Raw genomic sequence first — 72089 nt, 5'->3', positions numbered from 1 at the left:
AAGCCGACAAACGACCTTGAGAAGATTTGGCACACCCTGGACGTGCGCAGGGCCATTAGGGTCTACCTCAAAAGGACAGCAATTTTTAGGAAATCCGAGTCTCTCTTTGTTTCCTTCCAGCCAAGATCCAAAGGCAAGAAGGTCTCAGTATCGACACTCTCCAGGTGGATCAAGCAATGTATCATCACAAGCTACAGGATCCTGGACCTATCCCCTCCTAAGGACATCACGGCCCATTCCACCAGAAGCTCTGCCACCTCGGCGGCTTTTTCCACTAATGCTCCCCTCGCCGAGATTTGCAGGGCGGCTACATGGAAGACTCCGTCCACGTTCATTAGACACTACAAGCTGGACGTCTTTCAATCAGCAGAGGCAGCCTTTGGTCGTAGAGTCCTTCAACAAATAGTTCCACTGTCACCCCAGGCGTCAGCAGGCCCACCCTAGGGAGGGATCAGCGCTTTTTTAAATCCCAACATCAGGATGACCGGCCCCCTTCTCTGCTGGTAAATGGAACGTTAGTCCTTACCTGAGATACGTCCCTTTACAGCAGAGAAGGTCCGGTCATCCTCCCCACCCTTCTACCTGCAGACACCTGAAAACCAATGACCGAAGGGGTGAACCTGAGGACTTGGACTGTTACTTTTTCTCTAAATCTCCTAAGCCAGCCCAGTCTGGTTGCCTATTCGTCTAGAGGCCACTAGATGTTCAAGGAGGCTGATCATTGACTGAGGATAGCTAGGGGTCGCTCCGCCCACGATGGTGGGGTCAGGCCCCTGGCCTTTGTTTTGATTTATTTGTCCTGCCTACAGGAGCCTTTGCAGGCGGAGCTACCCAACATCAGGATGACCGGACCTTCTCTGCTGTAAAGGGACGTATCTCAGGTAAGGACTAACGTTCCATTCAGTAACACGTTAATAATTTATTGCTTTCATATTTGTTTAAAGACACACTTCCGAAATGGTCAACAATCCCACAAAATAATCCCCCAAAGCATTTTAAAGGAATAATGATTAAATTTTATTTTGTTTAAAATAAAAATTAACTGTAAACTCAAATCTACCAAGGCTTATGCTTCCAGCGTTTTTCTTTCCGTCTCAACGGTACCTCAGTAATACATTAATAATTTTATTACTTTCATATTTGTTTACAGACACACTTCAGAAATGGTCACAAAATCCTACAAAATAACTCCCTAAACCTAAAGCATTTTAAAGGAATAATGATTAAATGTTATTTCGTTTAAAAAAAAGTAATGGAGTTACTTTTGCTAATCTTTGGAACCTGCCTTGATCTGAATGAGAGAGGCGGGCTAAAATTATTATTATTATTATTATTATTATTATTATTATTATTTAATTTAACAAAAATGAAATTGTTATGCTCCGTCTCCCCAAATATTGGTAACATTCTTATTTGTAACACACAGTATCAAATGTGTGACAAGTATACATCTTTCTTAGTCATTCAGTGACCTTAGGAAGTCAACTGGGAAAGTATGCTACAAAAGTGGATTGTTGTCTCTTCTCTGGAATGGTCTTCAGATACTCATTTCCTCTCTAAGGTCCCATACAGGCAGGCCAAAATAAAGCTGCTTTGGGTCACTTTGGAGGTATGTTGTTTAAATGATGCATGCATCCAAAGAGTCCGGAAGCTGCACTAAAGCCATGCTCCAGTCCTTAGGACTGTAGCGTGGCTTTGGCATGGCTTCCGGCCTCTTAGGATGCATGCATCATTTAAACAACATACCTCCAAAGTGACCCGAAGCAGCTTTATTTTGGCCTGTCTGTATGGGGCCTAAGTTGATTGTTTCTCTTCCTTTTTCCCAGAGGCATACTGATTCCTTAAGGCTAAATCTAAGATGGACTTCATGTGGTCCAGCTGACCAAGTCACACACACTGGTTTCTTTCTTTCGCTGACTGGTTAAAGCTAGTTAATATAAACTTTTAAAGAAATCTGGCTGGCATTCTGTTTCTTAGTCCCAACATGAATAGACTCATCCAAGCATTTGAGTCAACACATGACTTGAGCTAATGGATTTAATGCGTCTACTCTAGTCAGGACTTAAAAAAGAGAATTTAGGCTGCTGACTTTTAACCACATTTGAACTTCTTCAGAAAAATGCTGCTGTCCCACCCAAGTAAAGAGATTTTGGGCACTGTTCTAGTAACTGCCAGATTAGACTGCTGAAATGCAATGCACAGTGAAGATAGAGAGTTCAACTACACTGTAGAAACAATGCAGTTTGACAACACTTTGAAGTATCTCCATCCTATGGAATCCTGGGATTTGCAGTTTTGCAAGGCCATTGTCCTTGCCTTCTCTGCCAAAGGCTGCTGGTGCCTCACAAAACTACAAATGCCGGGATTCGGTAGCATGGAGCCATGGCAGCTAAAATAGTGTCAAACTATATTATTTCTACAGTGTAACAGCATCCATAGACTATTTTACAGTCTCATTGAGTATTGGATTGTCTACAGTTTTAACACTATAACCCAAAATAATAATTTGCAAAAATCTTAATAAAAATATACAAATTCTTCTGTGTCTAAAGGATAGACAAACCCAGTTCAGAAACTGGTAATATTGATTGCTCATGCCTTTCAGTCCCACAAAACAAACACCCCATACTAGTTAGATGTTTAAAGACTAGTAAAGAAAGCCTAGACAAGCAAATATTCTAACCTCCCCCCCCAACAATTACCAAAATTGTGTGTGTGTTTTTGACAGGGTTGATTTATTTTTATGAAAGGCTAGTAAATAACAAAAGTAAAAGCTTTGGAGAAGGCAAAAACTAGCGAGAGGAACATTTTAGCTGATTATTTTCATTCTTTTACAATCTCTTCACAGCGGGTGGCTGTTGTGACTGGTTATATTTTTGTCCATTCTTTCTTTAGTCACATATGAAATGGCTGTTTGGAACAACAAAATGCTTTCTGCAGTTGCACAACAGGTACTTTATAGAATTGAACATTGTTCTAAAAAAGTAGTGCAGCAGTCAGGAGGACTTTCTGTTTGTGTTGTTTACTATGCAGTTTACCATCAAACCTTGGACAACTCTTGCTAAGAGTTTCACATCAACCTGTTTTCCCTCTAGCACCACACTCAGACATTTTTAAATATACATGGCAGCTCATTTCTCAATTGAATTGTTGGGAAGGAGAAAACAAAGACTTGGGTTGTTCCTCTTGCACCTTCTGCCTTGAAGATGTGTTGAACTATAGTTCCCATAATCTCACAGCCAGCTATATCGTGCTGTCTGGCGGATCATGAGAGTTGTGGATCAACACACCTAATGGGCATCAAGGGACGGCTGTTCTGTCATTGTATTTATTTTGCATTGTTAACATCTGATAAACAATCAGCTTCAGTATACACTCATCCTTCCATATGTGTGGCTTTGATATTTTCAGATTTGATTATTCACGAATTTGATTAATATGTTCTTTCTAGGAATATCTAGGTCCTCCAGCGCAACTCTATGGTCAGCTCTAACTAAAAGTTGCACTGAAAGACCTAGACATTCCTAGAGAGAATACTCTACTAGGCATTTGTAGCTCCTCCAGTGCAATTCTATGATCAGTGTCTGTCGGACATTGGCCACAGAGTTGCACTGGAGGACCTAGAGAGGTGTCATCTCAGGTAAAAACATGGTATTTTTGTTATTTGTGGTTTTTCCATATTCACAGGGCCTTGTGCCCCTAACCTTAGCGAATATAGAGGGACAAGTGTGCTTGTTTGCCAGATCATGGTTAGTTATAAACAGCTGAAGCTTCCACGGTGACTGCTAACTAATGGTCATTTGGTTCTCTAGGTGAAGTGTTCCTTGAAGTGACTGTTCTACAACGGCAGCTAGTGGATCCCTCTAGCTATAAAGCAGAGGTGGGTATAACACAGGCTGTGGTTCCTGAAACCTCCATGAGCTCTGCAAAGCCCTTATCTCCCTCCCTTCTCTATATAAATATATATAAAGCATTTTTCTGAAAATTTCTTCCCCTCAAATCATTTTGAAAGCCTCCAAACCCATTAAAATATGTTATGCTTTTGCTCTCACTCCACCTCACATACACCATAGAACCCTGTACTGTATCCAAATACATCCATTTTCCTCTGTTCTCTCAAAGTGATGTGTGATGCCATGTCACATTCTGTCACTGTTTTGAAGAGGCTGCAGAGGAAAACATGGGTATTTGGACCTGCTGTGAGATCTGTGCCCCATGGGGGTAAGTGTAGACCTAATGCAGTCATACATATCTGCTACAAGTAGTTCTAGCATCTGTATGTGAGAGCATCTGTCTAATACTAGTAACAGCATCCATGCTATTTACTTGCAGACTATATCTACAGGAAGTGCATACATATGAACACCACTGTTTAGCTTTCTTTAGTAATTTTCCTTTACGTGTTCAGTGAAAACATGGAATGGGAATGTGGAGTGGTGCTTCAAAACTCTGTGACTATTCCTCTGAACTTTGCACACTTGATCAACAATCAGTCTGAAGAGGATCTTTCCCACATGTAGCTGTATGTGTGCAGAGTGTTCCACATGTTCAGGACTTTTGATCATGAATGATTTTCTGTTAATCGGAAGTTAGTTGTTGGTTCTATGTTTTTCTACAGTTCTTTTGACAACTACCACCCACATGCCCACACTTCCAGAAGAGTGTCTTCAAAGACATACCATAGGATTGCATCTGGTCAAATGCTTGGAATTAGCATAAGACACTGTCAAGGGTGTATACTCATACAATAATAAGCAAAATGTGCATAGATTAATATGCAGTTGAGGGTATGAAACCAGCTAAGAGATGGGTCACCTCAATAATACACTCACATATTCAGGGGATGATCCTCTGCAAGATGACATAGAATTGCATCTGGCCCAGTGCTTCACTTTGGTGCAAGGTATTGCTGGCCATGGCAGCGTATCAGTATCTCCTGTATGTGTAGAAATAAAGAGGGCATTTAAATGTGTAATTTATTACTAATTGTGTTATCATTTTGAAGACAAAAGTTACCTGCCCAAAAGCAAAGGAGCAGCCACTTACATCAGCCATTGACTTGTTCTTTAATTTATTGAAAAGTTGAAATTAACTGAGGTTCATCATTCTTCTGGAAGTCTGGGTCCAGTAATGACAGTACAACTCTGCCAGATGGAGATTTAAAAAAAGGCCTACATTTGGATATGTTTTGGATCGTGCCAAATCATGCACCCACACACCTCCAGGACAGTAGCCTTTATGAAAGGGCATACATTCCTTTGTGTAGGCAGAAGACACTATCATCTTAGCACAAATACACCCACAACCTGAGGATTGTTTTCTGTATGAGGAGTGCCTGTGACTCATAGTTTCTCCAACACATTGTTCTGCTTTTCTTTTCTTTAATTTGAAAATTAGGAAACTGTGGATGTTTGACTAGAGGGGGCATAAAATTCAATTTATGAAGCAAACTACCAGTTCTTTATTCAGTCATCTATACATTGGCAATTATTAATAGGGGTGGACATCCTTGTTAGTGTGTCTTGTGCCAAAATTAAGACAGAATTCTAAAACTTGGAAAGTTTATCTTTTTTTAAGAAGTAGAAATAGCCATACCTGTTACTTACCACAGAATTTAAAAAGTAATTTCTTGCTTTTATTTATTACACTTTTTAAACTTCATGATGCTACTCATTGCAACGTTTGTTTCTATTTGTTGTTGTTATTCCTTTTAATCGCTTTAAAGATGCCCCTAGGGATTGCTAAAACATGCAAAATTCCTGACAAAATATTTCCAAATATGCCTTTAAATGCTATTAAAGAGTAATTTTTGAAAACAGTACACATCACACACTGTTTCAGAAATTGTGTTCCCACTCATTTTGAAATATAAATTAGTTACAACCTCATTACAAAAAAAGGGCAAGGTTATTGTTTTTCCCCCAAAGCTCCTGGCATTTCATAGATATTACAAGGAACTAAATGTAAACGTGGAGCACTAACTCTGTGCAAGCCTTACTACAGCTGATCTCAAAATAGCTGCTTCTTTAGGTTTAAATTCCTTACTAAGCCCAGGTCAAGCAGTCACTCATTCCCCTCCATATGTATGGTAAAGGGACTGTGGGGAGAGGGAATCAACCACCCACACAAGAAAATTTGAAGATACAGTCAGCCCTCAATACCCATGGATTCCTTATCCACGGATTCAACCAACCATCCACAGTTTGAATATATATATATATATATATATATATATATATATATATATTCCAGAAAGCATAACTTCATTTTGCCAGATTTTATAAAAAGGCATGACATATTACTTTGTTGTTGTTGTTGTGTGCCTTCAAGTTGTTTCCGAATTATGGTGACGCTAGAGCAAACCAATCATGGGGTTTTCTTGGCAAGTTTCTTCTGGGGATTTTGCTGCTGTAATCCACTGAGTCTGAGAAAGTGTGATTTGGTTAAAGTTACCCAATGGGTTTTTACACCATTTTACTAAGCCATTGTACATAATGGGACTTGAGCCATCCACAGATTTCGGTATCCACAGGAGGTCCTGGAACCAAACCCCAGCAGATACCAAGGGCCCACTGTATAAGGCAATTTAAAGATCAGAGTACTATAGCATGTATTACTTATATATAAGACTCCAAATCTGAAGGATTTACATATGGGGAGCCTTTTTACACTGCACAGTTATTGCACTTGTAGCAGTTATGGCCTCATCCTAAGAAATACTGGAGCCTGTAGTTTGATGAAAGACTGAAGATCTCTGGTTGAGAATTCTGACTACTGCTCCCTAAACTGCTAATTTCATAGGATGTTCCCACAATAGTTACAAGTAGAATCACAGTGTTATAACTATATAGTATGAAAGTAATAAGGAATACAAGATTAAGCCATCAGAACAATAATCAAAATAGTTTAGAAAGGCATACTGAATGGGTTCCATGGCTGATCTGGGAATCGAATCCTGGACTCCAGAGTTGTAACCCAGCACTCAAACCACTACGCCACTCAGGGTCTCAACTCTAAATATCCCTTCTAAACCACAAATCCCAGATGTAGCTGTTAGAAAAGGAGGAGAACTGAGACATCAGCTGCAAATTAATGCGTACTGTGGGTCAAACCCTGAATCTGTGCAGAAAGATTGTCTTTGCCCAAAGAGTTCCCTATCTTTCCCAAACATATCAGCACTGCAGTTACAACTCTGTCTCAGGAGTAAACAAGAACAACTTTATTAGCATCAATCAAGAGTTTATAGACTCGCTGACTTCCGGTTTAGCCGCGGAGGCGCTCGGCGGCGTGAGACGGAGGCTCCGCGCCGCGTTTTTTCAACAGCAGCAAGCCTGTTAATTGTGGGGATACCCTGAGTTGGGGAAAGCCTGGGGTACGAGGCCTGTTGGAGACTCTAGACCCTGCTTCTTGGAGGAGGACCCGGAGGGGAAGCCCAAAGAGGAGTGTGGAGTGGAGTCAGAAGGCATTCGTTGCTGCTGTTTGTTTCCGTGAGGAACCAGCCAAAGCGGTAAACTTAAACTGACAGAGGGTGAAGAGGGAGGAAAATTTAATGGTGTTTTCATGCGGAGAGAAGCATCTGAGAGACTTCTTCATACTAAAGGAACATAAGAAAAGGGAACCTTGAAACTAAAAAAGTTATTTTCTCAGCTCTACTCTTGTTTTGAGACACCTGTTGCGGCGGCAGGTGACGCCAAAGGTTTGAAGCCTGAATGTTTGTAACTCTTAGGAAACAACAACATTGGAGACCTGTCTGTTGAAGACCCATTGTTGGGGGGTTACAAAACTTTTATTTCTTTTCCTTTACCCTCGAAGGAGCGGAGAAGCAAGCTGTGTGGATAGAAAACGCTCCTTGTTGCTTGTGTATGTTTACTGGTCTGTGAAAGAATATGGATGGGAAGTGAATTAAAAGGGACAAGGACGTGAAGGAAAAGTGTTGAATTTATTTAAAGGAGCTCAGGATAAATAAAATATTTTTCTGTTTTGGCCACAAGATTTGTAGCAAGACCTATTAAAGCTGCACTGTATTAAACTTTGGAACTGGAAACAGCTGAGGTCCATGAAAGCATTAAAAAGCATTTAAAAAGCAGCAGAAAACAGCTGTGTGAGATAACGACAGGAGTGGAGAAAGGATTACAGAGATTTAAGCAAGAAAGCTACAAGACTCTACTTCTCCTTTCTTTTGTACCTCAGATGGAGGGCTTCGGATTTTGAAAATACCCACAGCTGTGAAGAGGTGTTTTTTTGCTTGGAAAAGACTGGACTGGGGAAGATTGGACTGGGGAATTTGCTGTATACTAAAGGAAGAGATAAATTATTAACTAATGTATTACAAGTGAATAGGGGGATAGTAAAAATAGTAACCAAGCAAAGCGTGGGAAAGCAGTAAAACGGGTTGATAATTGAGAGCTATTAAAAGGTTATAAGTAATATACGGTGTAAATAGGAAAAGTTAGTCTGGTAGGTGGAAGTTGATGCAAACCAGAAGCATGACGGCGAGACGTGGTTCAGTAGGGCAAACTGATGTTAATTCTATAATCCTGCAGGAATTGAGGGAATTCAAAAAAAATTTCAAAAAAGAGGTCCGGGATGAACTAAAGGAGAATAGGAATGAATTAAGAGGGGACATGCAGAAAATAAGGGAGGATGTCCAAAAAGACTTGGATGGTCTAGGGAGAAAAATAGATAACTTAACTAAGGAGATTTCGGGAGTTAAGGTAGAAGTCGAGGAAGTGGCAGAGAGGACCGAAAACATAGAAAAACGAATGGAAGATTTGGAAAGGACCCAGTTAAGAGAACAGCAGAATGGGTTGTTACAGGAAATCCGTTACAGGGAAAGAGCCATTAAGATTAGGGGCTTAAAAGAAGAAGAGAATGAGAAACTATATGACAAAGTTATCACAATATTGGCAAGGTACATTGATATAGACGAAGATCTGTTGGAGGCGCAGGTGGATCGAATCTTTAGAGTTAGTTCAAAAGTGGCAAGAGAGAGAAAACTAGACAGAGATATTACTGTCTGTTTTACTAGTTCCAGAATAAGGGAACTGATCCTACAAAAAAACTATGAGAAAAAGTTAATTGTAGAAGACAAAATTATTGAATTATATAAGGATCTGCCCATACAGGTTATCCGGAAACGGCAAGAGTATAAGTTTTTAACAATACTATTACAGAGAAATAAAATACTGTATAGATGGGATAAAATAGAGGGGATAATTTTTAGTTATCGGCAGAAAAGATATAGGATAAATTCTGTAGAACATGCAAAAAAATTTTACGAAAAATTGAGTAGGGAAAGCAGGGAACAAGAGGGAAAAGAGAAAGAAGGACAAGAGAGAGAGGAAAAGGATAAAAGAGACGAGGAAAACACAGATAAGCAAAGTATAGAAAATTATCCGGAAAGAGCTAAGGAGAAGAAAGGTAATCCGGAGACAGGGTACGTAGGTGGTGACAGACAAGAGGAAGGGGCAACAGGAGGATTCGGATAGAAAAATAAGAAAATTTAACGGACTCTTTTTTGTTTTTTTGTGGTCACAAGATAAGGATATATAAGGAAAATGGGTTTCAAATTAATTTCATGGAATGTGAGGGGGATCAGTCAAGAAAAAAAGAGAAGGCAGGTAATGAAATATTTAGAGAAGAGAAATTTTGATGTTTTATGCTTACAGGAAATAAAAATGAAAGAAGGGGATGTAAAATATTTACGTAATAATAAAATTGGAAATCTTTTTTGTGCAACAATAAACAAAAGAAAGAGAGGTGTCGCTATTTTTGTTAGTAAAAAATATGAGTCGAAATTGATTGGGAAGGATAATGATGGCAGATGGGTTTGCGCAGAAATCACAGTGGATAATGTTAAGTATTTGATTTGCAATATCTATGGACCACTGGAAAGGAAAGAGGAATTCTATAAAAAACTAAATGAGAGTTTAAGAGAATTTGGTAATGACAATCTAATATTGATGGGAGATTTTAATGGGGTATTGAATCCGGTTAAGGATAGGAAATCCCAAAAGAAAAAAAGGCAAAGCTTTCAAGGGAAACTCCCAGTGAGTTTCTTTAATTTAGTAGATGAATTCGATTTGATAGATATGTGGACCCACCAAAATGGAGATAAGGAGGGTTACACCTTCTACTCGGAAGGTCATAAGTCTCACTCTAGAATAGACCTAATAATGATATCTAAGCAAATGATAAACAAGGGTAAAAACATGGAAATATGGCCAAGAGTGTTCTCTGACCATAACATGATTGAGTTGGAATTAAATATCTATAAAAAGTTAAACAAAGGATGGAGAATGAATGAGGATATATTAGAGGATGAGGCTTTTGTTAATAAGATAAGAAAGGAAATAGATCTTTTCTTTGAAGAAAACTCTGGAAAAGGTACCAAATGGAAGGTAGTATGGGATGCTAGCAAAGCATATATAAGAGGTTTATTTATACAAAGAACAGCGCAAATTAGAAGGGAAGAAAGACAAAGAGAAGAGTGGATAAGGTCAGAACTTAGGAGAAAGGAGCAAGAACAACAAGCAAAGGGAAGTAAAAAACTGGAAAATGAAATAAGGATATTAAAGGGGCAACTAGAGGCGAGGATAATGAGAGAGGTAGCTTCGAACCTTGAAAGAGTAAAACAGGACTATTTCGAAAATGCAAATAAAATTAGTAAATGGATGGCCATTAGGCTAAGGAAAGAAAAGGGGAAAAAGATTATAACAAAAATTAAACAAAATGAGAAGATTATAACGGAAGTTAACAAAATAAGGAACTCTTTTGTGACATATTTTCAAAATCTATTTGAGGAAAAAGGAAATCTAATTGAAGGAGAACAAATGACGAAATTACTAAACCGTAATGAACTAAAATTAAGCTTGGAACATAAAAAGAAACTGAATGAAGAAATATCTACAGAAGAGATTAAGGAAGCCATAGGCAAACTTAGAAATGGAAAAGCCCCAGGAGTGGATGGCTTAACAGCAAAATATTATAAAATTTTCGAGCCAGAACTGCGGGCGCCAATGAAAGAAGTATTTAATTGGGTCTCAGAAAAGGGAAAGCCTGACTCCTGGGGGAGGACATTGATTTCTTTAATACCAAAGGAAGGTAAGGATGAAACGTTATTAAACAACTATAGACCGATCTCGTTAATGAACAACGATTATAAAATATTTGCAGCTATTATGGCAAACAGACTTAAAGGAATCCTAGATGAAATAATTAAAAAAGATCAAAATGGCTTTTTACCAGGAAGGAAAATTAAAAATAATATAAGAAATTTAATAAATATCATAGACTATTATAATACCCATAACGAAAAAAAGGCTGCGTTGTTATTTGTGGATGCGGAAAAGGCATTTGACAGCGTTAGCTGGAAGTTTATGCTTAATTTGTTTAAAGTAATGAATATGGGGGATAAGTTTGTCAAAAATGTGGAAGAAATATATAAAAATCAAACGGCACAGCTGATAATTAATGGGGAACGGACAAGAGAATTCAATATAAAAAGAGGGACAAGGCAGGGGTGCCCTCTGTCCCCATTATTATTCATAACAATACTAGAATACTTATTAAATAATATAAGACGGAACCCAAAAATCAAAGGAATAAGAACAAAAGGTGAAGAGCTCAAAGTTCAAGCTTATGCAGACGATTTAGTTTTAATTTTGGAAAATCCAAAGGAAAGCATAGAAACCCTGATGGCAGAATTAAATCTATTTGGAAAACTCTCTGGATTTAAAGTAAATAAAGGAAAATCGATAATAATAACTAAGAACATGAATGGTGAGGAAAAGGAAATATTGAAGGGGAAAACAGGATGTGAGATACAGTATAAAGTAAAGTATTTGGGAATAAATATTTCAAATAATAATATGAATTTATTTGATAACAATTATAAGACTACCTGGATCAATATAAAAAAGGACTTGGAAAAATGGTCTAAGCTGAATCTATCTATACTGGGTAGGATAAATGTTATAAAGATGTCCATTTTACCCAAACTATTATTTCTCTTTTCAAATTTACCAATTAAAGTCAGCAATGACACAATAGAACAGTGGAATAAGGAATTTAAAAAATTTATCTGGAAAGGGGGAAAAGCAAGGATAAAATGGACCTATATAAAGGAGAAAAAAGAAAATGGTGGCTGTGCAATGCCGGATATCAAGCTTTACAAACAAGCATGCAATATGACATGGTTAGAGGATTGGGTTAGGTTAAAAGATAAAAACACCCTAAATTTGGAAGGTGCCAATCTGCGGTTTGGTTGGCACGGTTATATGTGGTACAATAAAGACAAAATACACCAGGATTTCTATAACAACCCGATACGGAGGGCATTAATCGATACGTGGAATAAAATTAAACAAAAATTTTACTTTAAAATCCCGGGATGGGTGTCAACTCAGGAGGCGTTTGCAAATAGATGGGATAAACAGGAAAGTTGGATAAGATATTCGGATTTAATAAAGAAAGAAAAAAGACAGGGGATAAGTATCAAATCGAGAGAAGAATTAACAAAAGAAGGTAAAGAATTAAATTGGTATAGTTATTTACAGATATCTAGAAGATTTAAGGAAGATGTAAAGACAGTTGGAATAGAGACAAATATAATGGAAATAGATAAATTATTGTTGGAAAATGAGGATAAGAAAATCACAAAGTATTATAATTTATTAAGAGAGAGAGAATTAGAGAGGGAACCAGTGAAGCAATTTATGATCGATTGGGCCAAAGATTTGGGAAGGGAAATTCCACTGGAAGCATGGGGAAATTCATGGAAAAAAACAAATGCCTTTACCAGATGCCTAGATTTGAAAGAAAATCTGATAAAGATTAGTACCAGATGGTACTATACACCAGCTAGATTGAAAAGAATGTTAAAACTCAAAAATGATGAATGCTGGAATTGTGAGAAGCAAAAAGGAACACTGATCCACATGTGGTGGAAATGTGAAAAGGTTAGACTATTTTGGAATGATGTGCATGACATAATACAGCAGGTTCTGGGTATAAAATATAAAAAAAAGACCAGAGATTTATTTATTGAATATGACATCCTTTTTGAAACCGGAAGATGAAAAAAGAATATGGAAAATTATGTTGTATATGATTACAATGGCCAGACTGATTATTGCCAAGTACTGGAAAGAGAGTCATAAACTACAAATTGAAGAATGGCTAAGTAAGCTATATGATATTAGACAATTGGATTTGCTATCGTGTAAGCTGGAGGGTAAGAGGAAAGAAAATTTGGAAAAAGAATAGGGTTAGTTAATGTTGTTTCTGAAAAATAGATGGGGTCTTGAAGATAACCTGGTGGAAAAAGTTAGTTAATCATACAAAAGAAATATAAAATGTATGTGTATAGGTATATAAATATTCATATATGGAAATTAAGAAAATAGGAATCCAGGAAATGTTGTTAACTTTAAGTAACACAAGGTTTTTTTTTGATAGGTAGGATATATGGAGAATACGGTGATTCTATGCAATCCAGAGGAAAAATAAATTAAATCCTCGTTGTGTTTCTTTTATTTGATGTAATGTATTGGTAAACTTTTGAGGGATTTTATTTTTATAGCCAATGGTTGGGGGGGTTGCATATGCTTATTATCAAGATTGCAGTTAGCTGTAAAATAATATAGCATGAAATACCAGGAAGACAGGAAGTAATAAAGACAAGAACATCAAACTGGTTACATAAATTGTTTATTGTAAGAAATGTAACAGAGTTGTTTCATTTGTACAAGCAGTATTGTATCAAAATGAATAAAGATTTAAATGTCAAAAGAGTTTATAGACTCACATAATGAGAACAGAGAAGGTGACATGCTCACGTGTATGGAATAGGAGTTATAGGGCATTCATTTCATCATCAATATTGACCCAGTTTGTCTCAAAGATGGTAGCTTTTTGTCTTGCTAAAGGAATTTAAAGTTTATTTCCTAGACTGAATGTCCCTGGGCCTCCATGGATACCTTTCCATACCATCTGAATTAAGGACCACAACCCCATGATAGGCTCGCCTCTTGGGTCGCCATAAATTGGGAACTACTTGATGCCACACAGGAAACAACAACATTGCCTATCATCCCCGGCCAACTTGAGTTGCCAAAGCATGGGTTAGAGTGAGGTCTGTGGGGATTTATTATGGCAAAAGGATAGGTGTTGGTTGTTGTGGGGCAAGTTTGCGAGGGAGGAAAACACAACTCCTCGCCCCTCCACATTCGCTGGGATTAGGGGCACAGGACCCCCATGAATGTGGAAAAACTGCAAATAACAAAAACATCTCGATTACAGCACGCACTACACTCTTATAGTGCTATTCACTTTTAGTGCCTCCCGTTGCATTCTGGGATTTGAAGTTTTAGGGGGAGCATTTGGAATTCTCAGCCAGAGAGCTCTTAGGCCTCACTGAACTACAAAGCCCAGAATGCAACAGGAGGCAGCCAGAGCAGTAGAAGTGCAATAGCAGCACTGTAAGAGGGTAGTGTGGTAGTGCATGTTTTTACCAGAGAGGACTCTCTAGGTCCTTCAGTGCAACTCTGTGGTCAATATCTGCCAGACATTGATCATAAAGTTGTACTGCAGGAGCTACAAATGCCTAATGTTCTCTCTAGGAATCTCTCTAGGACCTTCAGTATGACTCTTAGTTACAGTTAACCATAGAGTTGCGCTGGAGGAGCGACAAATGCCTAGAGGAGTGTTCCCTCTAGGAATCTCTAGGTCCTTCAGAGGGACTCTTGGTGTAAAGCTGACCATAGAGTTGCGCTGGAGGACCTAGAGATTCCTAGAGAGGGCGTATTAATCAAACCCGTGAATAATCAAACCCTCAGAAGTCAAAACCGCAGAGGCGGAGGGCCGAGTGTGTGAAATGTCACCTCACAAACTCTCTACGGACAACACTGTGTGTGTGTGTGTGTATCTTGACATAAGATGTGGGTCATTGGGAGCTTACACAAGGCGGTGGCATTTGGACTATCTATCTGGGTCAGTGGGTGAGGGAGGGAGGGGCGGGGCTTGGCTCGGCAGGGGTCGCGTGCCGCCTGCGCACGTGCAGAACGACGGCGACGACGGCGACGAAGGGGGTTGGCTGGCGCGCATAGGCGCCCAATCAGCGCACAAAGGCTGCACTCACTCTGGGGCGGTGGATGAGCTGGGAATAGAGCCTGCCTGGGCTTGTAGTGCCTTCTTTCCTTCTCTAGCTGGCCCCAAGTCTCACAGAAACAATGCAGCATTATATATACATATAGCAGCATTAAAATTGCAGCATTCTCTCTCTCTCTCTCTCTCTCTCTATATATATATATAATCAGCATTAAAATTGCAGCATTATATATATATAGCAGCATTAAAACTGCAGCATTTTATATATATATAACAGCATTAAAATTGCAGCATTATATATATATATATATAGCAGCATTAAAATTGCAGCATTATATATATATATAGCAGCATTAAAATTGCAGCATTATATATATATATAGCAGCATTAAAACTGCAGCATTTTATATATATATAACAGCATTAAAATTGCAGCATTATATATATATATATAGCAGCATTAAAATTGCAGCATTATATATATATATATAGCAGCATTAAAATTGCAGCATTATATATATATATAGCAGCATTAAAACTGCAGCATTTTATATATATATAACAGCATTAAAATTGCAGCATTATATATATATATATAGCAGCATTAAAATTGCAGCATTATATATATATATATATATCAGCATTAAAATTGCAGCATTATATATATATATAGCAGCATTAAAACTGCAGCATTTTATATATATATAGCAGCATTAAAATTGCAGCATTTTATATATATATATAGCAGCATTAAAATTGCAGCATTATATATATATATATAGCAGCATTAAAATTGCAGCATTATATATATATATATATATCAGCATTAAAATTGCAGCATTATATAAATATATAGCAGCATTAAAATTGCAGCATTATATATATATATATATCAGCATTAAAATTGCAGCATTATATATATATATATATATAATCAGCACTAAAATTGCAGCATTTTATATATATATATATAGCAGTATTAAAATTGCAGCATTTTATATATATAGCAGCATTAAAATTGCAGCATTATATATATATATATAGCAGCATTAAAATTGCAGCATTATATATATATATATATATATGTATATATCAGCATTAAAATTGCAGCATTATATATATATATATATATATATATATATGCATTAACACAATAAAAATAAACATAAAAAAGAAATAAAAACAAAACAAAATTTGGTTTGAACCGCCCCCCCCCCCCCGCAATTCCTACTTTGACTGCCATGGAATTCTGGGAACTGCAGTTTGTTGCTGGGCTGGGAGAAGGATTTGTGTGAAATGGTGTGTGTTGTTTCGTTTGCCTTCAAGTGGTTAACCCCCAAGGCGAGCCTATGATGACAGGGTTCTTCAGAGGGGGCTTGAGCCTTGCCTTCCTCTGAGGCTGAGAGAGTGTGACTCGCCCAAGATCATGAGGTTCTGGACTGATAGTGGTGGCCATGCTGGTCAGGGATGATGGGAGTTATAGTCCAGCGTCAGCAGCAGAAAGGAGGAGGCACCGCAAAATGGAGGACATGGCCAAAGAAAAGCTATAAGCACTCATGCTAAAAGAAAAAAATCAATGCTTATTAGTCCTGCTCAGAATGGAGGGCATGCTGGAATTCCCCTTGGGTTGAAATGGAGGACAGGTCCTGGGAAAGGAGGACAACCCTGCCTTCAAGTCTCGCTATCCTAAGGAAAAACTTATAAAACAGGGTTTATAACCCATAAAACCCAGTAAAAAAAACCCATACAGTATATCAGGGTTTTCTTGCTCATTTTCTTCAGAGAGGGTTCCTCTGAGGCTGAGAGAGTGTGGCAGGGTTGTCAAGGGTCCATAGTGTGTGTTTATATTTCTGTGTGTCATGTACAGTGCAAAGGGGATTTCTATGGGTCTTTTTGGAGAATGGGATAAAGAGGGGGGGGGGGGCGTTGTGATGGTGCCTTGTCCTCATATGGGGTCAACCTGGGCTGAGAGAGTGTGACTTGCACAAGGGTGTGTGTCATGTACATTAGAAAAGGGGTTTCTTTGGGTCTTTTTGGAGAATGGGATAAAGGGGGGGACATTGTGATGATGCCTTGTCCTCATATGGGGTCAGCCTGGGCTGAGAGAGTGTGACTTGCACAAGGGTGTGTGTTTGTGTGTGTGTGTCATGTACATTAGAAAAAGGGGTTTCTTTGGGTCTTTTTGGAGACTGAGATAAAGGGGAGGACATAGCAATGGTGCCTTGTCCTCATTATTGGCAACCCTGGGCTGAGAGAGTGTGACTTGCCCAAGGGTCCCCCACATAATGTATAATAATAATGATGATGATGATGATGATGATGATGAAGATGTCCCCCCCCCCCTTTCATCTTTCCCTCAGTGAAGCCATTCTTAAGCCCTCTCGCCTTAAGAGGAGGAGGAGGAGGAGGAGCAGAGCTGAGGCCCTTCCCTCCTTCCTTCCCTCCCTTGGGGCTGCTGGCCTTGCAGCCTCCCTTCTCCTCCTCCTCCTCCTCCTCCTCCTCCTGCTCCATGCCCCTGAAGGCGGCGGGAGGGCCTCTGCTGCTGGGCCATGGCGGCGGAGGAGGAAGAGGCAGCACCTCCAGCACCAGGCGGGGAAGAAGAGGAGGACGAGGGCGAGGGCGAGGAGGAGGAGGAGGAGGAAGAGGAGGAGGCCGGCCAGGGACCCAGCGACCCCCCCGCCGCCGCCACCGCCATTGCCCTTGCTGCCATTAAGACTGGTGAGAAGCAGCAGCAGCAGCAGCAGCAGGAGAAGTTCCAGCAGGAGGGAGGGAAATACATTGGGGACATGAATTGGGTCTCAAGGGATAGACATACTCTGGTCTCCTTGTTGCAGTAATATATATATATGTATGTGTGTGTGTGTGTGTATACTAGAGAGAGAGAGAGCAGCATAACTGCTATACAGCAGCATAAACAATAATATATATATATATATCTGCTATATAGCAGCATAAACAATAATATATATATATATATATATATAAAACTGCTATATAGCAGCATAAACAATAATATATATATATATAACTGCTATATAGCAGCATAAACAATAATATAGATATATATATAACTGCTATATAGCAGCATAAACAATAATATATATATATATATCTGCTATATAGCAGCATAAACAATAATATATATATATATAACTACTATATAGCAGCATAAACAATAAAATAGAATATATATATCAGTATAACTGCTATACAGCAGCATAAACAATAATATATATATATATAACTGCTATGCAGCAGCATAAACATATATATATATATAAAACTGCTCTACAGCATAAACAATAAAATACAATATATATATATATATATATATATCAGTATAACAGCTATACAGCAGCATAAACAATTATATATATACTGCTCTACAGCAGCATAAACAATAAAATAGAATATATATATATATATATATATATATATATATATATGTTGTGAGAGAGAAGCATAACTGGTGTACAGCAGCATAAATAATAAAATAGAAAGTATATATATATATATATGTAGAGAGAGAGAGTGCAGCATAACTGCTATACAGCAGCATATACAATAAAATAGAAATATATAAATATTATATATATATATATATATATATATTCTTTCTATGTTATTGTTTATGCTGCTGTGTGCCTTCAAGTCGTTTCTGACCTATGGCCACCCCTCTCGCTGGGTTTTCCTTGCCCTGGCCTCTGAGGCTGAGAGAGTGTGACTACTTGCCCAGTGAGTTCCACGCCTGACTCACTGCCCTCCAGAGTCCCAGTCCAGCGCTCAAAACACTGCCCCTGGCTGTTTTGCTATAGTGACCTTTATTTTGCTTGCCCTAGTTTTCCAAATGCCTTCCCTTTCCAGGGTGTGTTTAAGCTGTTTGGAGAGGAGTATGTTGTACCCTGAGTTATGTTGTTGTCTCCTCCTTTTAGCTTTTTCCCCCCTTGGTCGAGAGAGGGAGATAGACATTGAGTGTATCTACACTGTAGAAATAATGCTGTTTGACCACACTTTAACTACCATGGCTGCTTTCTTCAGAGTCCTGGGATTTGTGGTTTTCTGAGGCACCAGCCCTCTTTGCCCAAAGGCCTCGCAAAGCTACAAATCCCAGGAATTAATGGTATGTATTTTAACTGTATGTTGTGTTTTATACTGTGTTTATCTGATGCCTCGATCCTATGGGAGAGGCGGCACATAAGTAACATTTTATTATGATTATGATTATTATTATTCCATAGGCTAGAGCTACAGCACTTAAAGTGGAAGCGCACTGCGTTATTTCTGCACTATAGATGCACCCTTAGATGAACCCATGGTGATGAAGCATGAAGAATCGCCTTGGACTTCTTAAATGTTTGTCCTGTGGCAGAGCTGCAGTTTGCCTAAATATGGGGGTTGTTGTTGTCATTAATGTTTTAGTTACCGTCGCATATGTTGGCGCACACAGTAAAATGATCATTCTGTGAGATTTGGACATTTATTCCGAATGCATTCCCTTGAAATGTTGGGATGCTGGTAAATATCCCTTAACTGATATTCTTCGTTGTGCAAAGTTTGTATTTAGGTGGAGATACTGGCCTGTTACAGACTGCCAAAATAAAGCTGCTTCGGGTCTCTTTGGAGGTATGCTATTTAAATGATGCATGCATCCTAAGAATCCGGAAGCTGCACCAAAAGCTGCCCTCCAGTGCTCAGGAATGGAGTGTGGCTTTGGTGCGACCTCCGGACTCTTAGGATGCATGCAGCATTTAAATAGCATACCTCCAAAGAGACCCGAAGCAGCTTTATTTTGGCAGTCTGTAACAGGCCACTGTTTACCTTTTGACTTGTCCTGTGTGCCTAGATCAGTGATTCCCAAACTCTGGTCCTGCAGGTGTTTTGGACTTCAGCTCCCAGAAGCCACAGCCATTTTGGCCAGTAGTCTGGGATTCTGGGAGCTGAAGTCCAAAACACCTGGAAGACTAGAGTTTGGGAACCACTGACCTAGATGCACATCCTCAGCTGATATTTTGGGGCATTAAATTTTTTTATTATCTACACTGCGTTTATCAAGGATAGATTTTATGATTACCTTTATGGCAATTACGTACCAAGGTGCATACATTTTCTTTATTACTAAATGATGGCATCTTGATTAAGGTCCAAAACATGTTGCAGAAATAATCCAGTCTTGGACCGCTTTAACTGCCCTGGGTCAATGCTAGGGAATTCTGGGGACTGTAGTTTTGTGAGACATTTTGGCCTGTTACAGACAGGCCAAAATAAAGCTGCTTCGAGTCACTTTGGAGGTATGGTATTTCAATGATGCATGCGTCCTAAGAGTCCAAAAGAGTCCTAAGTACTGGAGTGCAGCTTTGGTGTGGTATTTGGACTCTTAGGACTCATGCATCATTGAAATGCCATACCTTCAAAGTGACTCGAAGCAGCTTTATTTTGGCCTGTCTGTAACAGGCCTTAGCCTACTACAGGTTTTATCTGTGAGCTGCCCTAGGTCCCTCCAGGGAGGAAGGCAGGATATAATGAAATACTAAATAAATAAATAAATAAAATACTCTGTCAGGGAGCTCTGGTGCCACAACAAACTACAATTCCCAGGATTCCCTAGGAATGAGCCAAGGCAGTTAAAGCAGTCTCAAACTGCATTATTTGTGCAGCGTGTTTTGGACTTTATCTTTTTTTTTTGTGCTATAGTATCCCATACCTTTCCAATCTGTGCTTCAAGTGATCTATCTATCTCTATATAGATATATAGATAGATTTAATAATGCTGAAGGGCATATCTTCCTCCCTAACGCTTCTAAATGTGGCTGCTGGTCTTCCAGTTTTAGGCACAGAGATGAATCTTCTGTAGTTCTTCACTTACCACTTCTGTTTCATTTTGTGCTAGAGATGTTATGCCTGTTAATTCTGTTTCCCCAAAAAAGTAGGTCAGGTTGTTGTTGTTTTAGTTCTGTGGTATTTTCGGACTGGAGTCTTTCTTCAGAATTTACCAGTGCATAGTTTAACTTCCTAATTTTAATCCACTGTTCAGGAACCCAGCCTGGGAGAATTCAAAGATATAGCCATGTTAGTCTGTAGAATGAGTATGTAGAGAGATCTTGTAGCATCTTTGAGACTAACTGAAAGAAAGAAGTTGGCAGCATGAGCTTTCATAGACTCTAGTCTACTTCCTCAGATGCATTTGGAGGGCATTCCTTGGCATGGCATGTTGCAGGTCTTCTTTTCTGAGAGCAGAGAGAAGGCCAGATACAGTCGGCCCTGCATATCCACAGATTCTTTATCCACGTATTCAAGCATCCACGGCTTGAAAATATTCCAAAACGATACATATTCCAAGAAGCAAAACTTGATTTTGCTGTTTTACATAAGGGACACCATTTCACTACGCCATTGCATTTAATGGGACTTGAGCATCCATGGATTTTGTTATCCATGGGGGTCCTGGAACCAAACCGCAGCAGATACCAAGGGCCTGCTATACAAACTTAAAGGCCGGAGTGAACCTCAACCACTCTCAGTCAATGTGGAAACTTCTGTGACTTTTTGCATCTTCTGATACGGTGGATGAGAAGAAGAGGTATTCTGAACACAGTGGATATTGGGGAATGCTATGAAGATCCATCACCTCCCCATTCCCCAACATGGAGCAGGTATAGATCAGTGCTACTCAAGTGATGGTTCCTGGATCCATGATCCATCATCTGCCAGGACAGTTTTCAGAAAGGAAAGGAAAGGAAACTGACATTTGTAGCCAATGAGCTCAAATATGGTTCCGGTCCCTGGCCCAATAAAAGGATAAAATGCTGGTTTCCCACATCAGATAGCTGCCATGGCTCAATGCTAGGAAATTCTGGGAACTGTAGTTTTGAGAGACATATAGCTGCTTCTGTCAGAGAGCTCTGGTGCCACAATAAATTACAACTCAACTGAGTTAAAGTAGTCTCAAACGGGATTATTTCTGCAGTATGTTTTGGACCATTGGCCTGTTACAGACTGCCAAAATAAAGCTGCTTTGGGTCTCTTTGGAGATATGCTGTTTAAATGATGCATGGGTCCTAAGAATCCGGAAGCTGCACCAAAGCTGCACTCCAGTGTTTAGGAATGGAGTGTGGCTTTGGCGTGACCTCTGGACTCTTAGGACCCATGCATCATTTAAATAGCATACCTCCAAAGAGACCCAAAGCAGCTTTATTTTGGCAGTCTGTAACAGGCCATTGTTACAGACAACCTGTCAAACTATAAAACTGGATTGTGAGGATAGTACATTCCCAATAGAGGCTGGTGCGACCCATTATTTTTTCACATTATTTGCCATTACCCTTTTTAAAGCCTTTGCTGATTTAAGCCAGATGGGCCGGTTTACTGCCATAATTTACTCTTTACTTGATCTGTGCATCTTGAGAGAGCAAGGGTTTCTCCCCCCCCCCCAAAAAAAAACCCCTTTAATAGTGATACATTTTATTGGCTGTTTTTGAAAACACTGCTTTAGCCCTTTCTCAGCCTCCACTGCTTCTTTCTGCTCTCTTGGCACATTAAAAGCAATGCTCTTATAAATGGTTATATAAATACATTCACATACTTTTATTTGATTTAAACCTTTCACTGATTTTGCTCAGTTGCTAGATGAGTTTTAATGCTTGTGGGCACAGCAGCATTAAGTGGCCGAATGGTGGTGAAGTGAAATGATGGACAGCCCACTTTCAAAGCCCCACAGGCTAGCTTTGGATAAGGAGAAGGGAGACACAGATTTTCCCCCTGCTTCTTTTTTCCCCCTTTAAAGGTTTATGCTTTTACATTTCCCCCTATCTGTATACAACTGTGACACCTCCAGATAATGGGCCTGATCCTGGGAGATCCAGCAGATCAAAGGCTAGTCCTGGAGCACCATGTTTTAGTGCCTGCTGCCAGCATGGATGCATCTAGCTGTACTGTTACATTTGCGGAGCTTTCTGCAAGCATACGAGGGGCCATCTGAAAGGGATAGGATTGCTCTATTAGGGAGAAGTGTCTTTGAATAATTAAAAATGTAGCAGATACTTGATAAACCCCTGACTGAAACCTTGTTCTGCATATTATTATCTCATTACTGCTTTAGAGAAATAATTATTTACATTTTCATAACTTTAATTCTAAATACTGTTGAGACCTTCTTTGGCACATACTTTGAATATATTATTGTATTACTGGACAAAAAAGCACCTAGTCAGTGACTCTCACCTTGATATGTGTTGTGTCTAGTTATTCATTTTGCTGATTTCCAAGTGACTATTTGAAGGTAAGTATTCAAATTATGAAAGCAGCATAAGCATGGCACTGTCACTGTTATACCACACTGCAGAATTAATGCAGTTTGACACGATTTTAATCGTCATGGCTCCACCCTTTGGAAACATGGGGTTTGTAGTTTGTTGTGGCACCAGAGAAGGCTGACGGAGAAGGCTAAATGTCTCACAAAACTACAAATCCCAAGATTCTGTAGCATTGAGTCATGACAGTTAAAGTGGTGTCAAACTGCATTAATTCTGCAGTGCAGGTGCAGTCCCAGTTTGGAAGGAAATGTACGAGAGTCTTATCGCCAACTCTCTATGGCCTTATCCAATAACTCCTCATGTATGGAGCTTGGGAATTCATAAGCGGTTCTATTTTAAAAATAGAAACAGCCAGAAATGACCAAAAGCCACCCAAACAACCTCCCAATAATGTTTTAGAAGTAGTAAATTTTGCCCATTTTGCTAAAAAAAGGAAAGACGTTAAATGTTATGTGATTCTGTAAAAACAACAATAACAACAACATGCCATGATTATCTGACGTATATGTTACAGCTAGGTAACATTGTTACATACAACATGTTATTTTCATTTTAACATGCTACAGTATGCTCGCGTTATACACAGCTTTGAGTGTATGTGTTCAAGCCGCGCAGGAGCGTGCGGGGTTCAAGGGGCGGTGCATCCCATTCAGATGAATAGGGCACACGCCCCATTCACTTGAATGGGGCTCGAGCTTAGGCAGAATTCGCCTTATGCGTGGTGGTGGTGATCTGGAATGGCTCCCCTGCGTAAGGCGAGGTTCCACTGTATTTACTTGTTGCTTCTATATAGCATAACATTAAGAGCAATAATGGAATAAAAGGAAAAAAAGTATACAGCTCTCTCTGTGTGAGAGAGTAGGCAGCCTGGTGTCCTTCATATGCTTTGAACTTTAGGTCCCCTGATCTCCGGCCAAAGCCATGTAAAGCAAAATGTTGGGAGTGTACAAGGCTGTCTTCTACCATGATTTGCTCTGTAGCCCTTTCTACTTTTCTTGTGGTAGCAGTAATAGTTTGCCTAAAAGCTGGCCAAAATCACCTTAACATTTGTGATGAGAGGTTTCAGCATCATTCATTCATTTATTTGGTATCAGAAGGTGTATCCACACTGAACAATTACAGCAGTTGGATACTAGTTTCATGGCCATAGTTCCTTTCTATGGAATCCTCGGATTTATAGTTTGGAGAGATACTTAAAATTCTCTGCAGTAGTAAAATGAGCAGTGATGGCAAAGCTATGGCACACGTGCCAGAGGTGGCACTCAGAGCCCTCTCTGTGGGCACATGTACCGTCATCCCACCACAGAGTTTGCCAGAGTTTGTTACTAGAAAGCCAGAGGGACATGGCACTTTGCAATAAATAAGTGGGTTTTAGGTTGCAGTTTGGGCACTCGGCCTCTAAAAGGTTCACCATCACTGGCCTTGAGTCTGCAAGACCTGAGCAAGGCTATTGATGATAGGGTGACTTGGAGTTCTCTCATTCATAGGATTGCCACAGGACAAAGTTGATTTGAAAGATTAAGAACAATGAAAAGCTCTAGACCACTTCATGCACTACAGCAATACAGCTCTCTAGCACTCTAAACATCTCATCAAACTACAAAACTCAGGATTCAATGGGATGGAGTCATATTCATTAAAGTGGTCTCAAACTGCTATAAATGTGCCATGTGGATGTGCCAGAGTCATCTAGAGATTAGGATGGCAACATTTGTTATGGCTGACTGCTTTTGCTTTTGAATTTTTTTAACTAAATACAGAACATCTTCAGCACAGGCATTGTTTCCTATTCACAGATAATCGCCAGATGGAAGGGGCCCAGTGTGTTGCCTCTGCAGTCTCAAGCCTTATGAGTCCCACAGCCCAGCCTGCCACTGCCAGTTCAATCAATACCTTTGCGGTAGAGTTTCCAAGAAAACGGAAAGGAAGTGATTCTGATAACCAGTAAGTGAAATAGCTTATGTGTCCGTACAACTCTTAGAGAAACCCATCTTTGGTAGATTTTTTCTTTTTATATCTACCTTTGTATGTGCATGTTATTGTCTATCTAACTCATGTATTTCAGGAATCATCATTCTTGGCTCAGCTTGGCACCTGTGCTGAATTGGGGCAGATCATGGTTTTTATGTATGTGTTTTGGAACTGCATAATAACATGTATGCAAAGAAAGTCGTGATCATGTACTATTTTTAGGTACTGCAAATATTCATGTATAAGTCTAGAAATTTAAGTCAAAAAATTGCCCCATAAACCCTGAGTCAACTTATCCACATGTCAATATAAGTACTGTTCTTAGCTCTTATTAAGAAAAGGACCCATCCCTTGGTGAAAGGCAAGAGCGTGATCTGTCCTGGAAGCACTGACCTCCCCTCTCCCCATTCTTTCATCCATCCAGCCTTTAGGGTGAGCACAAACAAACAGTTATGCCTGATGGAATTTTGTAAGTCATTTGTTATCATTTTCCTTTGCTTTGTCCTTTACATCCTTTCTTACATGCCCCTAAATTTTACCCTTGACATATCCACAGGTCATATCAAAATCCATAGTTTGGGCCCCAAAACCTGCTCTCGACTTATACATGAAGTCGATTTATAGTCGAGTATATACGGTATATATTTTCTTTCTGTTCCCCTCCAACTTCCTCCCCTCTGTACCCTTAGAAACCTATCTTTTTTCTATGCTTTGCTTAACTTTCCTGCTTAGTTTCTAAATTTCTTCAACTCTACCTACCAGAGATGTTCTAGACCTGGAGTGGGCACTTGTTTGTGGTCAGGAGACTGCATTGTTACTCCAGAGGCTTGTGGACATCATCCCTCCATTGTCCAATTCTCAAAACATAAAAAATTACATATTTTTGCACCAGATACTCCCAACACTACCTATGGAGGAGTTGGAAAGGATTTGTGACATGATTTGGATCCCTTGGACTGTTTTAGGTGCAGTTGTTTTGTTTTAACAGAAAGTGGTCAGGAAATTTATATCCTTCCTTTACAACCAGTCCCAGTCCTAGACCAATTATTTTTTTCCATCTTCTGCTCATGGAATCTGTCCCCTCCCCGCCCTTTTGTCACTTTGTACTACTTTCCATTTAACTTTGTAGTGATAACAGCACAATAGGCTGGAAATAGTATATTTAGTAAATAAAAAGAGAGGAGTTAATTGAAAGGGATTACTTTTATTTTTACAGTCAAGGGAATGAATGAGACAGGTCTTTTCCAGAACCTAAAAACCATGTGATTTGGCACCAAGAGGGTTTTCTCTGATGAAACATAAGCAAAAGAGAGTATTTACTAAGGATCTCTTTTCTTTGCACTAAGAAACACCTTTTAAAATGAAACAAAATAAAACTGCAGACCCTTATAAAGCATTGTTATAATTTCTGTACATAGTCTTATTACTGAATGGCTGTTTTCTAACTGGGCTCTCCAAAACACTTTTTGTAATATGCCATGTCATAATACTGAAACTTGACAGCACCCTCTTTATTAGAGCATCAGTGTGTCAGGGCACACAATTTTGGGAACAGGAGAAGATGTTGTTGGTAATGATGTCAACATCATAGCTGTGGAACTCTGTGTTCTAGAAGTAACCAGCATCAGAGAATGAGCATCTTCTAGAAATGTTTGGAGGCTTTTTTTATTTGAGTTGGCGTTTGGTGCCAGGCTCATTTCTTCAAATTGTTCTGGTATTGCATTACAAGAATTCATGGCAGATTGCAACTAGTTTTGATTTACAAAATGATTCTAAAAAATTAAAAATGAAATATGGTGGATATACTAAATGAAGGGGAATTATATTAGTTTACAGTTGCCTCTCTGTTTGCGTGGACTTCGGATCTGTGACCCTTGCTTACTTGTGCGGAACAAATAGAGGAGGCTAAAATGGGGAGCATGCCCACAGCCGCATGCGGGTACACGCGCCATCAAACCTATGGGGCTTGAATATGTGTGAGTTTCCATTTTTGCAAAGGGGGGGGGGGTCCGGAACGGATCCCCCACGAAAACAGAGGGCTGACTTTATTTTATTTTTGTTTGGGAGTTTGTTATTCTTGTTTGAGGGGCATAATTTGGTACCTTCTGTTCTAATTTGATATTAATGTATCTTCAGGTTTCAACCTGGGATAGGAAATTGTGTTAAATAGGTTTCACCTCTGGTGCAAGAATGAAAGAGGGCAGTTAAGGGTATTCTAATATAGTTAAAGACAGGCTTAAATGGATTCAGAATAGGAAACTGTATAATGTTGATCAGAGCATAATGTTGTTGTATGTCTTCAAGCCCTTTCTGACTCATGGTGACCCTATCATAGAGTTTTCTTAGCAAGATTTTTCAAAGGAGTTTTCTATTGAAGTGAGGAAGACGACATGCCCTCCCGACCCCTGCCCATCATGGCTGGCCATCCAAGAGGGTGATGCCTTGATGACATTTCTTAGACATGTCATCAATGCATCCCTTAGGGAAGGTTATGTAACATCTGCCTTAAAGGAAGTGGTTGTTAATCTACTTCTGAAAAAACCTTCCCTGGATCCCCTGGACATGAAAAATTATAGGCCTGTTTCCTATCTGCCATTTTTGAATAAGGTGATCGAGAGGACTGTTGCTTTTCAGCGCCAAGTGGTCTTGGATGAAGCCGATTTTCTAGATCCATTTCAAACTGGCTTCAGGACAGGATATGGGGTGGAGACTGCCATGGTCACCTTAACTGATGACCTTCGTCTAAGCATCGACAGAGGAAGCGTGACCCTGCTGGTGCTATTAGACCTCTCAGTGGCATTTGACACAATAGACCATGATATCCTCTTGGAACGCCTGAGAGAGCTAGGAATTGGAGGCACTGCTTTGCAGTGGTTCTGTTCCTTCCTCTCAGGTAGATTCCATAGGGTGATGCTCGGGGACAGTTGCTTTTCAAAAACAGAGCTTAATTATGGCGTCCCTCAGGGTGCCATCCTGTCCCCGATGTTATTCAACATCTATGTGAAGCCGCTGACATGGAGACATGGAGTGGGGTGTTATCAGTATGCTGATGACACCCAAATATACTTTTCCATGTCTTTGTCATCAGCAACGATGACAGATGGCATTTCTCCCCTCAATCAATGTCTTGCAGCAGTAATGGACTGATGAGGAAAAACAAGCTCAAGCTGAATCCAGACAAAATGGAAGTACTTACGGTAGGGGCACCCAAACCAGGTATTGGGCTGCAACCTCCAGTCCTAGAGGGGTTCACACTCCCCTTAAAGGACTGTGTTTGCAGCTTAGGGGTGCTTCTCGACTCATCGCTTCAGATGAGAAATCAGGTGAATGCAATGGTCAAGAGTGCCTGTTATCAGCTCCGGCTGATACGTCAGCTGCGCCCTTTCCTGGAACGGGGTGACCTCGAAACTGTAGTACATGCACTGGTAACCTCAAGACTTGATTTTTGCAATGCGCTCTACATGGGGCTACCCTTGTGCCTAGTCCGGAAACTTCAGTTGGTACAGAATATGGCAGCCAGATTGATTACAGGAACAACTAGGAGTGACCATATTACACCAATATTGAAATCACTCCACTGGCTGCCTATTAGTTTCTGGCCATAGTACAAGGTGTTGGTCATTACCTTTAAAGCCCTCCATGGTTTGGGCCCAACCTATTTAAGGGATCGCCTCCTTCCATATAATCCGCCCTGTGCACTCAGATCCTCTAGGAGGAATTTGTTGCAGTCCACAAAGACCAGATTGACTGAGATCTCCCAGAGGACTTTTTCCGCGATCTCTTCCACTTTATGGTATGGCCTGCTTTACGAGATCCATCAAATTGCCAACCTAGAGAGCTTCAAGAAAGCTGTCAAGACGGATCTCTTACAGCAGGCCTTCCCAGAATAGAATCCGGCCATGTATAAGTGAAGACTCTGCTCACAGTTATTCTATTATTGTTTTTAGATTTTATTGTCTGTAATTTTAATGGGTAGAATTGTTTAATCCTTTTTTAAGGGTGGTGGTGGAAATTTTATATATTATATTTTTTAAAGGTTGTATGCCGCTTTGATTGTGGTAACAAAAAGTGGGATATAAATTAACGTTTTATTTATATATTTTTATTGCTTTCCTCTGATACTGAGAGTGTAACCTTGCTCAAGGATACCGTATGGATTTCCATTGCTGAGTAGGGATCCAAACTCCAGTTTTCCACAGTCTTTAGTCCAGCACTTAAACCACTGCCCCATGGCGGCTCTCTCACTGCATAATGTATCTAGGCAATTGCTGTAGGCTTTTGTAGCACATTCTCAGGAATCCCCCCCCCCCCTAAATAATGGCAAAAAAGAAAGTCTTGAAATTGCATCATTAGAATTCCACCATCTACTAACCCTATAGCCATTGCTCAAGACATAGACAAGACTCGTGTATGCATGTGCCTGTTTCCTGGTTTCTGCTGTAGAACCCGTAGAATGATAAGTTGCTCTGATTTATTATTCTTCAGTTGGATGTCATCTGATTACTTTAAAATCTCTTTCTCTAGGTATGCATGTGACATTGATGTTGATGATCTCCAGAGCAGGTATAATGCTTCATAAACATAATACACACAATAAATAGATTACAGTACTATGTTTAGAAAGTGGGGATAAAATGTATCTCTTTCTGTTTATACACTTGTAAACTGCTAAAAGGAGATCATATATTTGAAGATAAATTGCCTAGAAAAATGGCCTGTAATGTGTGGTCCCCCAGATGTTTTTGGACAGTAACTCCTAGTCCTTTAACATTTACTATGCTGCCTAGTCTCTCTCTCTCTCTGCAGCACTGGGGTGGGGGCGTGGATGGACTTTGCCCTCCCTCCTTGCCTCACCATACTTCTCCTTTGCAAACATACAAACGTATTCCACATTGCAAACATATGAGGGCTCATGGAGTGCACTAGAGAGTTCCAAAAGAAAATCTGCAAGTGCTTTATAGATTACAGCAAAGCCTTTGACTGCATAGATCATGATAGGCAGTGGAACACCCTTAAAGACATGGGAGTGCCAACACATCTGATAGTCCTGATGAGAAATCTGTTGTTAGGACAAGAAGCCACTGTCAGAACAGAACGAGGAGAAACGGAATGGTTCCCAGTTGCAAAGAGGTTAGAAAGGCTATCCACCACCCTACCTTTTTAACTTACATGCTGAACCTATTGTAAGGAAAGCAGGATTGGGCACAGAAGAAGGAGGAGTAAAAATAGGAGGAATGAACATCAACAATCTAAAATACACAGGTGACACCATAGTATCAGCAGAAAACCTCCCAGACCTGGAACAACTACTAAGGAAGATCAAGGAAGAAAATGCAAAGGACTACTGATGAACATAAAAAACCCAAAATTAATGAACATAAAAACCCCCAAATTAATGACAAATTCAATCTAGACAATGAAGAAAAAGAAATAGCAAAAGAGATCTCATAGCTGGGATCAAATATTTACAGAAATGGGGACTGCAGCAGGAAGCTTAAGAATGGGAAGGGCAGCTATGAAAGAACTAGAAAAGATTCTAAAATGAAAAGATATACAGCTGAGCACAAAAGTTACAATCATACAAACCATTGTATTCCCTATTACCATGTATGGATGTGAGAGCTGGACAGTGAAGAAAGAAGATAGGAATAAAATCAATTCATTTGAGATGTGGTGATGGAGTACTGAGGATCCTGTGGACACCCAAAAAGACAAACAAATGGTCTTAGAACAGATAAAACTGGAAATCTCCCTGGAAACCAAGATGACAAAACTGAGGCTTTCGTACTTTGGATACATCATGAGAAGGCATGATTCACTGGAAAAAACAATAATGTTAGGTAAGCTGGAAGGAAGCAGGAAGAGACGAGGGCTCCATGCTAGATGGATGGACTCTATTAGGGAGGTCACAGGTATGAGTTTGCAGGAACTGAGCAGAACAGTGGCAGACAGAGAGTCTTGGTGATGCCTTATCCACAGGGTCACCATGGGTCAAGATTAACAATAACAACAAATGCTGACTAGGGCCGATGGGAGTTTCACTCAAAAAATTTCAAACGGACCACACATTCCATATCCCTGGCCTCTAATCTTGGAGATTTGGGGTAAAACAATGTAGCTCCTTTAGATCAATAATGAATTTTGGGGAGGGGAGGAGATTGTGGAATAATTCAGAATTTCGGGAGTGAATTGCCTTGTTTATACGTCATAATAAGCTAGTGTTTTGGAGAATTATAACACATGAGCTTTAGTATATTTGTTTTAACTTTACATTTTGTGGTATACCAAGTTCAGATTTTCTTTAAAGTAAATACATATTCCCCCACTATGTTAGTTCACATATTTGTGAAATAGTGGGTAAATAATTTTGGAGGAAAGTGTGGTTCCTCTCCCCTTTTCAAATCAATAAAATAACTTAAAAGGGAGGGAGGGGTGTTTTGTGAAACTGATTGGTTTACAGTGATAGCTAGTGTTTCCCATACAGTGACAGCTAGTGATGAAGCTTCTCTGGGTTTTAGTCCAAATTTTAAAGACAGTATTCAGAGTGCTGATGCCACTTTGAACATGGGGTTCAACACTTTGGACATCTCCTTTAATGTTCAGCCTAATACCCAGAGTACATTTACTGTCCCTCAGGCATGGAAGCTACCACCTGGCTTACTTTAGCTGTGTATCTTTTGGAAGTTGTTAAAGAATTTTGATACTGAGCCGGAATGTGTGCAGTATCAAATAGTATATTTGACCATCTCAAATGTATGAGTATAGTTTTTGCATTTTATTTAATTTTAATTCTTTTTCCCCATAGGAGTGAAGATGAAGAACATGTAAAAATTAAATATTTCAGGTACTGCAACTTGGAAAAATCACCTTCTGAAAAAGAAATATATAAAATGTCAATTGTCATGATGCTAAACATCTGTGCTTGCATATCTCTGTGCAACATAAGCATAATGGCATAGGCCATGATCCAAACTGCTGAAGTGCTTACTTGTCTCCTACTGAAAATCAGGCTTAAGTGTTTGTCTTCATCTAGATTGTGATCACTGAACACTTCATGTTCATGAAATGCTGGTATGATGCTCTGTATGTCGTGGTATATATTGCTCAACACCATTGTATAGGAATATGTTTTTAATAGCCCGATGCATGATTTCTCTAGCAGATTTACAAGGCAGTCCAATATACTTGTACTGAAGTTAAATTCCACTGAGTTCATCTAGAACAGACAGTATATATATTAAGGATATTTTTTCTTTTATTTTTTTTTACTTTGGACTGGTCACAGACACTACACTACAGTAGTGCAGTGCCAATTCCCCTTCCAGTCAGCAAGAATAGGCGATTCTAGCAAAATCTTGTAATCATAGCACCTATATTCCACAATATACATCATACTTTAATATCCAATGCTGGTGGAATCAAAACGTTCTTCCTCCTTTCTTCTTCCTGCAATGTTTCCTGGCACCAACAAGTTTTGCTGGAGCAAGTTGTTTGGTTACATAGCGGTTGGGTCTGCAGGAGTGAGGCAGCATTGGCAATATTATTGGATGCATTGACATCAGATAGAGATACTGTTAGATTCTCACCTGCATCTGTAGCTTGAGAAATTTAATTGACTTCTTTTTCTGTCAAGCCTAATGTCATGTTTTGCATTTGGATATTAAAGGCATCCTAAACTCTCCAAAATCTGTCTTTTACTGAGGAAAAAGTTATCCTTATTTTAAGTATCTCTTTCTCTGATTTTGGTTGTCTTATCTATTCTCATAGCCCTCAAAAAGTTTTCACCTATTTTTCATCAACACTCTTTTTAAAAAAAACTTATTTCTTTTTGCTTTAGCTCTTTGCTCATTCTTCTTTCTCTTTGTCTTGCCTGTCACTGACATGGGTCCAACACGTGTGTGTGGGGAGAGAACTGATCTCTAAACCTGCAAAATATAGGCAGTGAGACACATTAGGTGATGGAGGTGCTGCTCAAAGTTCACAAATGCTAACTGTGTGCCTCTGGCACTCACTTTCAGAATACCCTCCTTTCCAATTCTTGAGGATTTACCTAGCCAGAATAACAGCTCAGCCTCCCACACAGATTAGTGCTCTGTTTGCCTACCATTTCCCAACTCAAGATGAACTTCTGACCTACCTTTCCCATATCAGAACGAACTGCTGAAGTAGTTCTGAGGAACGGATAACTCTCTTACTATCAGATAAGGAGATAAGGAGGATGTGTGGTGAAGATGTTGGAAGTTTGGAGAATATTTGCGCAGAATGAGCCACCAGGTAAATGCGCTGTGCATGGGACCTGGGGTATCCCTGATTCTCCCAACAGAGTGAGCTTGCCTGGACTGTTTTCTCTTAATTTCTTAATTTCCTGGCCTTGATAAAGCCCCACTTAATCAAAATAAGTAGTTGATTCTGGATGCGGGCATCTTTACTTTGTTTTTAGCTGGGTGTGCTATGGAACACTAGCCGAGGAAGAACAACAGTAAACAATAAGCCTAACTCAGAAGGAGGAGGGAGAAGAGGGCCCCATGGATCACACAGAATATTTCTACAAATGCTTTGGTACCCATGTGCATTGTGTTGGGGATCCCAGTAGTAAGTGATAAAGCTATGTGTTAGTTTCTTGATGACTTAAAAATAAGTTATACATTAGCATAGAGATAACATTCATGAACATTTATGTTCATAAATACTGGCCATGTTCTAAAATGGACTTCATATATAGTAGATAGGTTTGTACTCATTTTTAAAGCTGGACATGCTTGCATAATAGATGTACTTTTTTTGTTCTGGCCTTTCTGTATTAGAATAGAAGAAAACCATATACAAATATTTCAAGCAAAGAAAAGAGTTAAAATTATTTTGAAGAATATTGTATTTTTCAAAGTGTAAGACATATTTATAGAAAGTAGATGACTTTTTATGTTATTTGCACTGTTGAGGAAGTTGATCATACAGGATTTGTGGTGGAATGTTTTGAGTTTTACCTTAGCATGTTTTTTTGTTTTGTTTACTGTTTCAGATTAATGGTTGCTTTATATGTGGTGCATAAACGTTTTTTAAAAGGACTTATTCTACTTAATTGCTTACATAAAAATTAGTACTCTGCATTTCAGAAGCCAACCTGTACTGGATAAGAAAATCTAAGTTAATGTCTTTCACATTTTTCCTAGGGAGGCTCATAGTCAAACAGAAAAAAGAAGGAGAGACAAAATGAATAACCTGATAGAAGAATTATCTGCCATGATACCTCAGTGCAATCCAGTGGCGCGTAAGCTAGATAAACTTACAGTATTAAGAATGACCGTGCAACATTTAAAATCATTGAAAAGTGAGTAAAGGGAGGCTGGTTTTTTAATAATGATTTTTATTAATTTTAACATTAAAAAAGTTACATGAAAACATTAAAACAGACATAAAAACAGACGAACACACAAGTACTCCATTTAAAATTACATTCTTATCTAAACCAAGAAAGGAAAAAGAAAACTACATATTCCTCTATAACTATGATACACATATTCTTATATACAACCATAATTTCTGAATCACCCTTCCGTAAAATTAAATATCTTCCATAAATATATTCCTTTTCCTATCAATTAATATCTAACTTTCCTTACTAGAAGAACTCCATGTTATAACTCCATTATTTTTAAATCAAACTGTCCTTGTCTTATCACATTAAAAAATAAATCTAATTCTGCTACAGTAAAGGATATACATCTATTGTCATAGTATACCTATATAATCACATATCAATTTCATTCAGTAATCCTACATACTCAGTTTTATCAATATGCCCCATTGTTCACCTATGTATTTCAATATCGGATCCCATTCTTTCACATATTCTCCTAGTGTTTCATTTCTTATTAGACATGTCAGTTTATCTAATTCTGCCATATCTAATAATTTTAATAACCAATCTTTTATATTCGATATTTCCTTGAAAAGTGAGTAGAGGGAGGCTGTTTTGAGTGAATACTAATATGTCTCTTCAGCAGTTACACAAGCGCAGAGTGGTTTGTACAAATCTTATAGCTTCCTCATTGTGTTTGGGATAGAAGGATGCTCTGCTAGTTAGGGATGTGCTTTAATTTTACATGAATCCTGAATCCAGAACTTGAATGGGCTGATTTGAACAGTTCTGGTAAGTAGTGATGGAAAAGATCTCTGCCTGAGATCCTTGAGAGCTGTTGCCAATTTGAAAGGACAAAGCTGCTCTTATAAAGGCATGCCATCTGCTCTTGGTGTAACAGTATAATCTTGGTATAACCTTGTTTGAGTGCAAATGGGAGGGCTCAGTGCCCGAGGGTTTAGTTTTGAGGTTCCCAACACAAACCTACGCATTTTATAGTATTGGCAGTGTGATAGTATCAGGTTATGCAACATGGACAGTGTTTCCTTTCCTCCTGAAATAGTCCTGTATAGTTCAAGAAGGGAAAATATTTGCTAACACACAGTACACATTTCCCAAAGACTTATTCCTCACTTGTATGTTTCTTGCCGTAAACTGTCTTGAGCAAGCTAATTTCCTTGTCTACTTTGTACTCAGAAATCTCACAAGTCCTTTTTGGGACAGATGGCAGGTTAAAAATTATTTTGTTCTAACAAACTCATAACATTCTGCCTTCTTGAGAAATCCTGGTGTGGGGTCATCCTCTACAGAAGATGCAGGCCAATAGCTCAAGGTCAGGACTGACCAGTTTGGATGTCGATCCAGTGGTTCTGGCCTGATACTGGCTCAAAACCTGTTATCCTGGTTTAAAAAGATGGGATATTTTCAATGGAGTTTAATAATAATAATAATAATAATAATAATAATAATAATAATTTTTCCCGCCTCTTCCTGCGGATCGAGGCTGGATTACATCAATAAAATAATACAATACAGTATAAAATATAGTCAATAAAATGCTAACATTAGTACAAAAAAAAAAGCTAGACCATCGTCTAATCATCCAATATTCATACAATCAATATTCATACAGTCCGAAGTGGAGCATTTCATTTTAATAATCTCCTATATAGGATCGGGTGGGTAAGCCCGCCGGAAGAGATCTGTCTTAAGTGCCTTCTTAAAGGTATCTAAGGTGGTAATAAGATTCCACAATTTAGGGGCCATAGCAGTGGATGCTCTATGGGAAGTTGTCATTAACCTGATTTTATGGTATGCTAGTAAATACTTCCCAGTTGTTCTGAGAGTGTGGGGTGGATTGTGTAGGGAGAGGTGCTCCCGCAAGTAACTTGGGCCCAAGCCATGTAGATCTTGAAAGGTAATAAACAACACCTTGTACTGTGCCCGGAAGCTGATTGGCAGCCAGTGAAGAGATTTTAGCACAGGTGTTATATGGTCAGACCTAGGTGTACCGGTGACCAGTCTGGCTGTTTAAGCTGTGCCATGATAGCAGCCGGACCACACGGCCCCGCAACCCGTTACCTGCCACCATGTTGTCTGTGTAGGCCCCAGTCACAGCCTGTGACAGGAGAAGGGAATTCCTGACCATGTGGGTGAAGCCAGGCACCCTGTTTCTGCCCTTACAAGCTATGGGGAGGGCTTCCCCATGGAACAAGATGGTGATGGCAGGTAAGGGGCAGGTAGTGGTGGTGGCTGCATGGCATGGTGGTATGTGTGCATGTGAACACCTGCCTGTTGCCACACCAACCTGGGGATGGACCAGGTCAGAACCATGTGTGGGATACCATAGGGTTGGCCTGTGGTACCCTTCCTATCTGTATGGGCCCTGAGTGTGTTGAAATCTCTAGTTTGTGTTTAGTTGAGTCTGTTTTATTTCCAAACTTCTGGGCACTGCTCTATCTCAGTTCTCTACCAGTGAAAATGATACCTTAAATCGTCCACAATAAGATATGGGTGCCTCATAGATACTTTGCTTGTTGATTGTTACATTTCAGGTTTCTGTTTATGAGTTATTTTTGTGCAAAGATTACTAGCTAGGTATCTTTTGAATCTGGATTCCCTGTTCCTCGTTTATATTCTGTCATGTTTTACAACATTCTTCAAAGGGTTTGAAAATGTATCTCCAAATGATAACTAGACAAGAATACATAACTTAAACCTATGGAAAAACAATAATCTGACTGTTATACTGATTACATTGTTTGTATTATGTGTTACAAATCTTTCAAAATAAATTTTAGGAAAAAATAAAACAAAATGTATCTCTTCTGTTGCTGTCTCCTTTCCTTCTACAAACTATCCTTGGATATGATTTGAATCATTTCCTTTTGGCTTGTGAATATTAACCCTTTCTTTGCTCTTTAAATTGCCTTTGGTTTTATATCATACACTTTCTTTTGTCTGTAATCTCATCTTGTATTGTGTTTGCCAGTCCCTTTTTTGTTGTGCCTGTGCTTACTAGAAATTCAGGATGATGTGACATGCAGATTTAAATAATAAATGAATGATAGGAATTTTACAGTGCATAGTGCTTTACAGCTCTTATTTCTTTGATCCTTGCAATAACTTGGGAGAACTGTTTGGGTCATGAAACACGTGAGAATGTGTACATATGGGCAGAAATGGTTGGTTTTTGCCTTAAAATCAGCATGCTATCCACTGCAACTTAGGGCCTGAAGAGACAGGCCAAAATAAAGCTGCTTTGGAGGTATGCTGTTTAAACGATGCTTGGGTCCTAAGAGGCCAGAAGCTGTGCCAAGGCCACACTCCAGTCCTAAGGAGTGGGGCACATCTTTAACTCAGCTTCAGGCCTCTTAAGATGTGTGTGTTATTTAAACAGCATATCTGACCCAAAACAACTTTATTTTGGCCTGTCTGTTTGGGCCCTTATTGCCCAGCATGTATGTTACAAATATGTCCTTGCAAAGTGTGTTGAAATTGGGTTGGGGAAAGTAGATATTGACATTTATTTATTTGTTTGTTTATTGTATATATACCCTGCTCTTCAGCCAGAAAGACTCTCAGAGCAGCTTACAGATAGTTAATTAGACATTTCTCTGCCCTCAGGCTTACAATCTAAAAAGACATGACACAAAAGGAGAAGGGAATGGCAGTGGGGAAGGGGATCAAGTCCAGTGGTTCTTCTCTCCCTCCGAAGCCTGGACCATGACAGATGGACTGGAGGGAGGGCTCTTCTTCTTACTTTAGGCCAGGCCCGATGGAGCTGACCGGCCCTTCTCTTCCTCTGAGGCCAGAAGATGTCAGATGTCAAAGAGGGCTCATCTTCTTATTTTAGGCCAGGCTCCAATGGAGCTGGCCAGCCGCTGTCTTCTTCTGAGGCTGAATGATGTCAGATGGCAAAGGAGAGGGCTCATCTTCTTACTTTAGGCCAGGTCTGATGGAGCTATATATTTATTATTATATATGTATGTGTGTGTGTATACACATACACATATATTAGAAGAACAGAGGAAGGCTCCACATTTAGACATATTGCCATAAAAACAGATATGAAGGGTTTTTTCTTCTTCATATGACCAAAGTTTTTTTTTCATCACATAGTTGTCACAACTTCACCCAGACCTTTCACAAAGTAATATATTTAGATTCCAGCTCCCAGAATTCCCCAACTAAAATGGCCACTTATGAATTCTGGAGGTTTAGTCCAGAGAAGGTAACCTTTCTAAGCTCTGCCTCATTCCCACATTACATCTGGCCATGGAAGTTTAAATACAGTTCTGAAACAATCAATTGGGACATTCAACAAAAGGCTGCAGTATATTCTGGCCTAGCAGAAGTTTTTCCTGTTCAACCTGTAAGACAACGAGCCATGCCTTTCTCCACCAGGCCATCCTCACTCCCCAGTATTCATGGAATCAGCATTCCATGAATACTGGATATGCTCTGTTCCTCATTGGACTTTTTATTATTGCTTGGCTACATTTTAAGCTGGGTTCTGTTTTTCTGTGAATCTTTTCCTTTTTTGGCCTTGGTATTTCTACAGTTCTGCTGAGTTTGGAATGGCTGCTCCCTCCCCTGTTTCTCTCTTCCAGGTCACTGCCCCTTTTTGTCTCCTTTTTCTCAATTGGTCTTAAAAGAATAATATGAGAAAGAAAGCATGTTGTTGCCTTCTGATTTTTATATTCTCCTTCAAGTTCAGATAATTCTTGAAATTAAGTCAATGAGATGGTAGTGATGTTCCATGGACATGAATTTCTGCTTAACACAGTAGTTGGGAGCAGGGAGAGGAGGGAAATATAAATAAAAACTATTATTATTTTTATTAGTTAAAACATGTATATTTGCAAAATAATTATTTGTGTAATTTTCACATATTGGATAAGCATTATTGTATATGCTCTGAATTAGTGTCACTTCATCCAACTTCTCATTTTGCAGGTTCTTCTAGTTCTTACTCAGAAATCCGCTATAAGCCTTCATTTTTACAAGATAGTGAACTCCAACATCTAATCCTTAAGGTAGGTAAAAATATCATGTCACGATTTCCTTCTGGAATGGATAATTAGCCTTTTTGCTCAAAACCTGCAAGGCAGCTTATAATATAAAGCAAATATTTGAATAGGTGATATATTAGCAACATCAAAAGCGACTTCTGAATTTCCAGGTAAACCATCATTACTCCTCCCAAAGATGTAAGCACAAAAGAGCATGTGAAGGACCTTGATAAATCTGGGTCATAATCTGTTCTAATTAAATACAACCAGAGTACTGTTTAGAACATTTTAAGGAGTAATCTGAATGCTGAAATACATACCACAGAAGGACATGTAGTTTCTTGCTATTTACATGCACTCCTTGATTACTGCTATTTGATTCCTCCTGCCAGCAAGAATAGTTCCAGTAACCAGGAGCTCATTGGGAGGAAAAATCTGAGCCAGATATAGGAGTTGAAAAGAGAAAATGTCTTTGCTTAGTAAATGGTTAGAACTCATTTAAAGAAGACATCAGCCAAATATTAATGTGGAAGGCTTTCTTGAGTTCAAGTGCTACTACATCAGTCTAGAATCTTTAGGTGTTCTTCTTCCTAACTTCATGAGAAGTGCTGCTGAAAATGGTTGTTGTAAAGGCAGCATGATGTTGGAGTAACATGTAGGCTTCCTGGTCTGATCCAAAAGTTTCTTTCCTTGGGCAGAAGTCATTTTTTCACAGAGGAAAAAATTTTGGGGTCCAATCCATAGCAACTTCTGATGTTTCAAATATTGTAACCCTGGCAAACTGAATACTTTAAAATAATATTAAAAATAATATAAAATATGTAAAATAAAAAGTTATAAAATTTCTTTTATGTGCCCAAGTTTTTAAAAACGCCTAGTTGCCTATGTTTCGTAATTAGTCTTAATGTAATCTATTTTTCTTTATTTCCAGGCTGCAGATGGGTTCCTCTTTGTGGTTGGATGTGACAGGGGCAAAATCCTGTTTGTTTCAGAATCTGTTTCCACAATACTTAATTATGACCCAGTAGGTAACATTATATTAAAGAGTTTTCTTTTGTTAGATTCTTTATTAAAGACCCATTCTTGAAGCAACAAAACGAAGCAGAATAAATACATAGACATTTGTCTTGAATACTCTTGTACTGTATGCCAGCTCTCCCAATGCATGTCAGAAAGCCTCCACTTGCCACTTTTTAAAAAGCTACAGGATAGTTCCAGCTCCAGTGAGTGTTCATGCATGGAGGGTGACTGTTGCAATTAGCAAACTGCCCAGAGATTCCTCCTCAGGAATAAACATACAGTAGTGTCTCAATTATCCATCCTTCGGTCATCCGACATTTCAGATTATCCAATGTCGCGGCTGCTTGGAGGATGTGGCTGTAGGCATTTCCGCGCCCCCAGACATGCTCCCAAACATGGTGGCTGTGACGGACAAGGAGAGAAGGGCAAGTGAAGCCTCGCCCCAAAACACAGCCTCAAGTGTGGCAGCAGCGAGCAGGGCAAGTACCTCCAAGCACCAAAACAAGGTGCCAAAGCATGGCAACGGGGAAGGCGACGGGCACAGCCAGGCCCCCAACATGCCCTCCGGATTATCTGACATTTTTGGCTATTCGCCTTTTTACGTCGGATAATCGAGACACTACTGTACTTGGTCTGAAAATTATGGTGAACATTGCTCTTTTTCCTTTCCCCGCTACTTATGAAGGCTGAAATCATTTTGGTTAGTCCCAGCTAGAGTGAATCTGTTCAGTCAGTTGTTGATTGGTGAGTCATCATGTAGATAAATCCAGTTGATGATTTAATGGATTGTTTCTAGTTAAGACTAAAATACAATTTAGGCAAGCGGTACTCAGCTTTTTCCCTCTTTGGACCGCACTTTACATCTATATGCAGACTTCGCCTCTCCCCCCTTATGCAGTATATGAATAAAAATACTTTGTTTGTTTAGTGTGCATATTTTCATTCACATATTCATGTACATTCATATTTTAATATTTTATAAAGAAATAACATTGTTCAAATTAGAAGAGTTTCATTTAAGTAAATTCAGTGTTTCACTCAACATATGTAAATTTTACAGTTAAAAGGGTTTGTGAGGAGGAGGGGGTTCAGAGTTTCCAAGTCTTGTACACTCCTGGGCAACTCTTGTGCCCTCTCTGAGAGGTTTTGTCCCACCATTTGAGAACCACTGATTTGGGGCATAATGTTCAAAGTGAAAACTCACTCAGTTTTAGGGTCACATGATGTCACATTACAGTCAGTGCTCCAGGCTGTTATATGAAAATATTTGATGTGCACTTATTTAAATACTTATGCACTTATGTGCACTTATTTAAATACAGCTTTTAAAGTGTCAAACAAGCAAACATGCAATACAATTGCTTTGAAACGATATAAGTGCCAAGAAAAAATTAAGTATTTGGTGAAGGCCTGTTGTGTCTTGTGGATGTGAAAAAGATGCTGCATGATACATGGATCATAAGTTACTACTTTTTGTCTTCCATTAGGCCAGTTTGATAGGGCAAAGTCTTTTTGACTATCTTCATCCAAAGGATGTTGCCAAAGTGAAGGAGCAACTTTCATCTTCAGATGCTTCACCAAGAGAGAAATTAATAGATACCAAAAGTAAGTTTCCCCCTAAAAATGTAAAGATGTCATTATTTAAGTCTTAGTAGGTGCATTAATGTATGTGGAGACATATTCCCACAATCCAGATTGTTTGGCCAAAACTGAACGTACTTGCACAGAGGTGCTCCCAAGAAATGTACTTAGAGGTGCTCTCAAGAAATTGTTTCAGACTAGGAGAGAGCAGAATGTCACCATGGGCCTGTTTTATAGACCCTGGTCCCTCTGTCCCCTACCCCCTACAGTTTGGGAGACTTTTCTTGCTTTGAGGAATAACTGCTTCCAACTCCTCCCACCAAAACCATATTGTCCACTGTTTTTTTTTTTTTTAATTCACATTGTGTCAGGCCTGGTACAGCTTACAGAGGAAGCTGGAGTAGAAATTTGGCCTCCAGCTGTGTCCAAGTTGCCTGGTCCTATTTTAAACAGTACAAATGAAAAATGTTTAAGCCATTACATGTGTGCTAAGATCTTGTATGTATCAGACATACTTGTTTGTTTTTCTTGTGTTCAGTATATTTTGTCAGTAGAAAAGATCTGGTGTAGTCAAGCATGGGATAAAATATTTCAGTACCAAGGATCATTCTCCTATCAAAATATTAGTGCCAGTCCTAAATGTAACTGTCGGCATTGTATTTTTGTCACTGTGCACTTAGCAGCTAGTTATGTTAATATTGTCAAAACCTTTTTTTAACCACACAGTCAAATGAGAGGTGAAAGCTATGCTTAGTGTAATTTAAGTTATGTGTAACATTGACTAGGCTGTAAAATATCTTCTCACAGTTCATGGCCAATTTTGTCAATCATGTTTTTAATTTTTTTTTAATTGATCAAAGATTTCAGAATAGTTACATGAGGTGAAGTTTCAGATACAATCAGAAAATGTCCTCAAAACATGTTAAAACATACTAATACAAAATGTTCTTCATAGCTCATATGACACGATGTTTTTTGTGTGTTCTGCTCTTATTACATTTTGAAAGCTGGTTTACAAGTTCACACGGATTTTCAAGCAGGATCCTCTCGTCTGCATTCTGGTGCTCGGCGCTCATTTTTTTGTCGAATAAAGTGTACAAGAAACACAGTCAAAGAGGAAAAAGAATCGTTGCCAAACTCAAAAAAGAAAGGTATTATTGAAGAAAATTCTCTTTAAAATACTGTGTGAGTTGAATTGTAATGAAAACAAATTACAGTTCTGCAAGTTTAAGACCTTGCATGCTATATTTGAGAATATAATTATTCTTGTTAGATTTTACAGCTGTAAACTGAAGAATTTGAACATCTGCATTCAAAATACCTGAAGGAATATACTGTATTAAAAGGAAATGCATTTGTCATATAAAATTATTAAGTTATAAACTTACATTTTTGATGAAGCACATTCACATGCTACACATCTGCTTAACTGAAAAAGAAATGATTGCTATGTAGTCCCATTCAAGAATGATAGGGAACTAAAGTTTTGTGATTGTAGTCCACTGACTAATTTGGATATTTCTGCATAACATAACATTTGTGCATAACATACCACTTACAGGTGTGGATTGGGTATTTTTGCAAGTAGAGTGTTCAGTCTGGATACCAGATGCATGGCATTTTATCAGAAACTTAGTGAGGACAATGCTTAACGAACCATTACCAATAATGTCAATAATATTTTGCAGGCAGGTATGGTTGAATCCTCTTCTACAAAACAGTGATTTCCATAAGTATTTCTTGTTTTAGAATTTTCTATGTACATTCTCTGTTTTATGGATATAACCAATGACAGTTTAAAATTGCTATACTTTACTTTAAAACTGTCTTTAGGGCATAAAATCTTCTTTTGTGTAAATCTATGAGTATTCTTTTATTTTTGGTCCAGTTTTATTTACTGACCTCTTGATGTACTCTTTCTTTATGGATGTATGTAAATTATGTTTATTCATCTGAGGAAAAAAAGTGGAAACAGAAACATAACAGACTGAAAGTAATAGCAGAATACTCTTCTGCTTTCCCCGGAAACCTTACAGTTTACTGTAGGCAATAAAATGGGGTGATGCCAAATCCAGACCTGAGCTGTATCTCTACTGTCTGTCACTTCAGCTGAAACAGTGTAAGAAAGTTACTAAAGCACCATCCTAAACAAGAGAGCTCTTACTTAGTTGTGTATAAGGTTGATCGGCTTATTTACTGTCTCACAAAAAAATAACGTGTAGGCATATTTTGTGCTGCATACCTTAGAAGCAAGGTACAGAATCAATAGAATCAGAATCAATTCCATGAGACGTGTACTGTGGAGTTATGTATTCAAATGTTTCCCCACTGTGCAGGGAGATACCAGCTACCCATGCTAATGTGTTACAGAGAAGTAGTTCAGCCATGCCTTTCACTTGGTTATGCTTTCATACACACATGGAATTATTTCTAGGGGGAAGTATTTGGTTATACTGTCCCTTGTCTGTAGTTTTAAATACTGCAGTCCAGCAACTAGTATTCGAGTTTGCTGAACTGAACTCTTGTTAATGCAATCTCTAAACAGGCAAGGTTTTAAATAAAAACAAATCTAAACTTCCTTCTGCATTTTATTTAGCTCAATATGAATTATAGTATGTGTGAAATCCAAACAGTCATGTACAGGAAAGTCTCTATTACTAAACTGTTTAATTTTCTTCTTATATGTGAGAACATCTTTTAATTGCCAGCACCTGTGACTTACCTTCCCAAATCTTTTGTAAGATTAGAAGTGCGCTTCCACAGGTAAGCTAAACCTGAATAGTGTTTAAAAAACAAGTCCGAATGAATTAACACTACAGTCTTATGTATAGATTTGTAGGGCTCCTGCCTTTAGGCAAGCACAAAACATAATAGCAATTAATGTTTTTGAAGAAGAAGATGAAACCCATTTTGTGTTTTGACTAATTTAGATCATAAAAAGTACTGTACTGTTCATTGCACGGGGTATCTGAAGAACTGGCCTCCTAATGAGGTGGGAGTTGAAGAGGAGAGCGATACGGAAAAAGGCAGCAGTAACTTCAACTGTCTCGTTGCAATTGGCCGACTACATCCTTACACTGTTCCACAAAAAAGCAGTGAGATAAAAGTCAAGCCAACAGAATTCGTAACACGTTTTGCCATGGATGGAAAATTTGTTTTTGTAGACCAACGGTAAGTCTTTCTATATTTTTAAAAATGAAAATAAGCTCTTAAATTCATCTAAGGTTTTCAGTACTTTGGGGTGAAACAGACCTCCCCAAAGGGGTGGCTTGAAGCCGCACTGAGAGAACTGGGTTGGGGCCGTGGCAACCACATGCAGCAGCACCAATCTGCCTTTATGCCGGCCCAAAAAGAAGTGGCAAAATGCTGTTCCTTATTTACCCAGCAAAAAGCCAGCTTTTCCTGCCCCACTGCAGGTTTATGGTGCTCCTGCAGCATGTGGCGTATAAATACCATGCTGCTAGAGTGCCCTGAAGCCAGCCCACATGTGAGCAGGTGGGCAGCATGACACCGGTTTCCAGGTGGCTTCAGTGTGTGTGGCATCAAAATGCAGTGCTCTGAAGCTACCTGGAAGCTGGCACAAAGGTTTAGTCTGCTTCACCCCTAAAAGTCTGGTTTTTCTGGAAGGCTTTTATTAAGGTATCAATATTCTGTAAAATCTTTTGGAGTCCCCAGTTAAAAGAATTGTTTAGATAAGCAGTTGCTAAATTGAGACATGGTTTCTTTTTTGTATTTATATTTTTAATATTGAATCAAAGAGGATCATTAGCAAAAGTTATAAGTATAAATGATGAAATAAACATGCTTCTGATGCTTGGAGGTTTATAGTTTCAGTACTCTAGTGTCTATCCTTTGGTCTAATGAAACAAAATAATTATGTGATATTTATATTTTTCAGATTGAATAAAAGAGTCTCATTTGCAAAAGTTATAAGTCTAAATGATGAAAAAATGCTTCTGAAGTTTAGAGATTTATATTTTTATTACCCTAGTGTTATCCTTAAGTCTGATGAAACAGTTATATGATATCCCATTTTTTTGTCTTTTGTTTTAGCTGTTTGTATTAAATTCTGAATTAACTATTGTTTCATTTCAAATGCCAAGTATCTGTAACTTATGATATGCATTTTCTGTTTTGGGAACTACTAGAATGTGGCTACTGATTTAAAGAAAATCAGTTTTGGAAATTAGTAAAAACTATAATGTTTTTGCATTTCCTTGTAGTGCAACAGCAATTTTAGGATATTTGCCACAAGAGCTTCTGGGAACTTCTTGTTATGAGTATTTCCACCAAGATGATCACAGTCACCTAACTGAAAAACACAAAGCAGGTACAGTGCATCAGTTATTACATGGTTCTTTATTTATCTTGTCCTCTATTGTTTTAAGTTTGAAGCCCACCACCTGTATTCTTGCTGGTACAAGAGTAGGATATAAATATTACCAACAACAAAGAGTGCATCTGCATTGTAGAAATAATGCAGTTTGACACCACTTTAACTGCTATGTCTCCATCCAACAGAATCTTGGGATCTATAGTTTTGTGAGACACCAGCACTCTTTGGTAGAGAAAGCTAAAGGCCCTGTAAAACTACAAATCCCAGAGTACTATAGGATGTAGCTACAGACTTAAAGTGGTGCCAAACTGCATTATTTTTACAGTGAAGATACACTCCAAAAATTCCTTTGAAATCAAGACTGTCTTCAGTGTGAAACTGCAAGGCACATTTTAGGTCAAGTACAGTGAATTCCTCAAAGCCTCTGCACTATCACATCTGGAAATAAGTTCACTGTTATAACAGGTAAAACTTGCAATGATAATCCAAAGTCAAATTACTTTACTACTATTTGGGGTAAAAACCTCTCAGAATAAGTCCCAGTCTGTTTGCTCCCACTAAATGCTTCAAATTCCACCACCCCCACAGGTGCATGCCCAGTCATATCTCTACAGCCCCATGTTAAATTTAGATTTGTAATGAATGAGGAAGAAAGAAAAGATTTAAAGCATAAACAAACATTTTAGAAAATGAAACCACAAATGTTAATTATAGAAGTTAATTCAGTGGGTTCAGCAGTAGTTAATTCTTCTTGGAATGCTAAGCAGGCCAGCCTAGTTACTTGTAATACATTAATATTATAGAGGGGCAGCAAATGCACAAATAACAACGAATGCAGTTTAGTGTACTACTGATATCCAAAATTAGAATAAAGCTGAGGAAACATACCAAATCAATCACCTTACCAAAATATGATCTAAAGAACATCCCAACAGAATTTAATGAAGGTGTGAAGAACAAATTTTGCTATTAAGCCTAGTGGATTGATACCCAGATGCGCTACGAACAGAAGTCTGACATAGGCCTGGTACAGACCGGCGCTTTGTGCCGGCCTAGGGCCGAAAGTAGGGCTTGGTAGTGTCTGCACGCTCCCGAGCCCTTCTGCACCATCTTGGCATGCCGCTGTTTACATGGGGCATGCCACGATGATGTTGCTCGTGCAAGGCACACAAACGGTGCTGTGCACAGGGAGCATCATGAGGGTGCGACATGCCCCTTATGGCGCTCCTGCAATGCCGGCAAAAGAAGCTCCTTTTCAGGGTTTCTTTTCCCGGCGGGTTTCAGGTGTGGTATCCGGTTGCCATGTCCCCAACCCTGCGCATCCAGGGGCGGCACAGAGCCACTTCTTTTGGGCTGTCTGTACAGCCCTGTAGTAAAAAAGGAATGTAGAAAAATTATACCTGTGGCCAAAAAGAAGAATAAGAAACAATGGATGACAAAAAGAAAGAAAAGGGAGATAGAAACACAGTTACAACCATGAATACTACTGTCTAGCAACTAGTGCACAGAGATAAAGAAACTTATTACAACGGTCAGTGCAAAGAAATTGATGCCAGCAACAAAAAATGAAGGACAAGAGACCTCTTCCATAAGATCTGAGAAATCAAAGGGAAATTTTTAAAAAGGGTGGGGGTGCTCTGTGATCAGAAAGGGAACAAAATATATGACCATGATGAAATAATAACAATAAAAAACATTGGATACAATACACAGAAGAGCTATACAAAAATGTGAAAGGTCAAATGACACATGGGAAGAAGAAACTTATCAAGAGAAACTCCAAATTTTGGAAAGCGAAGTTAAAGCTGCACTAAAAACAATTGGAAAGAGTAAATCACCAGGAACAGACAACATACCAATAGAACTGTTGCAATTCAAGTATAGTTCTGGCTAAAATCCGCCAATAAATGTGGAACACAAAACATTGGAAATAATTGGAAGCAGCCAATTTACATCCCTGTCTATAAAAAAGGAGACACAAATGATTGCAGCTACAAATGATTATTGACTACAGCAAAGCCTCTGACTGCACAGATCACAAAAAGCTATGGCTTGCTCTTAGAGGAATGGGAGTGTCACACATCCAATCATTTTTATGTGTAACCATTACTCAAGACAAGAGGCTGATGTTAGAACAGAATACAGAGAAACAGAATAGTTCCCAGTCAGCGAAGGGGTCGGATACTATCATCCTATTTATTCAACCTGCATGTAGAAAATATAATTCACTCATCAGGCTTAGAGTCAGAGCCAGGAGGAGTGATAAGGGGGGGGGGGGGGGAAGGAACATTAACAACCTAAGATATGCATATGACACAATATTACTGGCAGAAACCAACAAGAACCTGCAACAATTACTGAAGAAGTTTAAGGAGGAAAGTCTTAAAGTTGGATTAATGCTGATTATGAAAACAAAAATAATGACCACGGAGGAGCTACAAGAATTCACCCTAGGCAAGGAGAAAATCAAAATAGTGAGAGAGTTCCCATACCTTGAATCAAATATTGACCAGAACAGTCAGACTGCAGTTAAGAAATCAAAAGAAGACTAGGATTGGGAAAGGCAGCTATGAAAGAACTGCACAAGATCCTAAAGTGCAAAGATATAACTCTCAATACTGTGAGGATACCCCAGGCCATTGTATTCCCTGTCACAATGTATGCATGTGAGACTTAGACAGTGAAGAAAACTGATAGAAGGAAAATCAACTCATTTGAGATGTAGTGCTGGAGAAGAGGGCTGAAAATGCCAAAAAAACAAACAATTGGATTCTAGAACCGATCAAGCCTGAACTCTCCCTGGAAGCCAGGATGATTAAATTGAGACTATCATACTTTGGCCACATTATGAGAAAGCATGAATCCTTAGAAAAGACAATGATGCTGGGGAAAGTATAGGGCAGTACAAAGAGAGGAAGACCACACACCAGTTGGTTAGACTCGATCAGGGGGGCCACGAGCCTGAGCCTACAGGACCAGAGCAGTGCAATCGAGATCAGGGAATCTTGGAAATGTCTCATCCATAGGGTTACCATGCATTGAAGTCAACTCGAGGGCATGTAACAAAAACACTTGTATATCCAGCTGTTCAAACATAGATGGATGCTGCCTGGCCACTCCTGCCTTCCTTAGCCATTAAAGGCAATGAGGGAAGGGTAGCAGGAGACAGGTAGGTTCTGTGGCAGGGGGTGATTATATGATGGTGGTGGTGGATATCCTCTTCTGTAAGGATTATGGAAAGACATATGTATATGTCAGTGACAAGAGTTCTCTTTCTCAGAACAACAGAAAAGGAGAGGCACAGTGCTTCCTTTGCTGAAGAAATTACACATTGGTCTCGGTTTTATTTCCCCATTTGTTGAATAGCAGTTATCAGGGAGTGAAGGATAAGATGAATAAGATTTAAAGGACACAATACAACTGTCATACTGTATAAGCAAAGATTTTTAATAATTAGGACTGAAATTAATGAATAAACTGTAACCTGTTTTATTAATTTTTTTTCTCTAGTGCTGCAGAGCAAAGAAAAAATATTTACAAATTCCTACAAATTCAAAGCAAAGGATGGCTCATTTGTTACATTAAAAAGTCAGTGGTTTAGTTTCATAAATCCATGGACCAAAGAACTGGAATACATTGTTTCAATCAATACGGTTGTTTTGTAAGTTGTTCAAAATTCCCCCAATGACCTATTTTTAATATTTATTTTAGTCTAGATAGGAAATATAATAGCGAGAAAGGCATTTGCTTTAATTATCTCTGGCCTGCTCATGTAAAACAGTGTTCTCTCTTTTATGTTTTTTTTAGATGCCTTGTTTATTCATCAACATGTGTACTGTTTTCATAACAAAAAATACATCCATGTTTTGCTGTTTTATTCTTTGTTAAACATACTGTTTTGCATTGTTTGAAAATCTTTAATTAATTTTTTTAAAATTGCAAGTAGCAAGTACATTAAAATATATATGTTGTTGCTGATGTAAGGGATGGTGAAATTTAATTTGCAGTTATAGGTTTATTTGTTAATTAACCTGTCAGGTTTTTATTTTAAGAGACTATATGATTTCTTTTTGAATTTTAAGAGAGCACAGGATTTACAGAGTAATTCATGTTGGTTTGTTACCACTGCCCCAAGTGGCACTTGAGGAAAAAAAGGTCCTTCAAAAATACTTTTTCAGTAACCTTTCCCCAGCCTGTCACTATTCAACATAATTCAATTAATTCCATCCTGCTAACTTTCCTACTAAGCAAATCACTTTGAATTCAGGGGCATCAGTTTTACATGGATAGTATTTTTATGCCTATCACAGGTCTACTCTGCACTTCAGAAATGACTGCTGTGGTTCAACAATGGAATTCTTGGATTTGTATTTTGTTGTTGCACCAGAACTCTCTGACAGAGAAGGCTAAATATTTCACAAATCTCCAAATGTCATAGCTTTGATCCATAGCAATTAAAGCAGGGTCAAACTACATTATTTCTGCAGTGCTGACTAGACCCTAGTTTTTAAGCCAGTTGTTTCCTTTACCTATGTATAGCAAGACATGTTAGATTTTATTAAAGCATTAATATATTTCATTTTTCATTGCATTGATCCACCACGTCTAACTTGTTGGATAAAATCTGACCTTTTTAGGTCTGACTTAAATCTGACCTGGGAGCTCTTCACCTGTTGGGCTCAGTAGGTATAATCAATATACTGATTGTTGGATACACAGTGGGCCTTGTCTGCTTGCTTTGCCCTAGAACTTTCTTTAGAGGTAGATTCTCTCTGATGTGCTCTGGAAAACTGCAACCCTTAATATCTAGGAGGGGTTAATGGTAAAGACAGTTACATTGAATTCTGTATGTGTGCACTTTCATTCCTTGTAACAAATGCATTGGATATAAGCCAGTTCAAAGAGGTCAGTTTTTATTAACTTTCTCCAATATGTGAAAATGCCTTTAGTCTTTGTTACTCTCCCATCCTTATAATTTTAACCCATTGTACTGAGGAAGTTATATCTGAAAAAACTTCACTTTTTTTCTGTGCTGATAATTTTTAGAGGTCATAATGAATCAGGTGAAGAAGCACTGCTGCCCTGCAGTTCCCTGTCTTCAGAAGGCAAGTATGTTTTCGTATTGTAAAAATAATAGACATATTCTTCCCAGAATATTATTACACATAACAGAAATATACAAACAAAACTGTGCTGTATTGTTGCATTAAGACTATATTTTGGTGACATGACTATGACTTTGGTGACAATGTAAATCCTGATATTGGTAGGAAATGGGTCTGTTATATTAATGAAATTGCCAGAATAAAAGGATCCTTCCAACTTTACTTTTTTCATGAAAAGCTTCATTTCCTTCATTTGAAATTACACTGTTTCTTTAGTATGCCCTTCAGATACAATAATAAAAGAACACATTTCTCTATCTTTGGGAGTAAAGTGTCATTATACTTTATTTATTACATTATTGTAACTTTTTTCCTGGTTTTTGTTGAGTACCAAAGTCGCTCACATCAGTAAACAAAAAAACCAGGTAGGACCTGCAACTGGGATTACAGATGAAAATGACAAAGTCATACAAGGGGAGTGGAGCTAAATCAGTTCCTTAAACAGGCGGGTGTGTGATGTTAGCAGGCGTTTAACCAGAATACACTGACTCTCTTTTTCTCTTAAAACAGATACACCGAAGCCACCATTTCTCAGTGTACCAGGGATGTCTACAGGAACTGTACTTGGGGCTGGAAGCATAGGAACTGAGATTGCAAATGAAGTCTTAGATTTACAAAGGTAATTTTGGCTTTAGAACTCTTAAATCAAGCTTTTTAAAGAAAAAAAATAGCTTACTGATTAAACATCCTAATGATATGGAACAGCTACTAATTTGATGTTACAAGCCCTTTTGTTGGCCACTCTCCTTCTTCCTACCATACTCTTTAGAATAAAGTGTTTTCAGGCAAAAAGAGGACATTTCTGGGATATCTTCCATACTTATGTCCTAATTTAGTTGAGAACTCCTGCTTCAGTGCCAAAATACTTGAATTTTATTGATACTCCCAACCAGAATAACCCATTGAATCAACTGTTCAATGGTGAGTCAGCACTTAAGTAAATCCCATAGAATAGTTCCAATGGGTCTATTATAATTGGGGATAGACAGCATGGTGTAATGGTTTGAGTGTTGGACTATAAGTATAGAAATCGGAGTCGAATTCCCTGCTCACCCACGGGAACCTTGGGTGAGTCACATTCAGCCCCAGAAAACCCTGTGATAGATTTGTCTTAGGGTCACCATAAGCTGGAAAGGACTTGAAGGCACATAGGAACAACAACAACATTCTAATTAGGACTATTAGCAGGATTCAGATTGTAATATCTTATTTAAATTTAGTACTGACCAGAGTTGTAGCCTAATCAACTCATAACATAGGCCCAAGACAGATGGGCTGAAAGGATTGTGCCGGTGGCTATACTAGGGTTAGGGACCGTGCACCAACCACACAGTACCTAACCCTAGTACGTGTGGGTGGCGGCCTCCCATCCACACGGGAGCTGCCATCTTTACGTAAGCGATGCACAGCGTCTGTGCATCACTGCGCGTCACTTGCACCAATGGTGCACTCGTGACGTCCGCCCGACGGCTAAAATACAATCCGGTTTTTCCAGGTTCTTTTTACTCCGGAGGGATGCCACGTGGTTTGGCAGCTGCAGCGTCCCTCCAGAGAGAAATATGCTGCCGGTAGGCCGCCCTTTTGGGCCGGTCTGTACTGGGCCATACTGTTCAGTAAGAGGGATGGTTCAAACAGAATTTGAGCACTCATATATATGAATGAATATTAGAGTGCTCTTCCTATGTACTAGAAATAATAATAGTGAATATTTTATAGTGTGATTGCGTTTAAGTTAATATGTTTGCCTTTGCTTATAGCATAGCAGTACTACTGTAAAATATTTCTGACCAGGTCCTGTTTCATACATCATATTCAAAGTTGTTATCTGAAGGCATTTTAATGAAGATTAAATATTATTTTTGTTTGTGTAGGTCGCATACTTCTCCATCTGCCGGTGATTTAAGTCCATCAGATCTTATGAGAACGTCTACTTCCCCAGTTTTAACAGTAAACTGTAGCAATGTAAGTTTTCCTGAACTACTGACCATTAAGAATGGCTTGTGTTTATAAATCATTTGGTTTTTATTTAATTTGCTAGTCTTCCTCATAGATGTGTGAAGAATAGCGCAAAAAGGGAGCCTGAGGGGCTGCCTCTGACATTTTGCAGACAGCCAAAGGATGAACCTCTGAAGAAGAATCCTCTACATGGGCTTGGGCAAATGGATCCCACTGGGTTGGAATGCAGTCCTGTGCCTTCAGGTGCCACAATTGTAGAGTGTATGTGTGCAAGCTGTTCAGTGTAGAGACCGTAGAGGGAGAGCTAGTTGGGTCTTTTCTTGGTCTATGTGGGGACTCCTTTAAGATTTGTAACGCACATTGGAAGCTATTGCTGCTTAAAACAAAAGCTGTAGGTTGAACTAGTCTTCTATCACTCTCGGCTAAAAAAATTTCTGTGTTTCCTCCTGTTTCTTTGGATAAACTTTCTACACTGCTGAACTCTTCCAAACCTGCAACTTGTTCTCTTGATCCAATTCCTGCTCGTCTTCTAATTTCTATAGCTCCCTCTTTTCTGCCCTCGCTTCTCTATATCTTTAATCTCTCTCTCTCTCTCTCTATGGGTTCTTTCCCTTCGGTCTTTAAACATGCTTTAGTTTCTCCTATTCTGAAAAACCTCTCTTCTTTGTCTAGCTATTGTCTGATTTCTCTTCTTCCTTTTCTTTCTAAGGTTTTGGAACGGGTCATTTATTCTCACTGTCCTGAGTTTCTTATCTATTTTATTGTTTGTATGTACAGCGCTGTGCAAATCTACAGCACTATATAAATAAAGCATAACAACAACAACTGTAGGGAGAAGTGCAGCCCCCTAGGGTATTTTGTGGCCCCAGTCCCCTCAGATTCTCATGTTTTGCTCTCCCTAGGCTGTTTTTCAGCCTAGGAAAGACTTTTTCCAGTAGGAAGTAATCTAAAAGTGGAATTGTCTGCCATATCCTTTTGGAAAAAAATCCCTAAAATAGACCAAAGAGGATCATAAACATAGTGAAATTGTTCTCTGACCCCTTTAGGGGGTGTGGACCCCCAAGATCCCTTGGGAGGGTCAGTATGGCCCACCAATCCCCAAAGAAATGCCCACTCTTACTATGAGTGCTCACAGAAGTATTTTCTGTACTTAACTGTGGTGATAACAAATGATGACTGTAGACAAAATAATTGTGGTATATACTAATAATTTTGAAAATACATGTTTTTTTAAAAATGGTTTGACTTTGCTTTGGTTTTTCATAAAACTATCTAATGAAGAAACTATTTAATCATTTCTCAAGTATGAGTATTTACAATCTGGCTAACCTAGGTATTTAATTTTTATCTTATGAAATTAAGTTGGTTTGGTTTGCTCAGTAAATTAGAGACCTCAACCAAGGGTATTTCTTTTTTATTTGCTCTATTTTTGTGAGAGTGGGGCTGGGTCAGGGAAGAATAAAGGTGAAAGGAACAACAACAACAACAAAAAGGGGGAGGGGGAAGAAAAGACAAAATTGTGTAGAGGACATATTCCCATACCTATATATACGTGGCTACTCTTAAATCTACATGGGATTACAGCCGCAATGCTTAGCATATTTAACTCTAGTTTGGATTGTGGAATTTAATTCAAGATCTGTGTATAGCTCAAATCTGATTTTAGAAGGAAGTTATAGATCATGGGCAATTACAGGATGGTTGCTATCTGAAAATTTGTCAGTTCCTTTTAAACAAAGCCACCTTATTTGGCTAATATTTCCCTGATTATTAATGTTTATTTCTTTAATGCCTGTAATTTGATTAAGAATTGAAAGTTTGATTTTTTCCTTTGTTCTCAGGTGCCTAATAAAGAACTTACACAGTTATGTCCTTCAGTTATAGAGGATTTGGAAACTTCAGGGCAAAATCAGGGCACTGTTTCATTTCCTACCAACGAGCCACTTCTCAGTAAGCTTTTTTTCTCATAACTTTTTCATTGTGGAGATAATTAGTAGCTTCTGAAGACAGAGATTTGTAAAACTGAGTTGTTGGTGCTCCCACTAATGAAAAGCTTAGGTGAACAAAAAGACTATATAACCTCTGAATGTTTTCTGATTGTACTGAGATACACAAATCAAAAGATTTTTAGCTGAGCCACACAAAACAATTGCACACAGCTGTTCCTTACAATTTCTTTTAACGTCTGTGATTGCTTATTTTCATCTGGTAACCATCTGAAATCTTTCAGCAAGCAACACTTGTAATTTTATAAAGACAGTGTGGCTGGCACGGGTAGTCCATTATCATTGTTACCAAGGTTAATATATTATCTATGTAATGGATCTGACTATCTCACCACAACTTTTGTGTTTTCATATGAAGATTGGCTGGGGTTCTTCTGAGCCATAAATCTTCTTCTGTTAATAATATGAAAGCAAATGTTTCTTCATGGGTAGCAGTGTTGCTATCACTTTTTAAAAGTATTCAGTTGCCGTATAATAACTAGGCTGCAGTGAGTGGTGTCTTGGGGGCCTGTGCATGCATGCACACTCTCTCCCTTAGTTGAAAAGGAGAATCAGCCAGTTTATCCCTCCCCTTCCCTTCATGCTGAGTTTACATTCCCATTTCTCTTTTGCTGGTCAGCTTGTTGAAGGATGAGGAAACATGTGATTTAAATTCAAGCATGCAGTCTTTGCACTGTATGCTTTGATGACTTCCCCCTTTTAAACTGTGTTGCTGACAGAACGCCAAACCATGATAATTCGTCAGGAGTGCACTTTGAATGTGGAAGACATCATGCAGGACAGACTCTTCTTGATGTATGACAGCCTTTGGGGGGTGCAGTTGTACAGGGAAAGCAAGTGTGCAAGGAATGTCATTCCCCATGTACCGTCTTCCTAAGCACAACTGTAGGAGTGCAGAGGAGTGAATGAGGGACAATCTCGCATGGAACAGGTCATATAAGAGGCCTCAGAAGGCCACATATAGACCACAAATCACCCCTGTGTTATAATGCAATCACCAGTACAATAAAATAGTAAATGTACATGTTATTCCTATTTTCTTACCATGCATGCTTTAAGGCAGACACAGTAAGACAATAAAGCCCAATTTCTTTTAGATGTGGAATACAACATTTATAAACACAAATTCTACAAATGAGCCAAAGGAAATATTTTTCTAACATAAAGTGAAAAATCTTAGTTTTTTAAATTATTTTCTACAAGAAAAAAAGGATATTTCAGAGGCTGTGGAAGAAACTGAGCCTTCTGCAATCTAATAAAAGGCTAGACTGCTAAGATTGTTTGCGGAGCTGGCTTTCAGTGCACATGCTCACTTTAGTAAGTCAGGATCCTACTAAGTTCTTACAGCCTAGTACATCTCTGCTCCCCCCCCCCCCCTCACAAGCTGAGCAGCTCACCCCTTAGGCCAGATGTGGTGCCAAAAGCTCTCAGCTAGCTCTGTGGTTGCCTCTGGTGTTCAGCCACAGCTCCATCCCTCCATCAGAGCCAATGATTCGGGACAAGTATAGTGATAATGCTAGGGACAGGTGGTTTGCTCTATTTGCATTATATTAGATTTCGGACTGTATGAATTTTTGTACATTATAAGTACCTTTGTCTTCCCTGTCCCACATACAGGCGATGCTTCTCAGTTGGATTTTGATGCAGTATGTGAAAACGACACTGCCATGGCTGCTCTTATGAATTACTTGGAAGCTGAAGGTGGGCTGGGTGATCCAGCAGAACTCAATGACATGCAGTGGACTCTCTAGTTTTACTCAAGTGAAGAGGAGCATATGTTTCTTTGATGCATAGAGTAATCATTTATCCTCAAGTACTGTACTGTATTAGTGGTACCTTTTAAGGCTTTAAATACAATATCTATTTTTGAAAGACTTCTGCCTTACTCATAAAGACATGGTTTTGGCTGCATATATTTAAAAGATGTGATATTTTTAAAAACACACAGAACCTCAGTTTTCTTACATATGTTGACTGGAATGCTTAAAAACATGGTTATATTTTTATTAAACTCTTTTAAAGAGAGGTTACTGTAAAATGGGCTTAGGGATTTTGTTCTCGGACGTTTCTATCTTTGAAATATCTATTTATTGGTGTTTTTGCTAGTTGTTCCTAATTTATTAGTGTTGATTCATAAAAGCATACTGTATTTAAGTAGGTCTAGACATTGTAATGTCCATTTATGTAAATGGTCTAGTTTAAAATGTTTTATTTTATTGTTTGACTACAATACCTGGGATCAAGAAACTACCAGTAGACATTTATAAAACTAAATAGTCATCCATCATTTTGTTCAGGAAATAATTCAGTATATTGCCAAGTACAAGGCAACTACAGGGAACTTAAACAACTGAACTTGGTTCATTTTCTAGTGTTTGAAGCAATAATCTAGAACATGAAGCACAAGAAGGGATGACATTAAATCAATATATAAAGTATGAAGTATACTGTCAGTGACTGTGTAGTGGAAACTCTCTTAAGAAGCATCATTGGTATACTTGTTAAGAGTTTTAAGATGTAAAAGATTGGAGTAAAAATAAACCAGTTGACTAAAAATTAAAGGGCTTTTTTCTGTCAAGTTTGGGGGGGGGGATTTTTAATTTTGTGTAAGACACCTATATAAAAATAGTGCATATGCACTACTGGTGTAGCTCTCGAGCACCTGTGTATTTTTTTAAAAATTCCAGTGTGCAAATTGTACCTAAAGGTATGGGGAATAGCTAGCCTTAGTCCTAAAGGGAAAAAGAAATATTAGCATACTGAGGACAGAGCTTAGTGCTTTTTACAGTGCATCCCTTTGTAGAATGATTCAGAAATAGGTTTTGAGTTCAGTGAGACTAATTCTCAGATGGGACTGCAATAACCTTTCCACCATCATTGAATGCTGTGAATATATTAAACATGGATGTACTAATGCATTTTGACATAGGCATACATCTTTCCTCACCTATTAGCTAAAATATAAGGAAGGCTCTGAAAACCCTCAAAACATAAAGTACTGGCCCAATGAGATAGTTAAGTAATAAAACTTGAATATGCTGGTAAATTCATCTACTGAGATGAACTTTGTAATATGTTTTAAAATTTTAGTTTAATATAGGTACAGTAATAATTTTTCTATATTTGAACATTAAAAATAGCTTGGTTAAGAGTAGTGTATGTTAGATTAAAACTACTGCAGATTTAATGTGAAAGTGTGTCTGGGAGAATTCCTTCATTCATTATGAAATTGGTACATGCGCCATGTACAATACTCTGCATTTAATTTTCCTCTGACCTCACTGTCTAGAAAGCCACCCAGTTTCAGTGTATAAATAACTAAAATTCTGTATTACACTTTATGTATCTGATGAGATTGAATATAGTCTGTAAAATCTAATACTATAATAAGTATGTTAAACGTTAAGGTGCTATAGGGACTCTAATATATTTGATAACGTTAGTGTTTGTGGAGCCATTTATGTATCCTCACAGTTTGTACATGCAGTTAAAAAAATGTTCACCTTTTCCACTTTACAGATTCTGCTGTAAGTATACATTCTCCTAACTGCTAATTATGTAATGCTTGAAGCAACCCTGAGAGTGTTTGCTTCTAAAATAATTCTAGGAAAAGCAAAAAGCTGAATCATGACTCTAAATGGCCGCTAGATGACTCACTACTTCTGTTACAGTCGTACACTTTATTTTGTCTTGCAACAATATTGTATGGGTTGCATTGATGTTTATAATACAGATGTAGGATAGATGTGAGGAAAATATTTAACAATAATGTGGGGAATGTTTTATGTTTAGACGATGGCAGTACATTAGTCAGTGGATATTATTTTTCCAGCCTGTCTGTCTTCTGTTGGTGTTTTGTTTTACTTTGAAAAAGAAAACGGGCCAAAATCTTGACAGTTTGTCAAAAATTCACGTAAGAACTTGTGGATACTGTAAAGCTGAATGTGGCTCAAAGTGTAGAGTTGCTTTCAACAACGGAGAGTCTGTAGATTACATCCAGGCCCTTAAGGGATGTTTCCTCTGTGACCATTGTCAAGCAAGAAATAAAAGAGGGTGTCAGTGATAAATAATTGCTGTAGCAAGAAGATCTGGCCAAAGGGTTGCTATTGTAATTTTGTCCATTATTCCCCAATGTTTTCTTCATCTTGCAAATCTAGTTGCTTTCTAGAGGTGTAGAGTAATGAAAAAAGTGTGTTACTCAGATGTAAACAGTGGCAAGCCTACTGTACCCTGTCCTGTGCAATCATGGACCAATAATAAGAAATATGTCAATTGGGCCTGAAACAGATGGGTGAAATTACGTGGTTTTCCGCTGGATTTGGGGCATGGCATTTAGATGACGAACTCCCAAACACAGTGGGAAACCATGCTGGACCTGCATCATCGCGAAAGAACCAAGACAAAAAGGAGCGGTAAAATACCATTCCTTTTGCTAGTTTGGTTTAAAACTGCTGTGGCAGCCCAAATCAGGGCTGTGTATGTGTGTGGTCACCATGGTCCTGGCATGTTTTTTTCAACCTGTCTGTTTTGGGCCATGGACACTTGCCATTTTGGATAGTTTCTTAAAAATTTGAATGCAGTAATTAATACTGTATATTTTAATATAGGGAAAGTTAGTATAAGGAAACTAGCAAACACTTATTTGTCCTATTCTATTTATCCTAATCTGTCTTATTTATCTGTACACTTGCTGGCTGAGTGTTCAAAAATTCTAATAGATGGGCTAATTAAGTCTTCTAATGCACATTGTCAACTGTCCAGAAAAATAATAGGTTGGAAAATTCCTGTGACTATTTGTGCATCTCCTATTTTATCCTTTTGGAGGTAATTCCTTTGTGGAACTAGCTTGTTTTAATAGGGCAGAGCTTTCCATGAGCAACATGAACAGTATATCTGTGTATATGCTCACTTTTAAAATTATTTCCTTGTTTCTACCAATTGAAAAGTGTACTGATTTTTTTCTGTTTACCAATTTCTACTTTTCACAATACATTTTGTAAGTATTTATGCTAATTAATGGGTAGGGAAATTCAAATATATTTTATACAAAAATGTCCTTGGAGTGTGTGTGTATGTTGTTGTTTTTTTAAATAGGCAGCATTAACACTCTGTTTAACCAGTTCAGTTGATTAGTTGAATAGTTCTTCTAGACTGATTCATGAAATCTGTGTTTCCATAATTATGATTTTACATTGCTTTCATCTGAAGAGTGCTGGGTTGCAAGCCTAAAAAGCTTTCTACCTCCTCTATGCTTGGTGTATATAATTGAATCCAGAAGTTACATTCTTAACAGAAGATTCTTCTCTTGTAGTGTGTACCTGGCCTCACTGCTTGCCTTATACATGTAGATATATGTGCGTCTTTAACACTACATTGTCCTTGCACTTTTTTTTATAAAGTTTATTGAATTAAAAAACATATAAACATACATGCTCTGAAACAAACATAAAACATTCTTACATACTTACATTAACATTCTAACATTGATACTTACATTTACATTCACATAGCAGTTTAGAAATTGTTTCTTCCTACTTCTTGCTATATTTTCTTCTCTTTTCTTCTATTCCTAATTTCTTCTAACAACCCAATCAGTCATCTAACTATCCTTCTAACATTCACATGAGTTCCTTTTCCTCTTCACACTGTTTATGCAAATAATAACAATTAGTGACTTTCTTCCCTCTATTAGCCTCTTGTAACTACACCCAATTTCTTGATAAAAAGAATAAACCAAAAAAAAATTGCCAAGGTTATTCAAACTTGATCAATTCTTGTTGCAATATCATTAAATATACACTATTTCTCAGCAGTCTACGACACTCTACACTATACTTTCCCAATACTTAATTCCCCTAAATAATAATATTTACTGCATTCCCCGTAAATACTTAAATACAAGGTGACATAAAATTCCTTCCCGACGTCAATTGTGGATAGATTTCCAAATCTTCTTTAAGTACTCCATCACAGGTGCCCAGGTTTTATCTACTACATTTGTCGTTTCTCCTCTTAAAATTAAAGTAAGTTTATCCATCTCTATTGCTTCATAGAGGTTGATTAACCAGTTATTTTTATCAGGTATCTTGTCATTCTTCCATTTCTGCGCCAGCGAAATTCTTGCTAAGGTAACCGAGTAAAGCAGAATTTTACCAAATTTTCTTTCCAGGGTTTCATCAAACATGTTTAGTAAATACGTCTCAATTTTTTTCTGTATTGCTGTTCCTAATATTTCTGATAATGTGGAGTTAACCATATCCCAATAATTTCCTACTTTCTTGCAAGACCACCAGCAATGGAAGAAAGTGCCAGGATCCTTTTTACACTTCCAACACAAATTGCAAGTTTTTAAATACATTTTAGAATTTTTTTCTAGTGTCAAGTACCAGCGATAAAAGACTTTATAAGAATTTTCCCTGATTTGTTGTGACACTGTGTATTTTTTTGACATTCTGCCACGATCTTTCCCATTTTGCCAGTTCTATGTTATGCCCAATGTTTCTTGCCCACTTTACCATTACATCTTTGATAATTTCTGTCTCCAAACTTTCTCTCAATAAAATATTATATAGTTTCCCAATCATGCCTTTTTTTCCTGCGGTAATAATTTTAAATATTTCTGGGCCTTTACTTTTCCCCATAAAGCCAAAGCATTTTTTATCCATTTGATATCTCTCAAAAATATGCCTGTAGGGAAACCAATTAATCCTAACTCCCTCTATTTCTATCTCTTCTTGAGTCGTTAGTTTCACTCCTCCAGCATAAGATTTTAATAAGTTTCTGTATGTGAGCCAATTTTCATACTGGATAGTATCCCTTCTTTGTAGCGCTTCTAAAGGGGAAACCCATTCAGGCATCTTTTGATTCCAGCGTTTTTTGTATCTTTTCCAAATGTCCAATAAAGACCTTCTGATACAGTGATTATAAAAATTGGAATTAACTTTCTCTTTACCATATATGAGGTAAGCGTGCCACCTGAAACGGAGGCCCTCCCCCTCAGTAGCCAACAGATTGTTATTCTCCAATATGATCCAATCCCTCAGCCATTACAGGCAACATGAGTCATAATATAGTTCTAAATTTGGTATCGCTAATCCACCTCTTTGTTTTGAATCCTACAGAATTTTTAGCCGAGTTCTAGGTTTTTTCCCTTGCCAAATGAAAGATGCAATTTCTTTGTGCCAATTCTTGAATGTTTTTTTCCTTATCGGGACTGGGATCATTTGGAAGTAAAACATCAGCCTTGGTAATATTGAGAATTTGATTGCTTCCATCCTGCCAAATAATGATAATCTAGCTCTACTCCATCTTCTCATGTAACTCTTAATTTTTCCCCATATTATCTTATAATTTTTATCAAATTTATTTTATTATTAGTCAGATTTATTCCCAAATACTTAACTGCTTTTTGGATCTGTATGCCCGTCCGGGTGTATAGCTCTTTCTCCTCCTCAGATGTTAAATTCTTGGTTTAAAACACAAATTTATCCTTATTAATTTTACAACCAATAATCTCCCCGAATTTTTCAAATTTTGCCATCACCATTTCTGCACTCATTAGGTTCATCCAGTATAACTGCCAAATCATCTGCGTATGCACCTATTTTATAGGAGTGACTTTTTATTTTAAGTCCTTTAATCTCCTTGTCTTGTTTTATATCTCTAATTAGTAATTCAATTATTAAATTAAAAAGTAGTGGGGAGAGGGGGCATCCTTGCCTCGTACCTCTTTCTATAGGGAAGGATTGGGTTCTCTGTCCATTCACACAAACTTGGGCAGATTGAGCTTTATAAATCTCTTTAATCCAGAATTCAAATTTATTTCCTAGTTCCATCCTCTCCACGAGCTCATATATTACATCCCAGCTAACAGTATCAAAGGCTTTTTCTAGTCCTTGCACTTTTAAAATATTTGAATGGTCCCTTATTTGCACTACAAAGTTAAACTTTTTTTAAAAAATTGCAGCGGTATTGCAGAGAAGGTGTTGATGGTGTCATGCATACTGGACAGTTAATTGACCATCATAGCTGGTGCCAACATGTGAGAAAGTTATAACACACTTTTTCATTGTCCCCATAATGTGTTCTTGGGCATGGAAATGTAGATATTAGGGATGGAAGGTATATTGAAAAATATTTGAAGAATGGTCAAAACATGTTTTTGAGTATTGGGAAACCGTGGCAAGAAGAATTCTGGACTGATGAGAATTGTCACAATTTGGAGCTTATTTTGTGTAAAATGTGCATGTGGTTGTTTTGCACAGAAAATACTACCTTTCAAACCTAGAAGTGTCCAAAGGTTATTTTTATGCACTTTTGTTTTGTGTATGTGTGTGGCAAAAATAATATGAGGACTGCAAAAAATGAGTCATAAATCACAAGATGAAAACCAGTCAAAAATATCCTATGTTGAGGAATAATGAACAGAGCATCTGCTTCAGCTTTTACTTATTTTTGTTATCTTTTAATGGAACCTCCACATGTAGAATTAGAGACATAAAATACTGTAGGCTTGAAGCTCTGAATTTTAGTTCACTGTCCACGTACTGAACAATTTTAATATAGGAAAAGCAATGTTGTCCCTTCATCTGTAGCTACAGTGCAAGTCTAGCATATTTCTGCTTAACGAACTGCTTGTGGGGTTTAAATGTCAACTGCTTATGCATTATTGATGAATGTGTCATTTTCTAAGCAAATAAGCAGTTTTTAGTTCAGTAGCATGTTTCCAGTCGTGATGCACAGTGCTTGTACAAAGCAAACATAAATTGTCTTATAGCAATACCATTTGTACTCTACTTTGTTAAAGCCACCAGTTTAATCCCAGAACACAGTTCTCTAAAGTGGGTAGCAAACTTTATTTACATCTTATTAATGATGTACAAATTGCTAGGAGCTAAGCAACAGTTACTTCTGAGCGACTGTGACTGATTCATTTTAAAATGACTAGTGTGTTTAATGATAAGATAACAAGTGTGGACAAGCTATACAAATTTATCATATTCCTATAATAGAGGAAATAAACAGAAAAAACTTTTAAGATATAGGAAGTAATTTCTTTGAATTCATAAACAGCTGTTGGCTGCAGTAAATGACTGGTTTTATAACACATATAATGAAACAATGACCTTCTTGGGAAGCAGATTTTGACAGCAGCATTTTGAAATAATTTATAGCATAGTAATGCAGTGCTTGGAAAAACATTTCATGGCTTAAATGGTTATCTCTCCTGCTGTCCAAAAGCTACAAGGAATGCATATACAGTACTTCCTCAGAAAACACATGTTTTGCATATTCTGGAAATGGGAGGTCAAGATTTCAAAGAAAATCATGACAAGGAACCTACATTTTACAGATGTTTGGATAAAAATGGATCCAAAAGAAGGAAATTATAGGCATGCTTATATAAAGAGTTCCTCTGGCCTGATCAAATAGCTTCAGCTAATAGGGGCATGTTAAATTATTGGAATTTTGAAGAAGTGTTTGATGCTCATTGGATGCTGTCACAATTTTATTTGCTTTTATGTAGTGGTATATTATTTCCATATTATTCATTTCTCATGTTATCCAGTTGCATGAATATGCACATACCCTTTTCATGCACATGCAAACAACAGATGGACTGGTTGACTGAACTGTATGTGGTCTGAGTCCATTAATAACAGTGACAGAGTTTTGCAATTACCATGTATATTTTTCAAGTTGAAAATACAGAAAAATTGTTTCCTCAGCTCCATAATTAATGTGAACTACCACTATCTTCCCTGTTAAATTTTGGTGCTTCCTCTCTACCTGTGTTCCAACACTACCCCCGCATCAGGATTAGGAACCATGCAGCCCTCCAGATGTTGTTGGATAGCATCTCCCAACAACCCTAACCAGCATAAGCCATATAAATAATGCAGAGAGTTGTAGTCCAACAATATCTGGAGGGCAGGATGATTCCTATCCATGTTCTTATTGCATGTTTTAAAGATTAACCCAAGAACAGTTAAGACAAATGTATTAAACATGATGAAATCACAGTACTAAACAACCAGATTACTTCCCAAGACCAACTCTGCCTTTCTGAGAGCAAAGAGAGGGGCCAATGCACTAAGAATGGGATTTTGGCAGCACTTGACTCCTTCAGGCACTGTTGAGCTAGCTGTGTCTCCTGCGCATCTTAACAGTGACAGTAACTGAAGGAGGAGAAGAGCAAAATGGCCTCAGTTGTGACCACAGAGCTCTTCTTGAGCAACAGTTGAATCCCTAACCTTTACTCTCCCATCACATCCACAATTTGCTCCAAAAGTCCAAGAAATTATTTCCTATTTTAATATTTTCAAAATTAGGACACTATCACCACCTTCTTCTGTATATGCCTGGGACTGGACACTAAGTATCATTCCATTGTTTGAGTCACTTTCAGTTATAAACTTTGGCCAAGATTTTATATGTATGTGTAGCTCTTCATGTACAGTTCTGTGTCTTCCCATTGCCTGCTAGCCCCGAGAGGGATCCCTGCTGTTGTTTGCATCCTGGTGTGAAAGGGAGGGAGTGGGGAGGTGATTCAGACCATATAGACAATGCTGGTCTTGGCTCAGTCAGCAGGTGGGGAGATGAGGGTTTACTCTCATCCATTTTACAGTGCACTCTCTTTTCCTTTCTCTGGAAGCTCAGAACATACAAATGCATAGCTGCAGTTTTAAAAAATAACCAGCAGGTGGCTTTATAATACAGAAAAGCTGGACATTACTAAGTTAATACAGTGGTATGCGATTTCCAAAAAAATCCATGAAAATTTTGCTTTAAGGATCCTAGAATGAGCAAAGTTGTCAACACCATTTCCCCTTGCAACAGGCACAGCTCAACATACAACCTTTCTTTTATTCTTAATTGTAGAGCCAGGTAAAAGTGTAAATTCTGAGCAAGCTCATTTTATTATTTTCCCTTTCAAAAACTAGGAATGGGAGGATTATTCTTGACAGCATTCTTTCATATAGAAGAAAGTAGCTTCTTATTCAAGTATTCTCTTTTTTGATGGTATATTATTTATTACATGTATATCCTGCCCTTCTTCATGCTCAAGGTGACATACGTGGTTCTCTTCTTCCCACTTTATGCTTATATCAATCTTATGATGTAGGACAGACAGAGAGAGTGCCTGGCCCAACATTACTCATTGAATTTCATGGCTAAGTAGGAACTCAACCTGCCTCTTTTAAGTCCCAATGGCCTGTTACAGACTGCCAAAATAAAGCTGCTTCGAGTCTTTTTGGAGGTATGCTATTTAAATGATGCATGCATCCTAAGAATCCAGAAGCTGCACCAAAGCTGCTCTCCAGTGCTTAGAAATGGAGTGTGGCTTTGGCGCGACCTCCAGACTCTTAGGACCCATGCATTACCTCCAAAGGTACCCGAAGCTTACCTCCAAAGAGACCCGAAGCAGCTTTATTTTGGCAGTCTGTAACAGGAACGACACAGCCAGCCATGCCAAACCAAACCACATCAAAACTAAATGCTGGCTTCTCTGCCTGCTGCAGGTATATCACATCCCAAGCCTTTCTTTTCCAAATGGTTATGTTTCCAAGTCCTGAAGCTGTAGAGATCGTGGACAATAAGTACAATGTACACATTTATAATGTCCTTCGATCCCCTTCTTCTCAATTGTAACAAATCTGAATGAACCAGACAACCTCCTAATAGAAGATGTCCTGTAAAAACTCACCATAGGTAACTAAGCTGATATCTCACTTCCAGTGCCAATGTCTGGAAATATTCCTTCTTACAGAATAAGTCAAAGGGGAAATTCCATGGAAAAGAATATTTTCTGTGTAGGATGGCAGGGAGGTAAAGAAAACAATTGGTCATGTGGAAGTGTATTGGTCCTACTTTTGGATAACCCCTCTGCTGCATTTGAGTTTAAAAACAAAAAACAAACTTGGGCTGAAAATTATAGCGATGGATTGAGGCGGAGTTATGTTTGCTCCATAAGAGTTGCCCAAAAGCTAGATTCCTGCATATATGAGAGGGATGGTGACTGGAAATAATGTCATAATGAATTCCAATCCATTGGTTTACCGAACAGAGGGAAAATCTTTGCCAATATATACTAAAGTGCCCAAAAATGGAATCTGAGGCTGACTGACTAGTTATTGGTGAACTTGGTGGTGGCATGCATGTTGATCCATTTAACAAAATCTGAAAACTTGTCACTGTGTTCAGTAAATTGACAGTATATTCATATGTGTCAAGAGAATGAACTGGAAGGATGAAAAATGCGACAGGTTTTTAGTTAAATGGATTAGAATTCATTATTGCATTATTTCAGTCACCATCCCTCTCATTTATGTAGGAATCTACCATATCGGCAGTTCTTGCAGATCAAACGTAACTTCACCTTGATCCGTGACTATAATCTTCAGTCCAAGTTTTTGTTCACTCAAGCAGAATAGAGGGGTTATCCCCCATGGATTATTCAGTAGGCTAAAAGTAGGGCCAATGAGACAAGACACATCACATTTTTAAAAATTATTTATGTGATTTATATTCTGCTTTTCTCCCAAAATGGGATTCAAAGTGGCTCCTTGGGGTTCTTCTTCAGCCAGCAAAATGTCTCAGGCCAGCACTGAACAAAACTACATTTCTGTAACCCTGAAGCGCCTTTGAAAAAAAGTGTCTTTACAGAGCATATGAGAATGTCTTTTAATATTTATTTATGAAGCTGCAGGACAGTTGATTATAAGGTCATTTCCTCTGGGCTCAAGAAAGCCAGGTGCTTTTTGAAATGTCAGAAGATAACAAATGAACAAACCAGTACTGATACTAGGCATCCTGCTGCTTCTGAAACACAAACAAAATGGAGAGATGAAAAACAAAGATGAATAGAAAGAGATGAAATTAGTGCCGAGCGGAAATGAAAATCTATCATCGTCTTCTGTTTTCATCTCCAGGCAGGAATGAACTGAATTTCAGCAAAGTTGTTTTGATACACTTTGGTGTCGTTTGGGGGCCTGTTTCAGCCTTCTGATGTTTCTTTGATGTTCTGCCTCTTGATTAACTCAGAAGAGATTGATTGCATAATATGGTGTTAAAAGCCAAGTACAGCTTACATTAATTTCCCACTATATGCAAAGTAAGGCATGTTTTATGTAAAACTAGTAGCACATATACATAATCCAATCATAATTCCCAACATCCCAGACTAATTATTACTGCCTATGGGGACATTCTGGGCAGAATGAGGATACCGTCCTGAAAAAGGCCTCTCATTTTAAGATGTATATTTAATTTGATGAGAGGATGAACCCTGATGCACCATTTGCTTTGAGTTTACTGAGCTGCCTTTTATTCTCTAGGTTATTTTTTTCTTTTCTTTTCAAAATAATTTCTTTACACTACAATAACTCATGTGATGAGAATGAACAAATATCATGGCGTTACTGGCTTTCCTGTCCTTTTTTCCTAATCTTTTAAATTAGCTTTTAAAACATAAATCATACAAAATAAGCACACTCAACATAATAACCCTAAAGTACACAAAAATAAGCTAATTTACTCCCCACCCCTCAGTCTTCCCAACTGCCTCCCCCGTAAAACTGTATCTATTAATAATCAACATATAACCAATAGAAAATCAAACTAACACAATTAACAGAAAATAAAATTGATTTCCCACTTCCCAAGGCTAAGAATATTAATGCTTAATAGCTTAAGTTTCTCAGTAACACTAACTCATTTTATTTCACTTTTGACCTGAAATGCTAAAGTTGCTTCAAGTCTCAAAGTCTGCAACTAAAATCTTCCCTTGTTTCTTCTTTATATAAATCAGAAATAATACCCAGACTTTTAAAAAATTGTCAGATTTTAATCAGTGTTGTTGATTTGTCCATCTTGGCCAACTCAAACACTTTAACAATCCAATCCTCTTCTTTAGGAAGACAATCTGTTTTCCAGTTCTGGGTATACAACAGTCTAGCTGCAATGATCATATAGTATATCGCTTTATAGTTTATATTTTTATATTTCTCTTTTGATATACTCAACAAAAGCAACTCTGGCCTTAAATCAATTCTACATTTAAAAATAGATTGCTTTTTAAAAATTTGTCTCCAGTAATTTTTAGCTTTGTTACAAAACCACCACATATGGTAAAAAGTACCTTCACATACCCACATTTCCAACATTTATTTTTAAAGACTTTTATACATCTTAGATAATCTTTCTGGCATCAAATACCATTGGTACATCTTTAGTAAAAGTCGATGACCTCTGTAATAAACTAGTACTGATCTTGTCTTTCTATACTGAAACTGTGAAAAACAGTGAGGAGACAAGATTAATGTGCTCTGGGATGGTCAACTGTTTATTCAGTGTTTAAAAAGCCCAACACATTTCAGCCACAATGAAGAAGGGCCTTCTTCAGGGGCTGGAAACTAATACAAATACACATATATCATAAATATTAAAAAGTCAGGATATCACTCACTGAACTATAACATAAAAATACTCATATTATTCATGTCAAAATTATACATATCCTTTCAAAGAATTCAGTGGCATTGAAAACACTCTCCAAAATATGGACCGTAGAAATTAACGAGATCAGAATCTACAGCACTTCTTTATATATACATATTCCACATAGACCTTGAAAAGGCATAACCAATGATATGTCTTGGAATGAGACATGGCGACCTCTGATGCAATCTCTACATTGTTCCAGTCATGCATATACGTATGTTCTATTACAAGCTTTCTCTATTGAATTCAAATTAAATCAAATTATCCTAAGTGGAGCTTGCCTCCTCACTGTTTTCTGCTTTTGAGTACTATACTGAAGCTGGGTAATCTGAAATGATATTTTAAATACAGTTTTTAACCTGTTTTTTAACCTTCTCTTATTTTGTATGCCCTTTTTATCTGGGTTGGTCTATGACTATAATAAATAATCTTCTCCTTCATTGGTACATCATCTTATTTTTTTCTCTCTCATGATAATCTTTCAGGCCAGTCATCCACATTGTTTCCCAGTGTTCTAACTTAGTGTTATATCCAAAATTTTGGGCCCATTTGAACAATGTTTTGAGTGGTTGAAGGACAAGGAATGAAGAGGCCCTTCTTATGCTTCAGTGGATCAGATGCCATTGATCAGGTGAGGGATTTGGCAACATTGGAAGTATTAATCTGGAGCCAAAAGATTCACATATATCCTTCCCCCATGTCCACTCAGAATTAAATCCCTTTGAATTCAGTAAAGCTTTCTGCTAGAAAAAGGGATATAGGATTGCTATGTACATTTTAATTAGTCTATTTTCCAGATGATTCAACAGATAATTTCTTAATTTTCAAAAGTATATTCCTTTGATTGCTCACACCAGCCAGCACAAGAGACAGGTCTCTTAGCTTTGACTCTTGGGTGACCAGGGTGAGAGAGGAGATTTGGCCATAGAGGACCAGCAAGACCAAATTGCCATAGTAGATGTTTTGGACGACTTTAACAAACATATGGCCCCATACAGACAGGCCAAAATAAAGCTGCTTCAGGACACTTTGGAGGTATACTGTTTAAATGATGCATGTGGCCAAAGAGTCCGGAAGCCATGCCGAAGCCACGATCCAGTCCTAAGGACTAGAGCACAGCTTTGGCGTAGCTTCTGGACTCTTAGGATGCATGCATCATTTAAATAGCATACCTCCAAGTGACCCAAAGCAGCTTTATTTTGGCAGTCTGTATGGGGCCATATATTCGCCAGCTCCTTATGTTTCAAGTCTGACTTGGCCATGTAAACTTACTAGGTGACCTTAGCAAGTCACACTTTCTCAGTTTCAGAGGATGGCAATGGTAAAGCTCATCTGAAGGAACCTGCCAAGAAAACTCCATGATAAGTTCACCTTAGGCTCATCATAAATTGGAAAAGACTTAAAGGCACACAACAACAACAAATTAAGAGCATTAATAAAATGTTAGTGACAACTAATTATTGTCTCATTTTCTATCAGTTAACAAAAATGGATTGATTTTCAAACCTCATGTTCTAAGCTTTGCCTTGAATTATTTATTGGGTGGGCAGGCAGCCTCAGGCAACAAAATGTCATCATTCAGCGCTGCCTGCTCACTGTGATGGAAGCAGTATGTTCATCTTGTGAATTCTTGTTATTCCCTGCAATAGGACCTCTGTATCTAAATAACCCTCTGTTCACAGACTGTTCTGGGAGAAATAGTTCAAAAAAGTAACTTTTTCAGCCTTGACAGTCTGAAAGTCAAGAAAGCACAAGCACCTTT

General features: G+C 38.2%; 1 protein-coding gene and 1 long non-coding RNA gene across 4 annotated transcripts; one reads left to right on the top strand and one right to left on the bottom strand.

Annotated features, from left to right (window-relative positions):
* Nucleotides 1-4804: 4804 nt before the first annotated feature.
* On the bottom strand, nucleotides 4805-5713 carry LOC149312442 (uncharacterized). Its single transcript, XR_016281407.1, has 3 exons — nucleotides 5607-5713; nucleotides 5047-5144; nucleotides 4805-4936 (listed from the first exon to the last, which is right to left on the bottom strand). It is a non-coding gene; the product is annotated as an uncharacterized LOC149312442 (long non-coding RNA).
* Nucleotides 5714-17570: 11857 nt separating this feature from the next.
* On the top strand, nucleotides 17571-60881 carry BMAL2 (basic helix-loop-helix ARNT like 2). Of its 3 annotated transcripts, none has more exons than XM_089524641.1 (17): nucleotides 17571-17826; nucleotides 25214-25361; nucleotides 29913-29951; nucleotides 32194-32232; nucleotides 34559-34656; nucleotides 39706-39785; nucleotides 40693-40785; nucleotides 42269-42386; nucleotides 43370-43513; nucleotides 45293-45533; nucleotides 46586-46692; nucleotides 50209-50359; nucleotides 51745-51803; nucleotides 52374-52482; nucleotides 53735-53825; nucleotides 55661-55769; nucleotides 57443-60881. In XM_089524641.1, exons 1-17 carry the CDS (start codon nucleotides 17658-17660, stop codon nucleotides 57574-57576), a joined length of 1929 nt encoding a protein of 642 aa, XP_089380767.1. In that variant the 5' UTR covers nucleotides 17571-17657; the 3' UTR covers nucleotides 57577-60881. The 3 variants fall into 3 exon arrangements, with proteins under 3 accessions (XP_089380767.1, XP_089380766.1, XP_089380769.1); XM_089524640.1 differs by having other exon boundaries at nucleotides 17574-17826; nucleotides 34559-34716; XM_089524643.1 differs by lacking the exon at nucleotides 17571-17826 and adding an exon at nucleotides 21622-21758 and having other exon boundaries at nucleotides 34559-34716.
* The last annotated feature ends 11208 nt before the right edge of the window (nucleotides 60882-72089 follow it).

Source organism: Sceloporus occidentalis, unplaced genomic scaffold, assembly GCF_023333645.1.
Source record: "Sceloporus occidentalis isolate IW3139 unplaced genomic scaffold, rSceOcc1.0.p SCAF_5, whole genome shotgun sequence".
NCBI classification, from domain to species: Eukaryota; Metazoa; Chordata; class Lepidosauria; order Squamata; family Phrynosomatidae; genus Sceloporus; species Sceloporus occidentalis.
The sequence above is the reverse complement of the archived record's forward strand: the minus strand, read 5'-3'. Positions and strand labels throughout refer to the sequence as shown.

Coding starts and splice junctions, on each gene's coding strand:
- BMAL2 (XM_089524640.1), top strand. CDS start 17,658: ATGGCGGCGGAGGAGGAAGAGGCAGCACCTCCAGCACCAGGCGGGGAA. Junction 43,514..45,292: donor GCCAAACTCAAAAAAGAAAG/GTATTATTGAAG, acceptor TGACTAATTTAG/ATCATAAAAAGTACTGTACT. Junction 55,770..57,442: donor TACCAACGAGCCACTTCTCA/GTAAGCTTTTTT, acceptor TCCCACATACAG/GCGATGCTTCTCAGTTGGAT.